Consider the following 72,089-nt stretch of genomic DNA (forward strand, 5'->3'; position numbering starts at 1 on the left):
TAGTGGATTCATCTGTTTCCTCCCCCATCCCCCAAATATGTTCAAGTCCTAAACTCCTGTACCTGTGAATGTGACTCCATTTGGAAAAGAGTTTTTGCAGACATAATCAAATCAAGATGAGGTCATACTGGATGAGGACAGGCTCTAGATTCAGTGACTCTTGTCTTCCTAAAAGACTTGGACCCAGAGGGAAGAAGATCACGTGAGGACGGAGGCAGAGGTTGGCATTATGCTTCTACAAGCCAAGGAATGCCAGGACCCGTCAGAAGTTGGAAAAGGCAAGAAAAGATTCTCTTCTAGCACCTTCGATGGAGTGTGGCCATGCTGACACCTCAGTTTCAGAATGTTGGCCTCCAGAATGGTGAGTGAATAAGTTTCTGTTTTTCTAAGCTACCCAGTTTGTGGCATTTTGTTATGGCAGCCCCAGGAAACTAACATATGTACCCAATCACCTTTCTGAACGTATTTCTCCATAGAATGAATGTTGTAAGGGGAGGTTATGTTCCAGGTACAGCCCACAAAAAGTATCTAGTGCCTAATATAGTTGAAACATAACACCATCAAATTAAGTGTCGTTAAAGCAGTCTCTCATGGAAAGTTCAACCTATATACTGGGCCAGAGGGATTCTGTCTGTCCCACGCAGACAGACCTGGAGACAGTTCCCTATTCTGCCAGGAGATGGCGCTTTCAGCAGTGGGTCTTACAAAGTTAAACGAGCATCTTTAACTCAGCCAACATTTAATGACCGCCTATTGTGCTGGTATACGGTGGTGGATCACCCCAAGTCCATCCTGCATGGGATGAACAGCTCAGTGGAAGATAAGGAAAATAGGCGTTTGGGGAGGATGGTAAATGTGAACTGCATAGAATCCTGTTGGGACTGGTGAAGAGATGCTAGGTGTGGGGGTAGGGGAAAGGGAGGGGAAGAGTGGCCATTTCTGCTAGGTGAAGAAAATGTAGGAAGTTTACATTGTCATTGTCATAGCTTGAGGGATTGCCTTATGTACACTTAGGAGAGAAAATTTCCCAAGGGGTCTCTTGCAAATTCCTCTGAGATTCTAGCCACTTCTGTATCATTTTTAGTGCCAGCTCACCTTACTTCTTATTCATGCCAGGCCAGGGAAACAGATTTGTGACTGAAATTTGATCACCATACATTTGTAGGATCGGTAGGATTGTGACCTCGAATCAGTTTAATTGGCCTAATCCATTGGGGCCGAGTAATTGAATGCCAGCAAAAATGAGTCCCAAACTGATGGCAGTGGCTTGCTTTCTGGTAGGAAGATTGTTTTAATGTGGTAAATGAATGTTTTAGGGTCATCAGTTAATTTCTTTTATGTCCTACATTTTAATAGTCAGAGGAAACAATTGTATACCTAACTGACAAAGATACAACATGTTGATTCTATGACAAATTCCTTGGAATGAGAAAATTTGGGAGAGTAGTCCAACAGCAGTGACTTTAATATTTCCATTTAACAATGAGGCAGATGTATATCTACCTAATATCTTGGAGGGTAGGATATTGATTTCCAAGGCCAAGGTAAGGACATATGATGTGGACAGTTGTGAGGCAACAGTGAGAAAGGGCTTAAACCTTTCCTGAGAATTGTTCCCAGTTGCTGTATTTACCTGAAATATTAGGCTTCTCAAACTTGATGACTTCCCAGTCTGACTTAATTATTTTAATTATAAAGTTACTTAAATATATGAAAACATAATCATTTGTATAAACCCTTTAATAGCTCTTAGATAACTATAAACCCCATCACATTTACACGTTGAAGAACTGGTCTTAATTTGAATTATTTTTTAGTTTGTAGTTTTGTTTGTATATAATATGTTGGACAATGTTGGCTGAAACTACATTATCACGCTGCATATGAATTTAGTTCTATTGGATTCTTCATTGCTGCAGTGTCCCTTTGTTCCCTTCATGTCATATCACAAGCATTTCATTTATTTATTAGTCTTTGTTCTCTTTCTTTTTTTTCTTTTTTTGAGATAGAGTCTCGCTCTGTAGCCCAGGCTGGAGTTCAGTGGTGAGATCTCGGCTCACTGCAGGCTCCGCCTCTGGGGTTCACGCCATTCTCCTGCCTCAGCCTCCCAAGTAGCTGGGACTACAGGTGCCTGCTGCCACACCCGGCTAATTTTTCATATTTTTAGTAGCGACAGGGTTTCACCGTATTAGCCAGGATGGTCTCGATCTCCTGACCTCGTGATATACCTGCCTCGGCCTCCCAAAGTGCTGGGATTACAGGCGTGAGCCACCACGCCTGGCCTGTTCTCTTTCAATTTTTAAGTTAACATTTGAATCATATTTTGCAGTGGCTATACGCATTTTATTACAGTCATGCATCACTTAACAATGAGGATATGTTCTGAGAGATGCATGTTTAAGCGATTTCATCATTACGGGAAAACCATGGAGTGCACTCACACAAACCCAGATGGGATAGCCTACTACACACCTGGGCTATGTGGTCTAATTGCTCCTAGGTCACACACTATACAATGTTACTGTACTGAATACTGTAGGCAATTATAACACAATAGTAAGCATTTGGGTATCTAACATATCTAAACATCAAAAGGGTACAGTAAAAATACAGTGTGAAAGGTTTAAAAAAAACCAACACAAATAGTATACCTGTTTGGCACTTATCATGAATGAGCTTGCAGGATTGGAAGTTGCTCTGGGTGAATCAATGAATGAGTGGTGAGTGTGAAGACCTAGGACATTACTGTACACTTCTGTGGACTTGATAAACACTGTATACTTAGGTTACACTAAATTCATTAAAAAATTGTGCTATAACATCATGAGATCTCTGATGTCATTAGGTGTAGGAATATTTCAGCTCCATTGTAATCTTATGGGACCACCAATGTATGTGTAATCTGCCATTGACTGAAATGTCCTTATGTGGCACATGATTGTATTTGTATTTTGTATTGCTTTCATGTAACTGAGAAGTAATTTTCAAACTCAAAACCAAACCCTTGCAAATTCCATAAAGATGTATGTAAAATGTCTCATCAAAAGTCTGGGACGTTTGAGGTTCTTGATGAAAGGTTCTGTTGTGGTGGTGATGTATGAAATCAAGCCATCTAGAGGCTTCCAACCCTTCACAGATGCTAGTGAGTTTACCTAGATGCAGCTTGGTTTAGAGGACTGCTCCTTTCCTGGCATAGCACGATAGTATGAGCAGGACACAAGACAGGCAAGGATGGAAGGTGGAAGCATAATTGAGCTAGAAAGGAAGGATACAACAACATGCAATTAGTGTGCTTCTGGCCTCAAACATGTGAGTTATCTGTGACTGTGACTGTGATTCTGTCTTTGCAACTGATTGTCCACTGTGATGTAACTATAAGGGAGGGAGAGGTTTCCAGGTCAAATATGAGATGGCCTGGGTCTAAATCCTAGCTCTGCTGCTCACAGCTGAGTGATCTTGGGCACAGTTATGGAAACACAGGCTAGACTGCTAGGACCAGAGGTCCCAAATACAGTGACTCATACAAGGTGGATGTTACAATTATCCCTTGAATAACAGTCTAGATGAGGAGTCCAGGGCTAATATGGGGGCTTGACAGCATGAGAGAACAGCCTCCTTTCATCTTGTTCTTCTGTCAACCCTGACTTCATCTGCATGTTCAAAGACACTGGCCACCATGTTTGCATTTCAGGCGCAGGCAGAGGAAAAGATGAGGAAAAAGAAGTCACACCGTCAGTCATACCATCAGCTAGAACTTACATGGTTATGAATGTTGCAAATTACCCCTTGCAACATTTCTAGAGAAGATGAAAGGAAATATATCTGGGTATGTGTGTTGGGTGGGGGCATGAGACGGCATCTGGAAATCTCTGCTCCAGCTTCCTCAGTCTAGGTTTTCTCATCTTTTAAATAAGGATATTGCTGGTCTGCTTCACAGGGTGGGAACGTCAGTATTAAATTGAAGTTTCCATTGAGAGTTTTTGGTGTAGCACCTGACACTGAGCAAGTAAGAGGCACTGTTGCCCACAGGTGTGGGCAACTCTATCAGCCAGGGCAATGTCACTCATGGCTGCGGCTTTCCACCACATTAAATGATGTAGAGTGCCCTAGACAGTCAAACTCTGATGGCAGTGACCATGATGATTGGCAGTGATGCCACTCTGAGGCCATGCTGTGCAGAAAGCTCTCTTCTTGACCTCAAGTTTCTGAAGGCAACATGGCAAAGTGGCCTCTAGAACCAGACTGCCCGTATTGGACACCTGGCCCTGCCCCTTAGAGCTGTGCCGTTTGAACCAAGTTACTTCATCTCTCTATCCCCCAGCTTTCTCATTTTTAAGATGAAGGTAACAGCATCTGTCTGATAGAATAATTCAATGACCTCTTTATCTGTGAAGTGCTTATAACAGCACAGAGCACATGGAAATTGCTATGTAAGTCAGTATATATTAAATAAATACAATTATTATAGATATGCTGTTTAGTCCTAATATTAGAAACCGTATCATATACTAGAGCCATCAAAAAAAAAAAAAAAAGAGGTTGATTCCTTATTTGCTTCCTAGAATGGAAGCTCCATTAAGGGAGAGAATTTGTCTTTCTCTCTGCTGGATCCCAGGGCCTGGAACAATACCTGGCCCTCTGTGGCACCTGATGGAGCCTTGGAGGTTTGGTGTTCCTGTGTCAAAAATGGACCTGACATCTTATTTTCTGTTTGTGTCATCTGCTACTAAGGAGATAGTATCCCAACAAAAGGAAACAGTCATTATCTTCAGGGAAAGTCCTGGATATCAACCCTCAGGTATGGAGCCATGGAAAGAACAAATACTGATGCTGGGGTAGAAAAGTTTGCTTTTAAGAACTGATCCTGGCCGGGGGCTCAAGCCTGTAATCCCAGCACTTTGGGAGGCCGAGACGGGTGGATCACGAGGTCAGGAGATCAAGACCATCCTGGCTAACATGGTGAAACCCCGTCTCTACTAAAAAAATACAAAAAACGATCCAGGCGAGGTGGCGGGCGCCTGTAGTCCCAGCTACTTGGGAGGCTGAGGCAGGAGAATGGCGTAAACCCAGGGGGCGGAGCTTGCAGTGAGCTGAGATCCGGCCACTGCAATCCAGCCCGGGCGACAGAGCCAGACTCCATCTCAAAAAAAAAAAAAAAAAAAAAAGAGCTGGTCCTGCCCCTAGCTATCTGCAGGACTTTAGGGGAAGGGGGATATGAATGCCTTAGTTTCTCCATCTGTAAAATGGAAATGACATTGACCTTATAGGGCATTTTGAGAAATAAGTGTGTGAATTCATGATAAATATAGGGTGTGTCTTCTGTGCCTAGTGCAGTGAATACAACATGTCTATTTGTTGTGAAGGGGCCTTGCTAAATGTGGAGGGCATCCTCATGAGGGGAAATAGGATTCATAACATGAAGGAACTGAGCCCGTATGAGGCTGCCGTTGAATGCAGAGGAAGGCCCTGAGTTGGGCATTTTACAAGGGGAATCTAATCATCTGTGACTTGCATCTAGAGAGAGGAAGGCTGCTTTTTGTGATGTGAAATTATTTTGATCTTTAGGTGCAGCATTTGCTTTCAATTGAAATGTTTTTTTTCTAACATAGGAAGATTCTGTGCACTATTCCGAGAAGCCTGCAGACCCTTTTTGCAGTGATCGTAATGTGATTTGCTGCATACATCAGAGGGCGAGGGAGCTGTGTGCTTCTTGTGCAGAAGGCAGATTTGATTTCAACTCTAGAGGCAAATAAAGGAAACCTGGGAAACAAATATGAAAAATCTGAGCAAATGTGGAAATGAAAAAAAGGGGGATGGGAAAGGGATAAAAGACAGAACCCTGAGAGTAAACAAGAGGGCTTGCTTTTGGTAACCTCTCTTTCTACTTCTAATGAGCTTGGACCAGACCTTCACTGAATATTGTTTTGGTGAGATTTGCCTCACCTTGGGGACACAAAGCCAGAAGCTTTCCTCGATAACACACAGAATAAAGAAACCTCGTTCATTACAAATGGGAGAAAGAACAACAGAGACTTTGATGTCTTTAAAATCAATTCAGCAAAGATTGTTTTAGGTGGAGGTTATGAGCAATGAGGAATAAGGACATGGCAAAACTGTTTCTGCAGGGGAGGAGCCTTAGTCACAGGAGACTGCTTTGCATGGCATGATTGGCATCCCATGACCTGACCAAATGCTCCAGGGTCAGGGTCACCTCCAAGACAGGGTCCCTATCCCTGTGGCTGTTACTCCCTACACAAGGCTATTTGGGCTCACCTTTTGTCCACAGTGATTCTCTGTTTACCAAGGGTCTACAAACCAATCTGTCTATATAATCTATGTTAAGCAGGGGTGACTCTTTCATGCAGATGACTTCTGACCTTACCATCCAAATATTACAGTAATGGCCCTCTGGAACTCTTATGGTGGCAGTTCTTATGATGTCATTCCCAGCTTGGTTGAGAGGTATTATGGTATCCAGGCAGGCTCATAGTGGGAAGTGGGGCATATTTTGGCAAAAGCATAGCTTTGTGCCATCTCTAAAACTGTGCTATGCAGACAGCTGATAACTTCATCCATCAGCGAAATAAGCACTATGTTAAAAACAAACTCATTGACAACCACGATGAAACATGAAGACACTGCACAAAAACCATGATCTGAGATGAAAAGTAAAGCTCCCTATATGTGGGCAACCAGGGATTGGGCACATTAGTGTCAGCTGAAAGAATAGAATCTGTTCAGTTTTAGTGAAGTGGATATGACTTCCCCGGATTATGTGAAGAATAGACATTCATGTGTTCATTCATTCATTTATTCATTCATGCAAAAGGCAATTACTGAGTACCTTCTAGGTGCCAAGAACTATGCTAGGGCCTAGGAATTCAAAGATGTATCTTAGAAATTGTCTCTGGTACTAAAAACTAGCTAGAGGGGAGACAGACATGCAAATAAACATATGCCATAAAATAATTGGTCTAATGGTGTTTGTACAACAGAGAAAAGTCTTCTTAAGAAAATGGGACAGGAGTGGCCGGGCGCAGTGGCTCACGCCTGTAATCCCAGCACTTTGGGAGGCCGAGGCAGGCGGATCACAAGGTCAGGAGATCAAGACCATCCTGGCTAACATGGTGAAACCTCGTCTTTACTAAAAATACAAAAAAATTAGCCAGGTGTGGTGGCAGGTGCCTGTAGTCCCAGCTACTCAGGAGGATGAGGCAGGAGAGTGGCATGAACACGGGAGGTGGAGCTTGCAGTGAGCTGAGATTGCGCCACTGCACTCTAGCCTGGGTGACAGAGTGAGACTCTGTCTCGGGGGGAATAAAAAAAAGAAAATGGGACAGGAGTTTGAACAAAGCCTCCTGGAGAAAGTGTTTTCTGCTTTCTCTCTGTAATGAGTATAATTGTGTCAAGAAGTTGATAGGACCATGTGCACACGTACATACACACACAGACACACACATTTAATTCTACCTGCAAATGCCAGAAGGCTGCAGGTGACAGTAGTCTTGGCTCTAGAATTCTCCCAATGCTTGTCACAAAGACCTAGGCACTTAAACAATGATTCTAGCAATGATGAGAAAGAGTCACCTAGATGGGAAGGATTTATTCATTCTAAGAAAAACAACAAACACACATTTCTTTCCTGCAGAAAATTTGGAAAAGGGAATAGACTAGATGAAAAGGATTCAAGGCAGTGGGAACAGATAAAATATTTAATAAGCTTATAACGAAAAGGAGTAGAAAGAGCCATTGTTAGGGAAGTAAGTGAAGACTTTAAATGGCAGTTTTATTGCTTATTTTTTTCCAGCCTCTGCATCTGATCTCAGCAGTGAACTCTGCGTGCTTTTTCTACTATGGCCCAAGAGGCTCAGTTTTCTGTTTGCTATCACCTGAGCCCTGGTCTCAACCTTTGTAACTGAATTATTTGTACTCAGAGGACAAATTGAGTCAGAGGAAGCTACTTCTGCAATTACATGGGAAGAGGATGTGACAGCCTGCTGCTACTTTGAGGAGACAGCCCCAGGGGCAGATGCAGGTGGCAGCCTGGGAGACAGCGGGCTGCAAGAATGCAGAGCCCTGGCTCTCCTCCCTCCCTACCTTTCCCAGAGGGGAAATACACCCAACAGGCAAAACAGGAGACATTGGAGACAAAACAGCCTCAGGACATCTCTGTCCATCATGGTTGTCTACCGAACCTTCCATCAGAGTACATTTTGGAAGATGCCTTCCCTGTAGGGCTGTTGTGAGCATTACTGACTTAACATGGAAAGCATTTTAGACAGGACCTGCCTGGCCAGTGAAAAGTACAATGTAAATGTCGGCTATGGAGGAGGATGAGGAATTTCACATAAAAATGAAGAAGATAAAACCTTAAGAACTTTCAAAGTGTATATATTTTAAATATAAAACTGGCTGGGCACAGTGGCTCACGTCTGTAATCCCAACACTTCGGAAGGCTGAGATGGGAGGATCACTTGAGCCAAGGTGTTCAAGACTAGCCTGGGTAACACAGTGAGATCCTGTCTCTATAAAATATTAAAAAATTAGCTGGGTGTAGTGACACACACCTGTAGACCCAGCTAGTGCAAGAGGCTGAGGTGGGAAGATCGCTTGACCCCCCCAGGCGGTTGAGGCTGCCATTAGCCAAGATTGTGCGACTGCACTACAGCCTGGGTGACAAATATATCTATATATGTTTTTATATATTTACATAAATATACATATTTTATATGAGTATATATATGTTTATCTATCTAAAACAGATATATATATATATATATGAGTCCTAAAAAGGTATGTGTGCACGCACACGTGTACCTGTACACACTTGCATGCATATACACTCTAAATGTTTGCTAAAAAAGGAATTTAATCCTTCCTTTATGTGAGAGCTTTCTTAATAATAAGTAGTAATTATAAGAGATGTGCCTCCTCTCACCTGGAGGCGAAGAAGTTTTGATTTCCGATTCTGTAAACACTGAGGTCATGGTCTTAGACTGCTAAAGCTGAGATGACCGTCTAGTGTTCCTACCAACCCCTGGCTTTTATAGATGAGAAAACACACTCCGAAAATAAGACTTGTCCAAGACCACATGGTCAGAAAGAGGCAGAGGCAGATTATAGATCCTATGAGCTTAGGGGAATTGGGAAGGAGAATTGGGAAGAGGAGTGTGAGTCCCCTTCAAGCCTTTCTGACCCAATAGGCATTGAATATTGATCCTTGAGGACCAGGACAAGGGCCAGCCAAGCACACGGTAGCACTGAACATAGGAGATAAAGATGCCCTTGAGCTTGAGAAGCAGATATGGAAATGTACCCCCCAGCTTAATCTTTTTTCATTGTCTTGCTTTTGTTCTGGGTGCCATCTCTGCTGACAAAGTAATGAGCACTTGGGCAGATGCCATTGGTCAGAGTGATGTACCTCTAGTAGCTCTGGGTGTCCTGTGATTCAGTCAGGAATAGGCTGCTGGACTGACCTGGGTGGCTGTTGTGTGCGTGTGTGTGTGTGTGTGTCAGTGTGAGAGAGACAGAGAGTCACTGGGAAGTTTCAAATGGGCTTGGAAGACAAATTTTGAAGCCATGGGAATTGTTCTCGTTACTCATTACTCCGCTTCTTATTACCACTTCCTGTTGGCCTGATCCAACCTTGGTGTAAAGTTGAAGAAAAAGAAAAAAAAAAGAAAAAAAAAACAACTCTACTCTTAAAATAAACTTTTGTACAGAGTGTCCCGAAAGTCTTAATGCCTGCTTAAAACTGCACTGACTTTTGAGACACTCGGTAAGTGAAAAGATGAAAAGCTTGCAATCCGTAGAATGGAGGTGGTGAGTGGGTGAGCTGGGTAAGTCAGACAGGCTTGTGAGACTGCTCCCCAGGGAGGGCCAGCCACACATCTCAGGCCTCAGACCGTGGAGAGGAGCATTTGTGGACAACAGCCTTTGTAAGATGGGAAGCGTTTGGCAGGTGACTGTGTGATTAAGTTATTAGACTCAGAGGTGCTTAACTCACCTGGACATTTTTGTGAGATTTGGTAGGAAATAGAAGGGAGATGCTAGGTACTGGCAAAGGAACAGGGATAGAGGGACCATAAGGAGGTGAGGCTGGAAATTCACAGACAGTGGGTGGTGGTGCTGTTTGGACTCATGCTTAGAAGTGGGGTTCAAGCAAAGTTCAACAGAATCATTGAGGGTTAAGGAGCTGCGATTGATACCTGGGTTATGTAAATAATTCAAGTACTAGCTATCTAGGAATCCAAGTCCTGAGGACTTATGAGGTCTTCTTCTCCTTTAATATTTAAAAACAAATAAAAAACTGCTTGTGCTCCCTGTCTCATTTATGGCAGAAGTCCCATTCCAATCTTAATCTTCTCATGAACGCCTGGAGGCTGACTTTCTCTTTCCTGCCTCTTTCTCCAGTTTACTGCTGTCACTGAGTAATTCTTGATCTTTGCCTATGTTCACCTTCTCTGGCTGTTCTTTCCATTTTCCCATGTTCACCCAAATGTGCCACTAACCCTTTAAAAAATTTCCCCGACAGCATCCCCAAGTCAAGAGAGCTGATGGAGTAGACTTTTACTGAGGAGGAGTTTCAACACATTCCTGATATACAACTTGAATCATTTGTGAGACCATCCTGGCCTATAAATCTCCCTTGGCCTTTTCCCACTGTCAGGAACATCTCACTTGCTGTATTCTCTTCCCAGGCGCTGGCCTCCTTGCATTTTACTGGAGCTGTCTTCCTTTTCTTGTGGACCAATTTATGTCTGTCAATTTCTACCTGTTCCTGGACACTCCTCCCCCATCTCCTTTATCTTGGTATATTTTATCCCACTTATCTTCTTACTTTTTGGCTTTTCTTTGTCTCCTCCATCTTCAATATCTTGTCTAGAACCCATCTTTTCACAACCAGAATTGCTATCTAAATAAGGTTTTTCTAAATAACAGACTGTGTTTTCTCTAAGAGGAATTTTGCTCTCAGGTTTTAAGATAACATGTAGCCACCTCGACTTCATGAAAACATTCTGATTTCTTAATTTAAGGAAGAGGAGTGGAAGGTATAAATATTTATTGAGGGTTTATTAAAACCAGACCCTGGGCTAGTGCTTTTTATGCATCATTTAATTTCATCCTCAGAAAAGTCCTGTGACGTGGGATCATCACCCAGATTTACCAAGGACAGTGAGTCAGGAACACAGGGCTGTGCTAGTCACATAAGCTGGTGGATGGCAGAAGAAGTCGCCATCAAGACAAAATCTTTGGACTCTGGAGCCTGAGCTGTTTCCTTGAATCATCTTGCCTTGGAAGAGGGGATGATGACAGAGATGATCCTGTGGGTACTGGACTCTTCTTCCTTGATGGCCTGCTCTTTGCCCTCCAGCTACACTTTCCCACTCACTACTGAGGCAACTCTGGGTCTTCCTTTTCCAATCCCTTCCTGCTTTTCTCCAAGGGTGGTGGGTCCTGGGTTCTGTCAATTCCAACTGCAGCCTGTTCTCTCCTGCCCTAGCTGAAGCCCTAAGTGGTGCTTGGAGCTCTCTTGGAGTAGAATCTGCTGACTTTCTCACCCTCAGTGTCTCTTCCCCATCCCGTCTCATCCTGCACTTCTGATAGACTGGCTCCAGTACCCTGTGTTGGGCACATGGTAAAGAATTTTGGCTTTGAGTTAGACATGGGGTCAAACTGAAGCTTGACCTCTCATCAGTTGTATAACCTCAGGCAAGTTGTTTAAACAATTTGCTTAAGTTTTTTCTTCTTTAAAATGGGAACAATGAGAGTATCTAACTCAGAGAGATTCTGGAAGGCCTCAATGGTATGGTGTAGGTAAAGGGATTGGTACAGAGTCTGATAAATAGTGAAGGTTCATAAATGGTAGCAATCGGTGTGGTTATGGACACAGTGATCTTGCTACCACTTTCCTCCTCCAGTCGTTGGTGGTACCCATTGCTGACCAGCCCAGACTCCTTGGCCTGACACTCAGGGTCCTCTGCTATCTATAAATTAGCCTGAGCCCACCTTTCTCATCTATTGTGCTGTAATAATGCTGGACTACACACTACTTCCTGGCTGCAGCCCCTGGTATTAACCTAGAATAGCCACCTCTAAGAGGAAGTCTAACCATGTTTCCAGGGCCAGCTCAATCATTTTCCAGAGATGCTCCTTTCTGACTCCTCTCCCATCCCCTCCCCTTGGGAAGTGAGCTGTCTCTAGCCTCTGTTCCTTTAGCTCTTTGAACATGTTAATGATATACATTTCTTGCTACCCCTAGGCATGTTTATTAACTCTGCTCCAAAATAAAGTTCCTTGAAGATGGGAGCTTACTTCATGTCCTCTGTGTCATGGGCAGTGCTGAGAATGAATTCAGAAAATGATCTGGGAGACAAGAAGCTGAACAGCTCCCACTGTGTGTAGCCTAATTTGGGGCTTCACTTAATTCTTCCTAATAAAATCCCTATTTCCTGCCTCTTCCCCATTCAGTCTTTGTCCACAGGCTACCCAACCCCTGAAATAGACATATGATCTTCCACTCCAAGGCACAGGCACATACTGAAAAGGTTCCTACCATCTCCTTGGAAGGTTGCCTGTTTCTTAGTGGTCTCTAAGAACAGAGGATACAGACCCAAGGGAACACATAAGGCAGTCCGTTGGAATGCAGGAAGAAACTGTTAGCACATCTGTTTACTTATCTTGCATATTTTCATTTCTTAATGTCCATCTTTTGATGTATGCCTTATTAGGTACATAGCACACTAGAACAGTGACTTGCATATGTAATTTATAAATAAATGTGTATTTATTGCACACTCAAAAATATTTTCATTTACAGGATGCCTGATTCAGTAAGTTTAGAGTCCAAAGATGTTCCCTATACACTGCTACTAGTTGAGAAGAACAGCTGTGCACATATTGTTTCTTTTTTTTTTTTTTGAGACAGAGTCTCGCTCTGTCACCCGGGCTGGAGTGCAGTGGCCGGATCTCAGTTCACTGCAAGCTCCGCCTCCCAGGTTTACGCCATTCTCCTGCCTCAGCCTCCCGAGTAGCTGGGACTACAGGCGCCCACCGCCTCGCCCGGCTAGTTTTTTGTATTTTTTAGTAGAGACGGGGTTTCACCGTGTTAGCCAGGATGGTCTCGATCTCCTGACCTCGTGATCTGCCCGTCTTGGCCTCCCAAAGTGCTGGGATTACAGGCTTGAGCCACCGCGCCCGGCCACATATCGTTTCTTAATGCAAACTATTAATTGGTGCTCTGATGTGCACCAACTGCAGCCCGGCTCCTGATCCTGTTTTATTTTCTTTTATGTATTTATTTATTTTTGAATTTTTTGAGACAGGGTCTTGCTCTGCACTCAGGCTGGAGTGTAGTGACGTGATTATGGCTCACTGCAGCCTCGATCTCCCAGGTTCAATTGGTCCTTCTACCTCAGCCTCCTAAGTAACTGGGTCTGCAAGTGCATGCCATCATGCCCAGCTAATTTTTTTATAGAGACAGGGTCTTGCTATGTTGCCCAAGCTGGTCTCAAACTCTTAGGCTCAAGCAACTCTCCCTCCTCAGCCTCCCAATGTGCTGGGATTACAGGCATGAGCCACTGCATCCAGCCTTACTTTTCTAGTTTGAAATCTTACTTCAAGCTTCACCTGCATGTACTCAATGTTTTCTCGACCACTTGCCTTTCTGGGTGCTTCTTCCTCTTAGATGTTCATCTCTACTGATCCTGGGATAATGACTTCATCCGCATCTCCTCTCTGTCATGTATTATAATTCTTTACTTTCTATTTTAACTATTTATATAAATGTCTTATTCGCTGTTCTAGACTATAAGCTCATATTTCTGATTCCATCTTTTTATCCTTATCTCTTATCCTAGTTTCTGTACAGAATAGATGCTTAATATAACTTTGCTGATTAAATGGAATATATGATGTATAACCCACATTTTCAGTAGTTCTCTCAGATACAACTGCAACTGCTAATCTAAGCCATCTCTTTCTTCTCCATGAAGTCTTCAGTTTCATCTTCTTTTGCAAAAGCAGCTCTGCTGTTAAATAAAGCCAACTAGAAAATGAAGGGGTGTGGGAGGAATGTCCATATCCACTGTACAAGCAAACTCTTCTGCAATGTGCTCTCCACAAGAACAAAACTTTGTAGGATCATGTTCTTGTTGGGGATGAAAGCGGAGGGAGACCCTAGACTTGGAACTTTTGCATAACACATCTGTAAGGCAGCAGGGACTTGTTCTTGTACTGTTTTTTTCAAGGGAGTGAGTAATGTGCTTGCTCACTTTCTCCTCTCCTCTCCAGTCTCCAGCTGTCCGCCTAGTTCTCTTCTATCTAGCCTTCAGACACATCAAGAAGTGTCCCATTATTTTAGAGGCATGCCACTGTCAGGAAAGCCTGTGTTTGCTCATAATTAGGATTTGTGCCCAATATCATTTGGCATTCTCAGCCCAACGGGCCATTCGCCACTCTGAGATGATAAAGCCATTTCATTTCATTGAATATTTCCTGAACCCTAAGTATGATATTAGAGTGCCAGGTATTTTACATTTGCCACTCCAAGTCCACTCCCCAACCCTTTTCTACCCACTCTATCTCTCCTGTGGCTGACCTGGGCTACATCAGTGGGCTCCCTTGTTCTCTGCCTTTGAAGTGGATTCTGCTAATAGGGAGAACCAGAAGAAGACTGGATGAATGGAGAAGATCAATTCAGGCTGGCTGTCTCTCTCATCCAAAACTCACAGCTCCTGTTGGATGGCCCTTGCCATGAAACAAATGAAACTCTTTCTGTGTCTGGGTTCTGGTGACCATCCATCTGCACCCCTTCTCAGGCCAGTGGTAGTAATGGGGCATGACTATTGCTGCACTATCCCTTCTGCTCTTTGTAAATAGTCCCTTTACTATGCTCTTCTCAAAGTAGGCATATTCCTCTTTGAGTATGCCATATCTCCAGGAAAAGGAGAGAGAGATCCTAATTAAAATGGGAAGTGTGAATGTTATTCTCTAGATGAAAGGGACATATTGGAGTTGCATTTTAGAAAACAAATTCTCTTTGATTAGAGGAGTGCTACTCAAAGTGGGCTGGCAGCATCAGCATCTCTGAAGAAGACCCTCTGGGGATGAGCCCAGGGTCCAGCAATCTGTGCTTTAGTAAGCTCAGTAAGCACTGAATTTAGAGGGGATGAAGCTGGAGGCAGAAAGAGCAGTTGAGAGGCTGATGTGGTTGAAAAGAAAAAAGAAAGAGGAAAAAAGAAGAGGAGATAGCAGTGAGTCTGGGATAGATATTTAAGATATTTAAGGTTCGGGATTGATAAGACTTGGAATTAAATAGATGTGGAGAAACTTAGAGGAGAAGTTGATCTCAGGTATTAGGCTTAGTTGGTTTTATTAACCAAAATCAGAAAGAAAGGAGCATAGATTTGAGAGAGAAGTTGTTATGACAGTAAGGAGCACAGTGAGTTTGAAGTGTTTGTGGAGACAGCATGGGGAAGAAGTCCAGAAGGCTTTTTAATACAGGGGTCTTGAAATCAGGAGAAGAGTCTTGACCACATTGAGCTTGCAACATTCAACAAATACTCACCGTGATGGTAAGTCAACTTTGTAAAATGTCAACTTGGGTAGGCTCACCTAAGTTTCCCAGAATTCCCTTTTTTTGTATGTTTCTGGTTAGGGTGGGTCATAAGAGAGAGTCTTGGGAGACTTGGTGGGTGGAAGGGCAGCAGCAGCCATTTTGAAGCTCACAGGCATTGTCACTGATCTGCTGACTTGCCCCATCTGTATGAAGAAGCAGTGGTCTTGCAACTGCTCCATTTTCCCTTGACAGGCTCCTCCTTTAGCTTCTCTGACTCCTAGCTCAGTTAGGTATGTTTAGCTCCATGACAAAAGACTCCAGCTTCTGCAGGGACCCACACTATCAAAGTGAGAAGCAACAAGAAATGACAGAGGTTTTAGTTTATTCTTGTAGGCTGGGTTCCATCCTCTTGTTTGTGGATTCCAGACTGATCTTAATCTCTTTCACTTTACATCAATCTTCCCCTACCAACTGCCTGCCCTGGGGACTCCAAATTTCTGCATCAGATACAAAAAGAACAGCCTTACAGAGATGTACCTATGCATTGCCTAGTGGTTCTGCTTGAACCATGAGGCTTGGTTGCATTGGCTAATGCATTCACCAAAAGAAAGAGCACAAGGGAGAATAACAGGTAAGGCATAAGTGGAATCTACTATTCGATACAACAAACATCTGCCTTGGAGTGAGCATGTGATGGGAGGCAGGGGTCTGTGATTCCTGGTAAATCTCACTTCTTACGTGCCTCTCCTGAAGGGAGCATTTTGCTTGTCTGAGTGCAGAATAGAAGTTCAAGGATGATGTTGGTAATGTTCATAAATTTTGCCTTGGTCTCTAATTTGGGACCTAACTCCTGCATAAGATGTGAGTCCACTACAGATTAGGGAGTCATTGGAGAACAGGTAAGTAACGTTCCTCAGGAAGAACCTGAAAAATGAAAAGGAAAGAGAGTCTTGGGAGGTAACTTAAATGAATTTAAATTAAATATGGTAACCAAAATATTTGGTCATATAGTCTTTACAAAAGATTTCTTTTTATGTTTCTATTTACGTGAAAGGCATACACTACTATATTTAGGATTTGTTTAATGAAGAATCATTATTGAAAAGTATAAAACAAGAATCAGGATTGGCCTAAAAGATTCAGGGCTCAATCATGAGTGTGTTGCTAGAGAATAAAGGGTATTTTTGACTCTTGGTTTAGCGTACTTTGCTGTGTTCTTGCTTCCGCTGCATATACACATGCTTTAGGGGAAAATGGCAATTTCAAACCCTGACAATATTTACTCATTTCCTGTTTGCCCTGGGGTGTCCGAGCTCACCATTACAGTGATTCAGCTGCTTAAAAGAGGAGGGAGATTCTGGTTCCACAGCTTTGCTTTCCACTCAAATTAAATGAAAATGGAGACTTTCCTCTAGCACTTTATGTCGAGATAGCATTGTTGGGGGACTTGGCACCACTGATGGAAAAGAGGGTGCCTTGTGTAGCCTTGCCAGCCTCCCTGACCATCCACTTAGATAAGGTTGTGTTTTGAAATATAATGAGGCTTGTTTTGGTTTCAAGGATGAGAGAACTATTTGTTTCCTCTCATCTCTGGTCAGCTTCTATAGAGCAAGTCATTGACCTAACGTTTCTGATTAACCTAGATATTGGTTTCCCTTTGAAAGTAAAAGCTTGGCCTGAGTTCACAGAGGACTACGACTTCTTGGTTTCAGCTTTGCCTGCTGAGTTCCTATTCCCTTCAAAGTGCTTTGGATGGAGGGCGGTCATAGTTCCTGGGGAGGTTGGCAAGGGTGTAGTTGTAGTCTTTGACAGGTCTCAGATTTCAGAGATGTCTGTTACAGCTTCTGTCAAAAGAACCTCCCCTTAAATATCAGCTGTGCCAGGTTCTGCTGCTTGCTTTCCTGGTAGCAACTCAGTGCTTTGCTGGCTAAGGAGCTGGCTCTTTCTACAGCAATTTTATTCATAGTCAGACATTCTCCACTTTCTAGTAATCCCAGAAACTTTTCCTTGTACTGCCTTCTCATTCAGTCGTTAGGGGGAAATCAGCTCTCTTGTCCTAAACATGAAGCATGGAATGTGTTAGAGAACACTGCTTTAAGGCTTCAAATGTTTCTCTCTTAAAAACAGTGATGGGGACTTACATTAACTAGGCCCTTAACAGCGAGAGATGTTGTGCTAAACATTTCTTTTTTTGTTTGTTTTGTTTTGTTTTGTTTTGTTTTCTTGAGACAGAGTCTTGTTCTGTTGCGTAGGCTAGAGTACAGTGGTATGATCTTGGCTCACTGCAACCTCCGCCTCTGGGTTCAAGCGATTCTCCTGCTTCAGCCTCCCCAGTAGCTGGGATTACAGGTGTGTATTTTTAGTGTATTTTAGAGATGGAGTTTCGCTATGTTGGCCAGGCTGGTCTCGAACTCCCGACCTCAAGTGATCCGCTGGCCTCAGCCTCCCAAAGCATTGGGATTACAGGCATGAGCCACCATGCCCAGCCTTATGCTAAGCATTTCATATTCATAATTATGATTCTAGTTTATGTGGTAAAACTGAGTATAGGCAACATTTCCAAGGTTATAGAACTTGTAAGTACCAGAGCAAGTTCTGCCAGACACCAAATCCATACTCTGAGCTTCCTCACTTACCTCCTGCTTTATCTGGGAGGTCCTCATTTCCCCGCTGCTCGACTGTTAGCAGTGTATTTGTTAAAAACAAAGCCCGAGCTGGGGACAGTGGTTCACCCCTGTCAATCCCAGCACTTGGAGGTTGAGATGGGCAGATCACTTTAGGTCAGGAGTTTGAGACCAGCCTGGTCATCATGGTGAAACCTCGTCTCCACTAAAAATACAAAAATTAGCCAGATGTGGTGGCAGGCGCCCGTAATTCCAGCTACTCAGGAGGCTGAGGCACGAGAATCACTTGAACCCAGGAGGCAGAGGTTGACGTGACCCAAGATTGCGCCACTACACTCCAGCCTGGGTGACAGACTGAGACTCTGTCTCAAAAACAAAAAACAAAGCCCTAGATTTTATTTCAACTCACCTAACATGACTTCTCTTGAGCATTTTGTTTTGAGGCTAAAAAACATGAACATGAGCATCTCAATTAAAGTGCCCTTGAAAAGATTTATTGGCAGATTGCTTTCATCTTGACCATAACAAATCACAGAAAAGGGAAAACAAGACAAGGAGTGACCTGAAGTACTCTTTGAAACACTGCATTTGGTGAAACTGGTGCAGAGTAGCTTTTAAGAATGCATTTCGTTCTTGCAAGCCAGCCTGGGGTCTAAGTGAAATAGAACTTGCAATACGATAAAGGAGATGCCTGTAAAAGATTCGTACCATGCAGGGGGGTGGGAGAAATTGACTGATGAAAACCCCACATTTCTGTAGTCAAGTCTTTATATGGAGTTGTCTGATGTGCAACCTAAGGTGGTATCACATTCAAAGACTTCTCTTCCTCTCCCCTCCCCTCCCCTCCATTCATTTCCTCCCTCCCTCCCTCTCTCCCTCCCTTCATTCATTTCCTTCTTTCCTTTTTTTCTTTCCTATTTCAAATATTTATTGAGCTCATAATGCATGCTAATTACTAGGTGCTGAGGATTCAACAGCAAACCCACTCCCCACCGCGGGGGGCCTATATGCAAGTGGGAGAGACAATCAACAAATAAATCAATACATATATATAATCGTAGTTTAAGTCATGATAAGCACTGTGGTGAAAACATAAGGTGAAGTAAGTGGCCGGAGAGTGATGGCACATGCCCTTTTGGATAGGATGAGCCAGGAAGACCTCTCTGATGAGGGCATATTTGAGCAGACACCCGAGAGAATTAGGAGACTGAGCCACATGAATTTGTGAAGAAAGAGTACTCCACAAAAGGGAAACAAGGAATGCAAAGTCCCCGAGGCAGGAGCATGCTTGTCATTTTCAAGCAACTGCAGAGAAACCACTGCAGCCAGAGCAGGGTGAGCAATGGTAAGAGTGGAGGAAACAAGGCTCTAGAGTGGGCCGGGGGTAAAATCAAGCCTTACAAGAGAAGGAGCCTGCACTTTATTCTAAATATCATGGATCCCACTGTAGGGTTTGAAGCAATGGTGTGACATCATCTGACTTGCTTTTTGACAAGATCATTCTAACACAGTGAGGAGAGTGGACCAAAGTAGACAAAAGTTAAAGCAGGGAGACCAGAAAGGAGGTTATTGCAGTCATCCAAGCAAGAGAATGTATGACTCGGGAGCTTGCCCACCACAGGGACTCTCCAGTGCTTTTGGGGTAGTATTGACCTATTCTATGTGCTGAACATTTCCCCTGTATTAGCTCCTCTTCATCTCTCAATCAGGTCCATACTCTGGAAGGACGGATGCCAGCAATTTCTCTGTCTCCCTTACACACATACTGCCTCTTTCTGCCAAGAGCCTCTTTGCTCTCCTCTTGAATCTGAGATGACTTTGTGACTTGCTTTGGCCACGAGAATGTAGCAGAAACAATTCTATGCCATTTTCACACCTGTTCTTTAAGAAGCCTGGGAGGTTTCATATTCTCTCCGGGGAAGCCAGGCCCCATGTAAAGATGCTCAGGCTGGACTCCTGAATGATGAGACACCAGTGGAGAGAGAGCAAGAGGCCACACAGGAAAGCACTGGCCAGGGTAGAGAACCTTTCTTAGCATGCATCCCTTCTAGCTGCTGCTGAATACAGCTGAGTGAGTGATCTCTGCTGATGCCACTAGAACAAAGAACTACCAATCTGAACCCTGCCTGAGTTCTTGACCCACAGAATGGTGAGGAATAATTTGACATTGTTTTAAGTCATTCAGTCATGGGGTGGTTTATTAAGCAGCCATGGTAATCCAAAATTGTTGGTATCGTCACCCCCATCTTGTAGATCAGAGTGGACAAACTGTACCCATTGGGCCAAATCTAGTCAGCCACCTTGTTCTGTAGATAAAGTTTTATTGAAACACAGCCAAGATTATTAATTTACATATTGTCTATGACTGCTTTCACGCTACACAGCAGAGTAGAGTAATTGCAAGAGAGACCTGCTGTTACGGCTGACAAAGCCTAAAATATTATTTTGCCCTTTACAGACAAGTCTGCTGTTCTCTGTTATAGATGATGTCTCATGGGACTGAGTAATGGGCTAAGATTGCCCAGTCATTAAGTGGCAAAGTACTCAAATCCAAGTCTGTCTGATTCCAATGTGTTTTGCATTCTCCCATACTGTTTCTTATATCAGTTCTAGCCTCAAAGGTACACACCCAGGGAAATTTAAAACAAACAAGACACACTGTTGCTATGTGCTAGTGCTATGGTTTCAATGTCTGTCCCTTCCGAAAATCATGTTAAATTTGTTTGCTGTTGTGGTGATGTTAGGAGGAGGGACCGTTAGGGGGTGATAGGGCCATAGGACTCTGCCCTCACGGGTGCGATTGATGCTGTTATAAAAGGGCAGGTTTGACCCCTTTTGCCTCTTTGCCCTTCTGCCTTCTGCCATGTGATGATGCAGCGAGAAGGCCCTAGCCAGATTCCAGAGCCATGATATTGAACTTCCCAGCCTCCAGAACTGTCAGCCAATGAGTTTCCGTTCATTATAAATTGCCCATCTCAGGTATTCTGTTAGAGCAGCACAAAATGAACTAATACAGCTAAGTTAGGTAAACTCAAGTAAGCATGATGTCATGTTATTTTTTGGGGAGGGAATCTCATTTTCTCCTCTTTTTCTGCTTTATTTTTTTATGCTGTATTATGATACTATTTGTAAATGCCAAAATCATGTTGTGATGAGAACACTGGATTTGGAGTTAAGACTCAGCATCATCAGGCTTTGCTACCTTGAATCTGTGTGACCTTGAGCTGGTTACTCAGTCTTTATGACACACCATCTGAAACAGTGTTTCTCATTTTTTTTTTTTAATTGAAGCTTAGGAAACATTTTATGTATATGTATATTTTCATCATTGCACCCTCTCCATGAAATTTTAATATCATAGATGAATCTCATAGATGACAGGTCCCCAACCCCTGGGGCCATGGCACCACAGACCCTTAGAAACCAGGCTTCACAGCAGGAAGTGAGTGGTGGGTGAGGTAGCATTACCACCTGAGCTCTGTCGCCGGTCAGATAAGTGGTGGCATTAGAGTCTCATAGAAGTGCAAACCCTATTGTTAACTGCAGAATCTATTGCCTGGTGATCTGAGGTGAAACGCTTTCATCCTGAAACCATACCTCACACACGCCCTCACCCCTTGCCTTGTATGTGGAAAAATTGTCTTCCACGAAACAGGTCCCTCGTGCCAAAAAGGTCAGGGACTGCTGCCATATATATTATACTGTATATTTGTTTTAAAGAGTCCAGATTTTCACCCCTTCCCCAAGAACCAACTTTTTTTTTTTTTGAATAACTAATACCAATTCTTTTTTTATTATTATTTTTTATTATACTTTAAGTTCTAGGGTACATGTGCATAACGTGCAGGTTTGTTACATATGTATACTTGTGCCATGTTGGTGTGCTGCACCCATCAACTCGTCAGCACCCATCAATTCATCATTTATATCAGGTATAACTCCCAATGCAATCCCTCCCCCCTCCCCCCTCCCCATGATAGGCCCTGATGTGTGATGTTCCCCTTCCCGAGTCCAAGTGATGTCATTGTTCAGTTCCCACCTATGAGTGAGAACATGCGGTGTCTGGTTTTCTGTTCTTGTGATAGTTTGCTAAGAATGATGGTTTCCAGCTGCATCCATGTCCCTACAAAGGACGCAAACTCATCCTTTTTTATGGCTGCATAGTATTCCATGGTGTATATGTGCCACATTTTCTTAATCCAGTCTGTCACAGATGGACATTTGGGTTGATTCCAAGTCTTTGCTATTGTGAATAGTGCTGCAATAAACATATGTGTGCATGTGTCTTTATAGCAGCATGATTTATAACCCTTTGGGTATATACCCAGTAGTGGGATGGCTGGGTCATATGGTACATCTAGTTCTAGATCCTTGAGGAATCGCCATACTGTTTTCCATAATGGTTGAACTAGTTTACAATCCCACCAACAGTGTAAAAGTGTTCCTATTTCTCCACATGAACCAACTTTTACCCCCTTGGAAATGATATCATCCTTGCTGAGGACACGTGATCTCAAAGATGCATGAAATGGCCCTTGATGCTTGGTTCTCAAAGTGTTGGACCTTGCCCACATTTGCAATTTAGGGACATCACCTACCGAGCAAGGTAGCATTCTAGAAGCCTGACGAATGTCACTTCCTTCCCAGTCAGCACCTCTGTGGGGGTAGATATTGTTCCTATGTTTTTCCTGAAGAGAGGCCTGAGACCTGGAGAAGTAACTGTCCAAGGTCACACTGTTAGTAAGGTCAGTGACAGGATTTGAATCTGGGTCACTCTCACCTTAAAACCTTCACCCTTAAGCAAGAGTAAAACACACTCTGAGAACTTTGTTTTTGAATCTGAGGGTTTCTTTCTGTGTTTTCCCGAGGTGGGCCTTCTACTCACTGTGAAATAGTGGATCTTGAAGTATAGCTCTTGGACCAGCAGCATCACCTGTTTGTTACCTGTGCAAATTTTCTGACCCTGCCCCAGAGCTTCTGAATCAGAAACTCTGGGAGCAGAGTCCTCTCTCAGTAGAGGTTTTGGACCAATCCTCAGGTGGTTCTGATTGAGAATCCATGCTGAAGAGGTTTTCTCCTGGAAAGAACTTCCATCTGGAACATGTTAGGTCTAGCGTAGTGGGAAGGAGTTGGAGAATGTGTTCTTAGTGGCTCTGAAGTGCACCGGCAGCTCCTAAAGTGATTGAACCACCTGCCTTCAACTAGCACGACAGGTCTGATTTCTCCTTTGTTATAATACCTTTCTATGTTTTCCTCATGTCTCATCCACTTTCCCAAGCTGCTTTTGCTTTGGCTAGGCACTTGGCTTCAAAGGACTGTTACTTCAAAGGACTTTTTTACCACGATCTAAGTCACCATAATAAATTGTGCCACTGTCTGGAACTTGATTTTCAAGTGTGTTGCCCTAAAGTCCTGTTGTTATTTTGTTGGTCAGTCAAAGCTAGGTTATGCTGTGGTAACAAACAACCTCAACGTTTCAGTGGCTTAAAACAGGTAAGAAACTGTGGTCCCGGGTCAAATTTGGCTATTTCCTGTGTTTATAAGTAAAGTTTTGTCAGAACACAACCACACTCATGCATTTGCATATCATCCAGGACTGCTTCATGCCACATATAGCAGAGTTAAACAGTTATGATAGAAACCAAATGACTTGCAAAGTTGAAAATATATACTCTTTACTCCTTTAGAGAGAAAGTTTCCTGACTTAAAACAACAATGGTTTATCTTTCCACATTCTAGGAGGCTGTTCCATGTCATCCTTACTCAAGAACGTTAGATAGTCGTGCCTCCACCATGTGGAACATCAAAGTTGTTTGTGTTGGGGCAAAGGGATCTGTGGATGATTTCACACTGGGGATTAAAACTTCCACCCAGAAATGACACATTACTCCTTGATGTGATTTGGTTGTGTCCCACCCAAATCTCATCTTGGATTGTAGCTCCCGTAATTCCCATATACTGTGGGAAGGACCTGGTGGGAGGAAATTGAATAATGGGGGTGGATCTTTCCCATGCTGTTCTCATGGTAGTGAATAAGTCTCGTGAGATCTAATGATTTTATAAAAGGGAGTTCTCCTGCATGAGATCTCTTGCCTGCCACCATGTAAGACATGACTTGGCTCCTCACTCACCTTCTGTCATAATTGTGAGGCCTCCCCAGCCATGTGGAACTGTGAGTTAATTAAACCTCTTTCCTTTATAAATTACCCAGTCTTGGGTAAATTTATTCTTTATTAGTGGCATGAGAACAGACTAATACACTCCTCCTCTCCTTTCATTGTACAAACTAACTGGCCTAGCTGCACCTGACCTCAGGTGGGCCAGAGAAGTACCATTCCCCAGTGCCAGGAAGGAAAGTCAGCAACACTAATGTCAACTACAGTCAGTGCCAGTGAGAAAGTTCAGGGCTAAGGAGGCCTGCAGTAATGTTGAAGGAGAATTTTGAGCTTTGGAATAATTTTCTTCACAGATTTAAAAGCTCATGTCCTATCTCAGGATAACCTAGCAGGGAAGAATTTCTAAAAAGTGAGAAAATTAGCATATTTAGTTAGATCACCATTTTACAGACAATGTGGTGATCTTATTATCAAATAATCATTAGCATGTTGCAGGGAGTTACTTCAGTGCTAAGGAAAACAAGCTAATGATAATAGTTGCTGGGATATTTTTGTGTCTATAGTTTGGAATTTTGCTCCAAAAGCATGCCAGGAATACTCTCTGATGATACGCAAATAAATTTTTAAAATACATATAAAACAAACTGTCAACTTTAGAGAAGCCAAATTACCAGTAGTAAGTAAATATCAACAACATGGACTGAGCATCTTGATACTGATATGGCCAGGAGGTAGGTTGTGGCTATGTAACTGTGAATGCTGTTGAGTGCAGTCATGGCTGGAGCCAACCAGGAATTCTCCCGTATGGGAAGATTTGGAGACATTGTTCCCATGAGTTTTTGTTGACGTGGAAAAATGGAGCTCTTCATTATCTCTCTCTACTCTCTTTGCGTGATCATTACTATAAGCAGCAACCACATTCCAAATCCACTTGGCAAAGTTCCTCGCCGAAGACCCCTTGGTGAAAAACAGTCAAAGCCTGTACTTGGACAAGGCAATCTGATTGCAGAGCTATGTAGTTTACCACTACAATATGGTGACACTCAAATGTGTTTGACTACAGTTTCTAATGTAAATTTTCTCATATATACTGGTTTAGCCACATGATACCTAAATGCTATGTCATTAAAGGTCGCCGAATATACACTTCCCATCTCATTCCTAGTAAGGGTAATGAGGTAGGGATGTACTAATTTACTTCATTTATTATGGATTCTTTATGCTTTTCTTCATTTTGCACCACTGTAGATTACATTGTGATGAAGACTTTAGTTTTGGCACGTATCCTTAATCATTTGCTTAGGAAAAATTCCTACAAGTGGAATTTCTGGGTCAAAGGGTATGCTTGTAGAGTCACTACTTTTGGCCATGCCAACTCCACCTAGATGTCAACTCCAAGTAAATTAGAATGGTGACCCCTGAAACTGTGCTAGTCTCACAGTGCTGTAACATTAGTTATGGATTTCAAAATCCATAACTGCCAGTCTTCCAGAAAGTTTGTGCTCAATAATGCTTCCAAGAGCAATATTCAAGAATGTATTTCTGTCCTGGTGGCATATACAGTAATCCCAGTAATAGTAATAAGAAAAATATCTACCATTTTTGAAAGTAATAAAATATTTCATTGTTTCAATTTTGCATTTCAACCAAGTGTTTTGAAAACTGCATCAGTGTGTTCTCATGCTTTGTTTCCTCTGATCCAACTGGCTGCCCTCAGAATGCTTCTTTTCCAGTGTTCAATTACGCTGCTAAAGTCTGATCAAAGAGAGGACCTGTCAGGCCCAGGAAGCATGACATGGAGTATATGTGCCAATGAATGATTAAATTAGACAATGTCTGGCCTAATAGAATGCAGCTGTATTCTTATACGTGCTTCTTCACTCAATGTGATACAATATGTTATTTTGATTGAAGTACATAAAGAAAATCTGGCCTCACATAGATATGTGGGTGGAAAAGGGAAGAGTGCTTTAATAGCTTTTCAGATAATTGTGGCTATTTTTTCATACTACACCAAAACTTGACAAGTGATATTTCTTAGAGGTTAGTAATGATGTGGAACGTGAAACCATATCAATGAAAGTCTTGTATTCTGTTATGTTAAAACCTGTTGGTCTATCTTGCTCTTTGAATGAATTTTTTTATAATGCATGATTTTGTAACAACATTGACCATGTGGAAAAAAATGATCTTCTGAAATACACACATCTTCAAAAGGTGGATTCATTTTATATAATAAATTGTCAAGTCACATTTGTTAATATCACTGTTGAGTTCATCAAGTATTTAAATATTGAGAACTGTCACACTCATGAGAGTAGATGCGAGTTTTCCAAAATTTCAATCTTGATTGCAAAGTTTCAATGTTAAAATTAGCAAAACAAATGGCATTATTTATTACCCTTGAAATGACAAGCTTTCTTCATTTGTTTTGAAGAAAATGTCTGCTATTTTTCTAAGTCTAAATTGCTATAGTTTGTCTGTCATTTATCCTTTCCAGTAAAAATTATGCTCTGTGAAAAAAAAGTGGTTAGTTCAGCTAGAAACTTAAGTAATCACACAAACGCTTTTCTACAAATCTGCTATTAAACTTTACTAGGTAGCAGAATTTTTTATCTAGCCTTCCCATTTTGTCACACACTATTAGAAAGACATGTACTCAAAGGTTGCGATTTAATAAAATTAATATTGTTTTTACTACTTCATAAAGGAATTTCTTAGTTAAAACTGGCATTTAAAAAAATGGGGAGTATATGGCAGTAAAGAATGCAATGACTAGTAGTACACTGTGGACCCACTGCTTTGATTTGTGCTAGGGTACCAGCAATTTTACCTACCATTGCTTTTATACCATCACTGGAAATGTCAACACGGTAACAGAAAACAAATAACATTTAATTTTTTTTATAAAAAATGTTTTGACATTGAAGACTACCTGAAAGAGTCCTGAGGGAGTTTTCAGGAGTCCACAAACCACATTTTAAAAGCCTCTGCTATAGGATGACCTGGGTAAGGTGGAACTAGCTTTTCACTACCCTGATCCACCACCAATAGGGATATTGTATTCAGTAAGTAGCCTATAGATTATAGTCATTTGGTTAGCATTTATGGGTACGCTTTTAAGTTCTTCAGAATTAGGAATACTAGTTTTGATTTCATCTACATTAGAGCCATGGTATATAAAGAGAGATGAGAAACAGTGACTCAGTGAGGAAAGGAAGAGAATGGGAAAAGTCAGGGCTATCTAGGGGCAGTGGGGCAGTGTATGTGTTGGGGAGTTTCCATTTTCCACTTGAGTGGTGAAGAACTTCAGAGAACTCCTGGCATATAATGACTCTCTAAACCCCTGCACTAAAAGACTTCATCAACCCCTCTAGCAACCTAAGGCCATGTCCCTGGGATGACCCAGTCTCCTTTTGAGTTCCTGTCTAGAAAAGCTCAGGGCTGTCATATGAAATTCTTTGCTCTAACTGACACTACATCATGAGAGGCTCATGATCTCCCTTCCTTAGAGAGTTTACTACAAAGGGCTTCAAGCTTATGAATTTTTTCTCTGTCCTCTTGACGTGTACACATATTTCCTATAATGTAGGTGTGTCTTTCTCAAGGACCTGAAAGCCATTTCTTTGAATTGTGATCATCAGAAGGATAGGAGCTCTGTCTCACAGTCTCTGTGAGGAGATAGAAATCCTAACTTCCATAATAGCCAGCCAGCCAACAACCCAGCTGGCCTAATTGCATTTTCACCCATCAACTCTTTGCTATTTTTCTCTTCCCTGACTCTGCTTGGGACCTCTTCCCTTCCCTACTCTCTCATTCTCCCTTTAAAAAGTCCAGTCACCTCTGTGTAAATCATAAACTGGAATGGAGCTCAGCTCTTTCCCCTACATTCAGTGGATACCGAATACAGTCCTTTTCACCACTTCACTGTCTGACTTTGCTCATCTTTGACAGTGAGCTTACCACGGTAGGTGATGTCCTGCCTTATCTAAGTAACATAGTCGCCCCAGTCCTGAGTGCTTCTATGGAGCAGTGGGTCTTCAAGTGTGATCCCCAGAGCAGCATCATCACCTGTAAGAGCTTTTTAGAAATACAATTTGGGGCATCAGTCCTGATCTATTGAATCAATCACTCTGGGGTTGGGACCCCACAGTCTGTGGTCTAACAGGCTGTAAGTGATTCTGGCGCTTGCTGATGTTTTTGACCACAACTGTAGGGAGTAGCAAGCTTATCAAGGGCTCCATGGAGGCAAGGCCAGTGCTCAGCGTTTAGGGTCTTAATGCCGAGAGGGCGTCAAAACAGAGGAAATTCTCCAGCCGTGCTAGACCTCCCCCCCATCTTCCTGAGCTACTAGAAACTCAAGTCTGAGCAATGCCACTTCCATCCTGTCCCAGAAGGGAGCACATGCAAGCTCCTCAGAGCCCAAGGTCCCCAGAATGAAGCATGAGCTGCCCTGCTTTAGTACAGCTTCTCCTGGAAGTACCAGCTCTCCCCTGGCTAAGGGTTTGCTAGTAAAACTTAACCCAAGACTAGTGATAATCTTACAGATACTACATTGAGGAAAGAAGTCAGACAAAAAAGAATGAATATTGTATGGCTTTATATTAAGTTCAAAATGAGGCAACATTGCCAAAATGACAGAATAGTAGTTGCCTCTGAGGGTTGGATATAGACTGGGAACTGGCCCTAGAGAAGCCTCTGGAAATGACACCATGTGCAGAAGTTATGTAGGTGTATAGAGATGTAAAGTCACATCAAACTATGTTAACACATGCGAATGTCTTTTTACCTCTATAAAAATTAGCCATAAACCTTCTAATATTATTATACATAATATGTTAAAGATATTTAGTTATATCTGATTTATATTTAATAGCATGAATTAAAAAAAGACATAAATAAGATGACTACTGAACTAAATAGGATAAAGCCACACAAATGTGACCAAGGCAGTGTGTTCTGTTCCTGCCTAGGGAAGCTCCATTGGCCGTGAAGCTGGTTCATATCTGATTTAGAAGTATGGACATGAACAATTAGATGCAAAGAATGAAACCTACTTCATAGTTCAGAAAATATGAGGAAGTATCGGCATGCCAGGCTGTTTCTTGGCTCACATGCAAACATGTGCACAGATACATTTCTTAACATTAGACCTAAAGCACTTTCAAGGGAATAATTTTCAAAGCAATTGCATCCTGCTGTTAATAGCCAATTAACAAGTAGGAGATAATAACTCCTCAGTTGTGTTGTGGGTAGGTAGAGCAGTGTAAAGGCAACTAATTAACACCTAGTTTTTTAACATACTAATTAATCTAGCCAGGCAACAGCGGTTTATTTAGAATATGTTGAAGGCTCAGAGTTCCCCAAATTTCATTTTTCACCATGCCAATAAATAATTGAAGCCCACAGCTTTCATTTGTCCTATTCAGCCCTCTTCTTTGATGCCACTCAGCTTTGAAGTACCATCCCTAATAGAGGCAGAAAGCTATTTATCTATTTCTTTAATAGGTTCATGAATATTTCTTTGCTGTTATTCCTAGCTGGTGCTTGCAAGTTCTTAACATTTCGAGTTTTCTCTCCTGGGTCATATTTTCTTTAGCTGTCTCTTTCACTTTGTGTGTTATGTTAGCTTTGGTCATGATAATAACATTAGATAATAACACAGGTTACTTGGGATTTTCTCAAGACTAGTAATTTAGCGTACTGCTTTATTTAGTGTAATGCTTTGTAAACTTTATGATGCTTCAATATCATCTAGAGAAATTTGTAATGAAATGTAGATTTCTGGGCCTCACCTCTCTCCCTCTTGCCCTCTGATGATTTCAGTTCAGAAATTCTGGGATGGGCCTAGACTCTGCGTTTTAGATAGTTTCCCTATCCCTACATTCCCCAGTGATTTGAAGGCAGATGACTCTACTTGGAGAAATACTCCTTCGGTAGACAAAGGAAGTCTGGCAATTTTGCCTAGTTGAGAAGTAAATTTTTAGGAAAGAGTAGGATAACAATTTTTAAAATGTAAGCCTCTTACTTGGGTCTCTGAACTTCTTCTTGCTTGAGTGATGAACAAGTTAAGAAATAAAAGAAGGAAATAGCAGATGGGGGGCTGAAATATCCTCCTAATTACTGATCAGGGCGGATTTGTAGGATGAGGTTAAGTGTGAGAGCCAAACAGGCCACCAACGAACCCCAGAATGGGGCAGCCTGTCCTCAGTTTGTTCGGTGAGGCAGGCTTTCCTGTGCTTCAGGCAGGAACAAAAAGGAACTGTTTTCTGGGGCAGCTTGTGCTAAGACGTGGAGCTGAGAGAAGTACACCAAGGTTATGCTTCCCAAATTGACCAATCTAATACATGACTTTACCTTCTGGGGAGTGGAGAGAGCCATGGGGGTCCCCTTTACTTGTCAGAAAATAGCAGAAATAGAGGAAGCAGTGTTTCTCATCTCTATCTACACCTCTCAGTACTGGCCAAAAATCAAAGTTTGACAACACACTGAGCTCGCTGGGCTGTCAGGGAACAGGCCCTCTAGTGGGAATGCAATTTGGTGCAAGTTTCACCGAGGGTAATGTCTCAAGATATGACAAATGCTTATTTCACTTAGCATTGTGTCCTCTAGATGCATCCATGTTGTCCTACGTGACAGAACTTCATTCTTTTTTTAAGGCCGAACAATATTCTATTGTGTGTATACACACTGTGTATGTATGTATATATACACAACGTATTCTAAACAAACCACTCTTGCCTGGATAGATTAATTGTGTATATATACACTATATTTGGTTTATCCATTCACCTATTAACAGATGTTTAGGTTGATTCCATCAGCAGGGTGATAATAGTCAATAATAATGCATATTTCAAAATAACAAAGGGAGTGAATTTCAAATAGATCATCACCAAAAAGTCAAGTAAATGAGGTGATGGATATATTAACTAGCTTGATTTAATCACTCTACATTGTATACATATATTAAAACACATTGTACTCTATAGATGTAATTATGATTTGTCAATTAAAAATAAATTTAAAAAATGCAAAAAGCTACAAATGCACATATCCTTTGCCTCAGCAGGTCCCCTTTTAGAAACATCCTACAGATGTACTTAGAGGTGTACCATGGTGAATTTGTAAGGACAATCATTGAACCATTGCTACTAAGAGCAAAATATTGAAATCTCCATTAATAGGAGACTGTTAAATAAGCCATGATACGTCTATATAATGGAATACTACAAGAGCATAGAACACATGGAAACTTTTAATTTTCTGATATGGAACAATCTTTAAGATATATTTTTTAATGAAAAAAGCAAGGTTAGAATAGTGCATATCATAAGCTGCTATTGATGTAAACCAAAAAGGGACTTGAATGAAAATATTATTGGTTTGCACCACACAGAATATCTCTGGAAGGATAAGCAAGAAAGGGATGGTATGAGCTGCTTCTGAGAAGAAGTGGGTGGCTGGGAAGGAGAGTGAGAACATTTCAAAATTATGTATGATGTTGTCCATTTTGAAATTTTAACCATATGAATGTTACCTATTCAAACCATTAAATTAAAGCAATAGAACATTGACTCAAGATGACTCAGCTATCTTGATGCCTACTCTCATATTGGTCAGCATCTTTTCATCTAACTCTAGTAGAGTATTTTACCTCCCACAGATAATCCCAAAGGACCCTGTCTTTCCCAAACCTGGCAGGATCTCCCTGGACCTGGGCCCTTTCCTGATCCAGTCCTCACCTTCCTTCCATGTTTGTGTCCCTGTTTCTGGCAGCAGCTCAGTTCTCCAGCCAAGCCTGTCCCCGTCCAGTCCTCCGTGTCCCTTCTCCCTGTGGCTCTGGGATCTGCAGTCTGGCCCTGCCTGTGGATGCTCCTCTCCTCCCTCTCTCTGGAGCTCAAGATGTAGCCACATCCTCCTCAAAATGAAGCCCTGAGGATGACCAGAGTTACATGTGGTTTCTTTCTCCTCTGAATGTCAATAGCCCCTCTGTCTGCATCACTTGTCCAGTAGCAAATCAGCTGCCTAAGATAGCTAACTTTTTGTGTTATGTAGGGGGTTACAAATTTACTCTCAATCAGTTAAGACATGCAGATGAAATGGGCTCTCTTCATGTCTGTAGCTGATCTGGTCTCTTTCTAAGCCTCCACATATTGTGATGAGGAAAAAACCAAGCAACATGTGTGGTTATTTCTGTCCAATCCAATAATCAATTAATCTATAAACCAATCTCTCACTTGGGATAGGCAATGTTTAATGTTTATTTGCTTTATCAAAGGACTCATTATAGGCTTATTTAAACAGAGAAATTTCCTGTTAAATATATAATTATTTCCTTCTAAATAAATAGCTTTTAGTTAATGTGACCACATAATTTCCTATCTAAAGTGAGACACTTTTGAGAAAGAAAGGGGATGCCAATTGGATGGAACATGAGGATCTTAGGTAAAAACCAGGACTATCCCAAGAAAACCAGGGTATATGGTTATCCTACTTTGAACACATACAAATTCAGGGATTCTTAATCACAACGGGGTAGCTGACTTGTCCTCCCTTTCACTATTAAGGGTTACCAACTCCTTCAGGCCCTCAACTGGTTTCTAATCTGGGCAGTCTGACCCCACACCTACATCATGGTGGGGGCACCATGGCAGATGCACTGGCTCTCAGGTTATACAATGCAGCAGGAATGCTTATGCAAGAAGGTTTCATCTAAGTTAATATGTATCCCACCACCAAAAATTATCTTGTCCACCTGAAAACAAAGTCTTTACAAAAACAGAAATGTCAAAGATGGGAGGTTAAGTATCTTGATGACCTAATACATTTTAAAAACATACATTTTATGAAAGCATATTTTGCACATTTTGCATTGACAATGTCTCCTGGAATCTTTACAGCAACCATTAAAGTTGTAGTACCATAACTGAGGCTGACAGGTTGCTCTGCTTGGATGACTCAGCTAAATACATTAGTCTTCAGAGCCCCATGCTCTCTCCTCTCCTCCTGTCCAATATAGTGGCCAAGAAGATGGAGGAAGGAGTGGTTTATGTGACCTCATAGGACTGGGGTGAAAAGTCTAGCCCACCTGGACTTGGGCTAGACTTTTGGGTCTGCTGGCCTGGTCCACACCTGGACATTCTGCTTCCATCCACTGCTCTTGTTGGCTGCTGCCACCACTGCTGCTATTAAATCTGCTTCTCATATTTTCCAGCTTCTCCTGGGTCTTTTCTTCCTTCCCTATCTCCGTAGACTTCCCTTGACATCTAGGGACCAGAAACCCCTCTGAAACTCTGTTGTATCCATCAGCCAGCCCCTGGTCTGGGCCTTCTCTTCCCACACACCTAGCTGACCCCAGCAGGCTCTGTGGCTGGTCTGTTGGCTCTCAACTTTGCATTCCCTGTGCACTGAAAATCAGAGAAACCTGGGAGAGCAAACCTGATCTGTTTACTGAGTCTCCTGTGCTGCTTTCTTGACTGTATAGGGGATCCTGCACTGGGGCAGTGCTGGTCTGCAGGACGAGCTCCCAAGTCCTAAATAGGGAGCTGGGCTAAAAGCCATCTGCCAGCAACGTGTTGATCAGCTACCTCCCTCTTCTCCAAAGCTTTGTGCTTTAGGACATACATCTGATCTTTTGGATTTACCTCTCCCCTACTTTGTCCCCTCATTCCACTGGACTCAAAAGGATCTTGTCACAGGTTTTCTGGAAAGCAGATACTGAGATATAGCTTAGTACATAGAAGGCTTATTAGGGAGTCCTCTAGTGATCACCACCTATGGAAGGCACAGTAAGGAAACCTGACTGGGTAGAGGGATAAGCGGTATTCTGCTGCAGTCTTGATGGCTCCAGACAGTCCTAAGGGAACTCTGAAGCTGGTATGCCCTTCCGAGGTATCCTGGGTTGGGGCAAAAGGGACAGGCCTTTACATTGCCCTGCATCTACCAGTTACTGAACGGGAGCTGCCCTGCCAAGGTGCATAGCCCAGGCAAGATGACTCTTCAACTAAGGCAAGTTCCTAAGAAGGCCAACAGAAAGGGCTTCCTGGGAAGCCATAGTATCTGAGAACCTCGGTGTCCACCACCGTTAGAATTTTCCTTTACCTTTCCTATGTCTTCTTTTGACTCTGGCGAGCCATCATAGGTAGAAAATCATAGTATCTATACTGTGGAAAAAGTCTGTGATTTAATATGCCAAGACTAGCCCTTGATATGTTAAATGGGAGCTAAAAAAATTTAGAGAATTGTTTCATTTTTAACAATGTCTGCCTTATGACCAATTATCTTGCATGCAAATGCTATTTTGAATTTTGGAAGCTCAATTATAATCTTTTCTTTCTCTTTGCAGTTCTTCTATAATAATCCCAATACCCCCAAAGTATCAGATTCAATAATTTGGGCTAATTAGGGAGAAGGTACTGTACACAGAAAAACCCAAAAGAAGATCACAGAATTATTTTTAAAAATTTTTGTGGTTTACTCTCATATATGCTTTTCTCTTTCCTTCTGCCTCAAAGTTACTTGAGAGCTGCTGGCAGGGGCATGTTATTCTTTAGCTTTTTTATTTCTCCCATTGTATTTATACAAGGATTTGCGCACATATATTAGTTATATATGTAACAAATTACTCCAAAATTTAGCACCTTAGCAGTAAACATGTCACCAGATGCTGAAGGTCAGGAATTTGGGAGCTGCTTAGCTGGGTGGTTCTGACTCCAGATCTCTCATGAGGCTGCAGTCAAGCCATTGTCCAGGTCTGCAGTCACCTCAAGGCTTGGCTGGGGCTGGAGAATCTACTTCCAAACTGAGGCCCTTGCCAGCTGTTGGCCAGAGCTTTAGGTCCTCACCAGTAGGTGTCTTCACAGGGCTGCTACAACATGGCAGTTTGCTTCCCCAAGAGCAAAGGATGAGAGAGAGAGAGAGAGAGAGAGAGAGAAAGAAAGAGAGAATTGCATATGTGATTGGTCACCAAGATCAGAGAGAGAGAGAAAGAAAGAGAGAGAATTGCATATGTGATTGGTCACCAAGATCAGAGAGAGAGAGAGAGAAAGAAAGAGAATTGCATATGTGATTGGTCACCAAGATCATCCCTGGTACAATAGGGAGGGGACTATACAAGGGTGTGAATACCGCAAGGAGGGGATTGCTGGGGGACATCTTGGAATCTTGGAGACTGGCAGCCACAACTAGCTATAAATTCTTGGCACATTGGAAAAGATTTGGGTTTGAGACTCAGATATGGATTGAAAATAACTCACTCTGCCACTCACTACATGTGTGACTCTGGGCAAGTCCCTTTAACTTAGTTAACTTAGTTCCAGTTTGCTGTAAGGGTTGTAATACCTTCTTTGGAACAGTGTTGGGAATAACAAATGAGGTAAATATGCAGAAAGCCTTGCCCAAGAGGAGTGCCAGTAGAGGGACATAATAAATGATAGCTGTTGTCATGAAGAAGATCTGAATTTTTCCCCACTCATACATCATACGATGTTATCTGCCCCAAGCAAGTGGTCACCCTTAGGCCTAGTGAGTATTTCAGGTATTGATCTGCAGAACTGGGAAGTGATCCACTCAGCCCAAGATCTGCATCTTTAGTGGTCTGACATCCCTCTCTTTTCCGGACAGAGGTACAGTCCTCAGCTGAACCGAGGAAACAGTACTTCTGGTTTAGGTAACCCGGGGTACCTTTGCCCCCTCCAATTTTTCTTGCTTAATGTCAAGGCAAATTAGTTATCGCAATTCAATTTCTTGAACTGTGTTTGTCTTGGTCCCAAAACAACCCCAGGGGAGGAGACTGGATGTGATTCTAATTTGCTGTAATCACAGTTGATATTATCATTGTTTTGAAGATTTGTATTTTCTCTGACAAAATGTCAAACACATGAGGCAAATTTTATTCTGAATTTTAAATTAAATATTTAAAAATACGTGAATGGTCTGAAAATAATTACCCTTTGAAAGCTATCTGGAACTCATGCAGCTCCCAATAGGTGCCAAGTGGCTTACAGATGCTATTGATTAACATAAGGGGGAAAATCCAGTCTTACATTAATTATATGCTGAAAATTCTTAATATGGGAAACGTATTTAAGCGTTGCTTTACCTCTGCTAGTGTGGAGCATATGTTTTTAGTTACACTTAGATTGTTCTAACTGGTCAAATGTTCTTTGTTCTTAAATTGAAAACTCTAACCTTTAATACAAATAATGAATTTTGTCAGGGATTTCTGTGCGTATTGTCCAAACATGTTCCTTTGGAAGAAAGCAAATAAGAAAAACAATTAAGCTTGCTAGATGGAGAATTTAGTGTTTTAGTTTTTCTTTTTCATATTATCCAGGAATTATTGGTTTCCTAAATAATGCACTGCTGGGTGAATTCCCAAGTGCATTTCAGATATAATTTGATTTACATACATCTTTCCAGGAACATATCAAGAGAGCTCTGGTTATATGATTACGATTACCATTGTACCTGACCACCCTTTCACACATGTAACATGCACACAGCAGAACAAGAGCATTTTGAAACCTACAATGTAATTCTAAATGGAAATTTGCTACAGAAATTAGCTCACTTCAGGCATCTTTTGATGCATATCTAAAGTTTAGAAGGCACTGCAGGAGGAAAGTCAATAAATAATTTATCCTTCTTTTCAACTCTTTATGCATTTTTTTCCCCTTTAGCTAATTCTCCTAAAGTTGTGTCTTTCATTAAGAACTTGAAAGAATTATTTTCTTTTACTCAGACTCATAAATATTTCCTTTTCTATTATCACTGATAGTTGAAACACGTTTAAATAAAATTTCTTTCTCCTAAAGGTATGCTATTTTATCTTTGTTCATGGAATGAAATGAAATTAAAATCTGCTATACTTTAAATTTCAGGACTCAGGTCAGTTTATTAAGGTGAATGCTGCACCACTTTTTAGAAAGATCGATCACTTTATTTTTTGAAACTAGTACATTCAAATCTCAGAATATAAGCAGAATCTCAGAATACAAATCTTTGCTTTTTATTTGCTTTGTATTTAAATATTTAGAAGGTTTGTTTTCATTAAAATAGTGCCGGTTTATTTAAAAAATTTTGAAAAATGCATAAACATTTAAAGCACATCCTAATGGTTCCTTTACTCAGAGGTACATATGTGGATATTCTTGTGTATGTTTTTCTTTTTCCCACATTTTTAGAAATATTTATTTGGGGTTCCGAATCCAATTGAAAGCTTGCCTAAGAGAAGTCTTTTTGAGAGAAATATCCAATTATAAGACTTTTCTCATAACAACAGATAATGGCTCATAAGCAATATTTTTATTATTAGGCTTCATCCAGATATCATTGTGATTGAGCCAAATAGCTTTCTACATTTTTTCCCCCAACATTCACTAGTGTTGCCAGAAGAACCAAGTATAATTAACTTAGGGGATAATTCTCCTTAGGACACTTGTGATGAATTGTGCATTATGCTTCTTGGTAGTTCCTCTGGCCACTAGGCTGGGCCATTAATACAGTGATTGGTATCATTATTCTTGACTATTTTATTTTGAATTTAAGTCTTGGTCATCTGGAGTACACCTTCAAGTAGTCATTTAGACAGTGGTCAATAGCTGGCATATTTTTAGAGTATTGACATAACTAATTTTCTTCCCCTTGTCGGCTTTTTAATTTTAATTTTTTTTTTTTTTTTTGAGACAGGGTGTCACTCTGTCGCCTATGTTGGAGTGCAGTGGCGCCATCATAGCTCACTGCAGCCTCAAACTTCTGGGCTCCAGCGATCATCATCACACCTCAGCCTCCTAAATAGCTGGGACTATAGGTGCCTGGCTATTTTATTTTTTGTAGAAATGGTGACTTTCTATGTTGCCAGGCTGGTCTCAAACTACTGAGCTCAAGGGATCCTTTTGCCTTAGCCTCCCCAAGTGCTGGGATTACAGGCATGAACTAACTAAAAATTCCTCCTAGCCAATTTTTAATTTATCAATGATGTGGTTCCATTGCATCTACAAAGCCTTAATGATGCAATAATGTTAAAGATCCCAAGTGTGGAGTCAGAAATATCTAGATTCAATACTGGTTCTACTAGCTATCTGGCTTTACAAGTTAATGTGCCTCTTTCCTCATCTGTAAAAAGAGGATAATGGGATCTGTCTCATAGGATTGTTGTAAGGATGAAATAATAGGATATACCAAAACACTTGAAGAGTGCCCAGCATGTAGTAAATCTCGATAAATATTAGCTAAGATTTCCCTAGCACAGAGCAATGTTTTCCTCCACCCTCAACTAAAGGCTCCCTAACTTCAACTGATTTGCTAGCCATCACCTGATTCAGCAGATCTGTGATTTTATAGCTTAACGACGAACCTAGACCACACCATGGAGAAGGGGAGGCATCTTTTTCTTTGATTCAGGTAGGGGGTTCAGGAATGTCTTGGCTTCTGATGTATCCTATTTTAAAGGGAAGAATCGGGGGAGGGTATAAGTAATTGATAATTATTACATCCCTTCCACAACTAGAATAATTAGAAGTTTTCCAAACTGAAGGCCTCATGATTCTCCAACGTCCTGTACAGTCGTCAACACGCTAGGACATTCTGGGGCATTTTCTTTTGTCAAAGATTCTGTTGAGTAGCATTTTGTGTTTTCCTCCTTACAACAGATATCCAACGTCATGATGCTATTCCTGGGAGAAAATAGGCGCCAGGCTGCTTCTGAAGGATAGCTCTGAAATTAAATAGTATTAGAGTTGACATTAAATTTGCCTCAATAATTAAAATTTGAAAACTCCAGAAAGAGAAGCTCTGCTTCTTGCAAATATCTTGGCACAAACATTTAGAGGTATCTTGTTCAGGTGTTAATTGGAAAGTAACAATAGGAATAAGACTGGGGCACCTGCCTGCATGGTATAGAAATGTGACAGGAGGTGAAAAAGAGGTCCTCAGGCCTTCAGTGATCCACAGAGGGTCTCTATCCCAGCGGTTCTCAACCAGCACTGGTGACTTGTCAGACCAGGTAATTCTCTGTTGTAGGAGATTGTCCTGTAAGATGTTTAACAGCATTACTGGCTTTTACCCTTTAGATGACAATAGCATGCCCCAACCCCACGCACACTTGTATTCCCCAGTTGTGACAACATAAAGTGTCTCTAACCATGGCCAAATGTCCCTTGGAGGCAAAGACATTCCCGGTTGAAAACTGCTAATTTATGCCAAGGTCTTCTGCTACCTTACACTGAATGTTTGGTCCCTCTCTTGATTGTGGGCATTGATACTTTAGAGTAACGGTTAGTAATCCATAGCCTGTGGACCACATCTGTCTCACAGACTGTTCTTATGAACTAATAGTTGTTTTTAAAGAAGAATATTTACAATCGATTTGATGATATCTGTCTTAGTCAGTTTGGGCTGCTATAAAAAATATTCTATGATATCTAGGCTGGGTGGCTTAAACAATGAACACTTATTTCTCATAGTTCTAAAGGCTGTGAAGTTAATGATCAAGGGCCTGCAGATCTGGTGTCTGGCAACGTTCCTAGTTTGCAGATGGCTATCTTCTCATTGTGTTCTCACGTGGCAGAAATCAGAGAGGAGAAGGAAGCTCTCTCAAGTCTGTTCTTATAAGGGCACTAATTCTGCCAAGAGGGCTTCACCCTCATGATCTTATTATCTCTCAAAGGCCATACCTCTAAATACTATCACACTGGAGATTAGGCTTCAACTTATAAATTTTTGGCAAAAATACAAGCATTCAGACCACAGCAATAGCAAAAATTAACTTAGAACTCCAATTAATCAAAATGTTATCCCGAAAAACATACTCTATTCTTTTCATGAGTAGACTTGTATTACAAAAAATTATACCCCATTATTATCACAATATATTATATAACATTACTTCTACATTTCATCAGAAATTCATAAAAACTTGTATTCTGTCTTGTTATGCAAACACTATCTACTAACTTTGATTTTCCTGACCCTGAGCCTAAATATTTATTATCTGGCTTTTATAGAAAAGTTTGCTGATCTGTTGCTTTTGCTTTAGAGCATCACATTTTAGTGAGCATCAGAATCACTTGGTGGTCTTGATAAAACACCGATTGCTGGGTCCCACCCATCAGTTTCTAATTTACAAGGTCTGAAGGGGGATCCTGAGAAATGGTCTCTCATAAGTTCCTGGGTGGCGCTGCTGTTGCTGCTCATAGACCATGCTTTGAAATGACAGTTTTAGACTAATCGTGCTAAAAATGTTCAGAGACTGAAGATTTGTTTTGCTTCTTGATGGAATGGCTCTCCTGCTAACATTTGGCATGGAAACTGGTCTTCTTTTGGAAAGTGAAGAAGTATTTAAAAATTTATTTCAAGATATATACAACATATGTTTTTTGAGTGTCTACTTTGCACTGGGCACCAAGAAAGGCAAAAACCAAAGATGAATGAGAAATAGCTCCTGCCTTGCCTTTATAGTTGACAGGTGAAGGAAGGAGGGAGGGCCTATGAGGGGTCTTCAAAAAGTTCATGGAAAATGCATATTATGAAAAATTATGCGAGAATTTTATTTTTTTGCACCAACATAAACTGGTGCTAATTTGTTATAACATGTCTGAACAAGATCTAGTTTGAGGAACTAAAAAGGAAAAGGACCTTCATCAGAGAAACATGAATTCTGCTAAAACTGAAGCAAGAACAAACATCAAATTTATGGCAAAGCTTGGCTGGGAGAATGGTGAAATCATTGACACTTTATGAACAATTTATGGGGGAAATGTCGCAAAGAAATCAGCTGTTTACAACGGGGTAACTCATTTTAAGAAGGGAATAGATGATGTTGAAGATACTGCCCACAGCAGCAGCCCATTCACATCAATTTTCCAGGAAAAAAACATGTAGTTTATGCCCTAATTAAGAGGACCAATGATTAACAGCAGAATCAATAGCCAACACTATAGACATCTCTATTGATTCCGGTTACACAGTTGTAACTAAAACATTAAAGTTGAGCAAACTCTCCACTTGATGGGTGCCAAAACTCTTGTACCCAGATCAGCTGCAGACAAGAGCAGAGATTTTAATGGAAATTTTCAACAAGTGGGATCAAGATCCTGAAGCATTTGTTTGAAGAATGTAACAGGAGATAAAAACATGGCTTTCTCAGTATGATCCTGAAGACAGAGCACAATCAAAGCAATGTCTGGTAAGAGATGGAAGTGGTCTGGTTAATGCAAAAGCAGACTGGCCAGGAGCAAAGGGCATAGCAACAGTTGTTTGGGATGCTCTAGGCATTTTGTTGACTTTCTGGAGGGCCAAAGAATGATAGCATTTGCTTATTATGAGATGTTTTGAGAAACTTAACCAAAGCTTTAGCAAAAACAAAACAAAACAGGCCAGGCGTGGTGGCTCACACTTGTAACCCCAGCACTTTGGGAGGCCGAGGTGGGCGGATCACCTGAGGTCAGGAGTTCAAGACCAGCCAACATGGCAAAACCCCTGGCTAAAAATCTAATGCAGGATGGCATAACTCCTGCACTAAAAGGAATGATCAGAAAGAGAAGATGAACACAAAAAAGGACAAAAGTCTTTAGCACAGGACTTGACAGCATGTAAGCTGTGCATTGGGTGTGCTAAGCACAAGAGAAATTTGAAGACAGATCTAATCATGATTCGTGGTGGCAAGTGACAGAAACCAACCTGAGTTAACTTGGGCAAAAAGGAGAAATCATTGAAAGACGTCTGAATTGTTTTAGATCAAGGATTGACAGAGTTCTTCTGTAAAGGTCCAGATAGTGAATATTTTCATATGGTTTTTGTCCCAGTGACACAACTCAGCCTCTGTAGTGTGAAAGCAGCCGTGGACAATTTGAAAGCAGACAAATGCCTGTGGCTATGTCCTAATAAAACTGTATATACAAAAATAGGCTGACCAGATTTGTCTTGTAGACCCTAAGTTTGTGGACAGTCATTTTAGATAATTCAAGGAGTCTGCATAACCAAATAATAAAAGGGTCACACAGGCAGCCAAGTTTAGAACAGTTAGAACCTGGGACCTGAGGCCCTGTAGGACCTTCTTTCTTTGCCTTGGTTGTCCTTAGTTTTTCCATTCTCATTGCAGACTATCACAGTAAGCTCTCAACTCCCAACAGCTTATACCCTGCAACTTCTGCAGAGGGTGGGGAAGGGGGTGCCTAAGTTCCTTTCAGTTTTAAGAAGAAAATCTCAAAAAAGGACTCTGATTAGCTGTCTCTGTCTCTATATGTATGTATGTGTGTGTGTGTGTGTGTGCACATATATAAGTGTGTGTATATATATGTAAGTGTGTGTGTATATATATATGTGTGTATATATATATCTGATTTTGAAATTTTGGCTACCATCTAAAAAAACATGCTTAGTTTTTCTTAATTGGGTGGAGAAGACTATATTGTATTATTGTGTAGGGTATTTCAAGACCTTGGAAAAACAATAAGTTCACTCCGTGTTCATGAAAGTCCCATGTGATAGCTCTTAAGTGGAGAGCCAAGACCCCTCTGTCTGATTCCAAAGCCCAGGTTCTCAACTTCCGGGAACTTTTCCCCAACTGTACTTTGTATTATTGGAAACATCACACCATTAAGGGGGTACCATAAACGGGGCGATAACTTCAGGCCATCTGGGAGGAATTTGTGTCGGACTGACATTTTCTTCCAGGAGTCCTGGGTTTGGGGCCTTTCTTCGTATTAGGGTATTATGGGACTGAAATGGATTGCTTTTCTACTTGCACATCACAGAGATTAATAGCTGTTCTGTTTGAAAAGAGTATTAGGAGTGGCCACAATCAAGCTCTCCTGATGGTTTTCCCTCCTTGTCTTTAATGACTTCTCTGTCAGAGCTGTCCTCTCTAAATTGAGCCACAATTTCTTCCTGTGCACTTAGAACTGGAGGCTTTGTTCTTCCTCTGGAGGCAGGGCCTCAATTGCTCTCCTTTCTCAGGTAAAATAGCCCTTAATTTACTGAAAGAAGGTTTTTTTTTTTTTTTTTTTTTCTGTAGGGTTCAAAGATAGCTGGGTGTTTCAGTTTCGGTAAAACCTATGTTCAATAAAACTGTTCTTGGGAGCATTCTGAATGAACACCTTAGCTCCTGTTCAGGATCACTCAACAGAGAAAATGGCCAAGTACAAGAGAGAACCTCTAAATGTCATTTGTAATCAAGACAGTTCTCTGTGTTACTTACCCAATCAGCCAACAAGAACTTTTTTCCTTTGTGTGTGTTTTAAATGGACCTCTACTTCTTTATGAAGATTTGAGGGTGGTGATGATCTAGACTTTGATGAGGACATCTGTGTTTATGTAACGTTCATATCTTTAAAAATAGGCTCTGAAAATCTATTATATCTAAGGAATAAACCAGAACCCTATTTATCACCATCCCCAAGGAAGAAAAAAATCAAACGTTTTGGTTTTGATGAAAAATTAATAGAGAGGAAGAAAATGAAGAAAGAAAAATTAAGTGCTGATCCAGTATGTTTTTCCACTCAAAGACATGACTGAAACCTGTGCTACAACAGCCTCTAATATAGAGCAGAATTTGATATTTTTTGGGTCCCTCTTGGGAGGCAATAGGTGTAGTGAAAAGTCAACAGGTTTGGAGATTGACAACTCTAGGTTAGAATATGGCTTGGTATCACTGTGTGATGTCAGGCTCTTTACTCAACCTCTGTGAGTCTCTATTTTTCAGTTGGCAAAGTAAGTGTAGGACCATAAGGTCTTGGACCAGGTGTTAGGACCCCAGTGAGAATGTCTCTGAGCATGTAATCTAAGTAATGCCTCCCTTCACTCTTTATTAGGCCATCCTGTTTATTTCCTTGCACAATTGTTTCTTCACTTGTGATCTATATCTCCGGGCTGGAGTGTACACTCCTGGAGGGAAGTATTTCATGGGTCTTTTCCAGTGCTGTGGACTTACCAGCCTAGACTGTACTTTGTACATTGTAAGCCTTCTACGAAGTTTTGCTGAATTAGTGGATGGATGAATGATTGAATACCTACTTCATAGAGTTACTTACTATGACAACTTTTTCAGTCCGTGTTTGTAAAGCATCCAGTACCATGCTTAATATACAGCAACATCTTGAAATAGATATATCCATGCAGTTTAGGAAGAACACCCACTCTAAGGGAGAGGGAGATTTAGTGAATTCTTATCATTTTATGTTGCCTCAGCATTCATCTTGAATGCAGGTTTAAACTTCTTGTACCAGAAACAGGGCCCAGTCACCCTGGACACAGTTTCTAGTTTTAAACCACATCCAAGTGGCTCAAGCTGGTGGCCAAAGATAAGAACTTAGAGGCATCTCTCTGGCCTAGCCATTGGGCTCCCTGCTTTTCTACCATTCCCCTTAAAAGGACCATGCAGACATTTGCCTATGAACTTAAAGTGACCCACACCCTACTCCCTTAGATGTGCAACTAGTTACCACACACGCCCCTTCTTTCTTTCTGACTCTCCTTCTTGCTTGGTGACCGGAGAACTCACAACACCCTCACTGTCCAGGATCTCTAAGTAAAAATCTCTGCACGTGTTTCCTGTTATGGTGGTGTATTGAATTTGCACCTTTTGTCTGAAGACCTGGGGGCTGCCCCAGGCTGGGTCATCCCTGGGACCCTGAGGAAAATGCAAAGCTGCGCTCCCAGCATCAGAGCAATGATTGGACAGGCATAAACTGGACACAGGTCAAACAAGAGCCACAAAGGCATCTGCCGGTATAAACAAGTTTCCTGTGTGAGGGACTCCCTGGTTGCAGTTCAGACAACTAGGCATTAGGCTGTCCACAAGGTAAGGGAGTATTTTGTGAAAGGCACACTGCAACACTCACATCCAGCTCTATTCATTTCCTATTAGGAAAGGGTTGCTGGCTGCTCTGGTGCAGGAGCCCCAGTTTAGCTGGGGGCTCTCAAAACGGGGGTAATGCTCACATGACTCCTATAGGATGGATTCGCCCAAGGATAGTCTTGTATGAGGGCTGAGGCAGTGCTCCCAAACTCAGATTTCTTAAGTTATTCTCCATATTTCAGAAAATCTAGTGAAAATCGTATATTTGGCCACCCTAAGACATCATGTATAGGAACCTCACAAGCAACTAGGGTGGTAATGTGGTAATCCTGGCTCTTTCACGCTGCTCAACCATGCTGCTTGGTGGTTATCTGTGTCTGCTTAATTTGAAGTAGAAAAATTAATTAGTTGGACATAATCAGTGCTGCTTCTTTAATGAACATAACCTTTGAAAACTTGGTGAGTGGGCAAGGTAGAGGAGAATGAGAACTCTCCGTGGCGGTGAATAGATTGGAGACCTCTGAGCTCGGGTGAGTGCTTTGAATCACGGAGTCCCAGCAGTCTGGTTGGGCTGGGAGATGATTGAGTTCATTTAAGCTAATGAGCAGAAGGTATTGGGAAGAATGAGTTCAGAAGGAATAATTTAGCTAAGAGAACAAATTTCTCTCTCTTTTGTCCAGGTTCTTTACGAGACTCAAATCTCGCAGTTAATTATACTCCAGTTACCCATCTTTTGTGACATTTCCCATTCTGGCTGGGAGACTGTTATTTGGTGGGGGGATGGGAGGAGGGGGTCAGTGCCAGGGGAAGGTGAATGGAGCTACATCTGGTACAGTTGGTTCTTTCCTGTTCTCTAGCAGAAGTCTGAGACTATTCTCAATGCCTTTTCATGAAGAAGAAGTAGCAAAAATAAATACATACATACAATAAATGCTGTTAAAATTGTGATTGTGGTTCAGGGCATTATGACTTAAGTTTGTGAGCATGAATCTCTTCCCTATAGGAGCTCAGGTAAATTCCCCTTTAGGAAACAAAACGCTTAGAAATTCGTAGCTGGAATAGTTGAATGTCCTCCTCTCACAGATGTGGGGGAGTACATGAACCATGGCAAATTGCTTATTTGATGTTGGATTTTTCCCTTCATTATGAAAAGCACAGCTGTAATGCCATAGTTATGAAATCCATAGAGCAAGGTTAATCCTTAGGTGGGAATTCACATAGGTAATAATAATTCTTGTTTTCACTGTCAAAAACATCATCATATTTAAATACAATGCCGTTCAAGGCATGGTTGTGTGTGTGTGTGTGTGTGTGTGTGTATGTGTGTGTGTGTATGTGTAAGATGTTTGGTATGGCTTGATGACTCAAATATTCCATAGTAATCAAAGACACTTAGGCAATTTTTCTTCCTGTAAGTAATTTTAGCTAAGAAATCAACCAGAGTTAAGTACTGCATTTGGGCAGGAAAATAAGGTACTTTAGGATTTATTTGTTATATGTTAATATCACAGGGAGAAACATATTTTCAGGCAAGGAACAAAGAAACAATAGATGTTCGTGAAAATGTAATTTCCCAGCAGCATTTTACAATTCAAAGTTTCAGGTTCTTTTCATTTGTTGTTAGTAACAGACTTGGAAGAATCTTTTTTAAAAAAATGTTTTTGAAGGTGCTTGCTTCTTTTAATCTTCAGTTTTAAATGTAGATACTGAGTGATTTCTACACATCTTAAGATGAGATGAAAAGAGACAGTGGTTATGAATCATGACTTTGAGAGTTTTATTGTCTTACTTGGCAGATAGGATGGACATTTTATATATAAAATATAAAAATAATTTATATTTGCTTATGAAGTGGTTCAAGCCACAGGAACTGATGTAGTTGATAATACAAGTCTTTCTTGAGTGAAGGTATAGGGGCTTAGGTCTATAGCTATAATTTTCCTGCCTTCTGCCCATGATTCCTAAAATACTCTTTGATTTCCATCTTTTTTTTTTTTTGGAGACAGAGTCTCACTTTCTTGCCCAGGCTGGAGTGCAGTGGTGTGATCTCGGCTCACTGCAACCTCTGCCTCCCGGGTTCAAGTGATTCTCTGACCTCAGCCTTCCAAGTAGCTGGGATTACAGTTATGCACCATCATGCCTGGCTAATTTTTGTATTTTTAGTAGAGATGAGGGTTCAGCATGTTGGCCAGGCAGGTCTCCAACTCCTGACCTCAGGTGATTCCTCCGCCTCAGCCTCCCAAAATGCTGGGATTATAGGCGTGAGCCACTACACCCAGCCTGACTTCACATCTTTTCGACACATCTTTCAGTTTAAGAAACGTGTGCTGGTGTTTGAACACTCACAAACCTAGGCAACTCTTCATTTTAGTTATCCTTGCATATTATGAGACCAATTAAAAAGTATCACATCTTACATTAAATATCATATTCTGTTGATAATTGTTTGAAAGAGCTTCTATTATTTTTGCTTTTAAAATAATTTGGCTTTCTATAATGTAATTTACTACTGTTTACAATTTAGCAACAATCATTGCAAGAATTCCTAAGTATGTGTCATTACTCACACAATGAGAAAAATCTAACCAATAAGTTGTTTTTAAAATTAAATGTCAATTTTTAAATAAAATTAAATATGCTTATTAGAAAAGTTTGCATAATGTTAGCTTTTGTAGACATTTATTTACATATTTATTAAGTTTAATTTCACAGTTTTCTTGTATATATTAAAGCTAATTTTTTCCAGACCTCAAACATTTCAGACTCTAAAAAATCTCTAGTTGTTAGGGCCTGTGCAAGACTTCAAACACTGTGGGCCACATACAGAGAGCAAAAACATGTACCTTTCTTGGTCAATAGGCAAGACCATTACAAGAGAAGTTTTGTTACCGTCGGAGTAACTAACAGTAGAGAATTTGGAGGCCTTCACTCTTTACTTCCTTTGGCCAAAGGACTAAGTTCCAAAGGATTTGCAACTCTTTCTTCTTTCTTGGTAGCAACCGGGTTTGTGGTTGCAAACAGGGATAAGGTGACTAGCTTCTCTGATTATTTAACAAAATGTTTTCTTCAATGGTTAAATGCCTACACTTAGCTCTTATTATGTATAATTAACAGCCATATAGCCAATAATCCCTCAAGAAGGAGTCTTTGTTGGGTACTTACTAAATTCCAGATTTCATGCTAGGGGCTATATGGATGTGAGTATATGAACTCATGAATACGTGAGCTCAATATTTTAAAAACTTTTTTAAAGATGAGGGAACTGGGGATCAGAAAAATTAAATATTATGTCTAGGTCCTGAGATCAAGTAAAAGGGAGCATTGGGTAATGCACCCACACATTGCACAAATCTTCACACTTGTATAGTTATCTTGTTTTCTATTTTAATTTGAGTATTGCTGGCATAAGAGACTACTGTATCATTATTCTAATAATTTTGTCATTTTTCTCTTGGGTTTCCTTTTGGGATGATCATGTTGACTTTAGATTATGATATTTATTTAAAATCTTTATACTTCCTTTTCCCTTTTTTGTTTTATTATTTTAGTTAGGTTCTGCAAAACAATGTGAAATAGAAGCTATAATAATGGACATCCTTTCCTGTTTCCTAACTTTAGTGCAAATGCTTTTAAAATATCACTATTGATACTGGATTTTGGGAAATTAGCATTATCAGATCTAAGAAGACTGATTCAGTTCCAAGTTTGCTGGGATTCTTTTCTAAAGATAAGATTGAATTTGTGAATGCTTCATTTGATTTGTTCCCATGTATTTATCCATATTTCTCTACAGGCTATAGAACTACAGCCTTAAATCTGGAAACTTACCTAGTATTTGGTCCTTAAGGTCTTTTGCATTAGAGATTGGCAACTGGGATTTGGGATTCCAGTGAGGATGCTTATTATGAAGTAAAACATTTATTTACTTCAAACTATGCTTCCCATTACCTTATCAGAATGCTGTAAAGAAGAAAGGACTCAAGACTGAGAAATTTCATCTTCATCTCTGTATAATCTTAAATATTTTACCTTAACAAGTAGGTCTTATTTATTTTGCTATGTCCAGGTGGTAAAAACGAAAGCAAACAAGTAAACCTTTTCCCCTCCTTCTTTGAGCTGTTTGTAGGAAGGGACAATGTTATAGACATCATGACGAAATAAGACTGAGCTTGTTTTTATCTGCTGACACACTCTTAGCCTCTTGAAAGGCCCCTGCCGACTGCAAGCCACAGGTTTGATATGTTTCACAGCTCTTTCCCTGGTGCTTCCAACTCAGGATATTGGGGCCAACTTGTCTCTGAAAAATCAGGCTTTTATAAGAAATCTCAAGGAAAAAGGCTGAACTCTGTTGGTGGCTCCCAAGCACAAATAACTTTCTTATGTGAGTTTTTCACATTTTGCAATTGGGGTCAGAGGAAAATAGTTTCCATTCCACGTGACTCTGGGTGCTGTAAGCCCCCTTCTAGTCCTAGCTCTGTCATTTCACTCCTCTAGACCTCAGTTACCTCTTCTGTAATATAAAGTGATTCAATCCTACAAGGCACTGACATTTGGACTCTTGTTTCCAGGAATCGCAGGGTGCTTATATCTTTCACCTCTCTGCCTTCCTTTCCCATTTATGCCTCTCCAAGGATGTCTCAATACGAATCTAGACACTTATCATGTGTTGAGTGTGCCCCTCTGTTCAGATCAGCCTACACCATGGACATGAGAACAAGGGATGTCATGACTATTTGCCAGTGAAGGAATGCACTTAAAGTGGCTTAAGCAATAATGGGGATTTATTGGCTTGTATAACTACAAGTCCAGGGAGTGGACAGTCTTCATGTATGACTGGATCCACGTGCTCAAAGAATGGTGTGAGGAACGGGTCTCTCTCCTCTTCTCCCTGCCACTTGGCTCTCCTCAAGTTGGCTTCATTCTCAGGCAGCATTCTTCATGCTGGCTTCAGCTTGCATTATAACTTCTGCAGAAAGAGAGCTTCTCTCTCCTGAAATCTTGGGTTGGCTTTAATTATCTTAACTTGTGTCACATACTCTGTATCAGTCAGGACCCTAACAGGAAGTAGTTCACTGAAATTGGATGATTTGAGGAGACTTTAATTAGAGACTGTTCTCAAATACGTAGGCAGTGTGCAGGGAAACCACAGAGAACGGAGGCACCCTGAGGCTATAACACTGGGATTCTATTAATATTCCCAGGCGTGGAAACAGAAAGAGCTGTGGGGCCAGGACTGTCTGATGGACTGCAACCTTCCTTTGAGGGCTGCATTTACCCATGGTGAATACATAGCTCATTCGATCTCCTTCCTCCCTCTGCTCTTTTGCTAATGTTTGCCAACGGCAGACACTAACTAGAAGCCAGAAGGTAAGGGAGTTCGCTGATGAAGCCTGCCCTAGTCAATTTCTTGGGCACAGAGCAGAGTGGGAGAGTGGATCAGATGGGAGATGCCCATCCTATGCACATTTCTGAACACTGCAGTTCCTGTGACTGACGGAAATTAGTATGTGATTGATTAACCAGGGATGGAGCTGACGATGAGGCCAGGCTTACCTCAACTAAATGAGCTGTGTGTGTGTGTATGTGTATGCACGTGTGTGCATGTGCATATCACAGCAGACCTTCAAAACAGACCTATCATGTGAGTGCAATTATGTTTCCTAGGTCATCAATAAAGCAACTGAGACAGGCATGGTTAGGTCACCTACCTAAGGTCACAAAGTCTTACAAGCTTTGTAAGTATGAGTCCACTGCTCACTTATACAAATGAGGGTAAAGAGAGACTATCCGAGTTTCAGGGAAGCCAAGAGGGAAGCAGCCAAAGAGACACTTACAATGACAAGGAAAAAAATTCCTAGGAAATTGCTGCTGGTCCTGAAAATACATCATGGTGTGTTACCAGATAAAGAGAGAGAGGATCCTGGGATGGAAAAAGTAGCAGGAGACTACTATGGGGCAAATGCATTTCTCTTGACTTGTGCTTATTCTAACCAGTCTTGAAGACACACTGATACTTCTCCTAAGTCTTCTCCTGGCAGGACTGAAGTGAACTTTGATTGGCCTAGGTGGCCCCAGTTGCTGAGGCTCAGCCTCCTCACCTTATGTGGATTTGTTCATGATCACCAGTGCAAAGTTCCCTGGAAAACATGCTCCCCATGCTGATGGCTTGGCCTGATCCACAGGCTTCAATCTGAGTTGACCTTCGGCTCCCCATTGGCTGCCACCAAGCCTTGCCCCTTCCAGGCCAGTGTGTGTTCTCCCATCGTTTGATACCCAATTCCAGTTCTTTCTCTCCATCCCCAATTTTAGACCAGATAACAACTTTTAACTGTTTTCCATTCCATGGACTATTTCTCATTTTAGGTACTCAGATTCAGAATCCCAGTGATCTATAATAAAGCCACATTTTTGAGCTAATTGCCTTTGAGGATGCTACTTTTCTGTTAGTGCTGCAAGATGGAATTTTAGAGACTCCAGCTCTAAGCAGCTCCCCTTTCTCCTCACTTCTCCCCTCCAATATCATGTACTCTCCTAGGGCTCAGTAAATTACACTATCACAACCCACCCAGCAGTGGTCACTTGGCAAAGAAAGGTGCTTCTGATGGTGGTCACAGAGGAGTGTCACAAAGGAAAGGCAAACAGGAAGGGAGAGAAGACCATGGAGATAAAATATTCTGTAATTCTGAGCTTTGTTGATGTAGAAACTTCAAACTCTAGACCAAAAAGTTCCCCAGAATCTTACCAACTTGTACCCCATTCTCCTCCCTATCCTTTCTCCTCCTTGCATCCCCCACCAGGGATGAGCAAATGGGAATTGTGCACTTAAAGAACATGGGGAAAAGGAGACATTCTTTCTCAGGAAGACAGCAAAACACCTGTCATTGTTGACATGATGCACTGAGTATGTATCCATAATAGAGTCATAAAATATTCTGTCTTGGGAGAGAGCCTGAGTGCTTGCTGCACTTGTTGCTATGGCAGCTGGACAGTTTTAATAACTGCAAATCACAAGTCTTTGGCTTATAGGGTCTTCTTTTTTCAGGACCAGCAGTAATTTCCCAGGGATTTTTTTCTTTGCCATTGTAAGTCTCTCTTGGACTGCTCCCCTCTTGGTTTCTCTGAGACTCTGACAGTTTCTCTTTACCCTCATTTTATAAGTAAACAGTGGATTCCTACTTACGAAGCTTATGAGGTTTTGTGACCTCGGGTAGGTAATGCAGCGGTGCTTGCCTCAGTTGCCTTATTTATGACATGAGAATCTAATTGCACCCACATGATAGGTCTGTTGTGAAGATTAAGCGAGATAATGCAAACAAACTGCAGAGCACTATGCCTGGCGTTAGAAAATGTTGCTTATTATTATTGAAAGGGAAAATATGGATTATGAGGATCTTATAAATGGCAGCAGGAGTTCAGACCCTGTGATCTAGCCCTGAGAAGGTGGATGAAAGTGGTTGGTGTTCCTTTGCTTCATTGCTTCTCCTGTTTCTTGATCCTGTGCCTGGGTTAACTCTTTCTTTGCTGGACTTTCCTCTCTCTGCTGTCTCCAGTGGGATGGCAAAGATAGCGGCAGATGCCATGAGGACAAGGCCTGTGGCTTTAATCTTCTTTGGATCCCCCAGGGCCCCTCACATGATGTTCTGCACATAGTAAGTGTTCAGGAAGTGTCTGTGTGTTGATACCTGCATGGGGAGGGAGCCACTCCAAAAAGGGAAAATGCTACTGAACACCTACCTGGAGATGGGAATTTACATGAACAATTCTGGCCTCGCAGGGAAATTTTCTCCCAGTCCTCTCTGGCTCCCATTTTCCTTTGGTCAAAGTTCAGTTACCAGGAGCCACCTCTTCACACCTTTAACTTTTGTCCACTTGCCTCCAGCAGCCATTCAGGAACTAGAACCAGCATGCTCCCTGGGGCTGAATTCCGTCCATTCCCTGTTTCAGCCCAGGTCGGGCACTGACAAGGAGAAGAAAGGAAGGGGGAAGACTGAGAGGACGCTCGAGGGGTCCAAAGCTGCACTTTGTCTTTCCTCTTCTGCTTTTTCCTTTAATTAACACATTATTTGTAAGTAAAAATGTACTGCATTAAGTAATTAAGTAATGAATGCATACAGTCCTCATATATTGCATTGGCACAAAAGTAATTGTGATTTTTTCCATTACTTTCAGTGGCAAAAAGAGCAATTCCTTTTGCACCAACCTCATGTATGTATAAAAATATTCAAGCAAACAGAAAAAAGTACTTCTTCTTTATCTGAAGGTCATTGCTGTTATCATAGTGTTTATCCAGATGCTTTTATTTATTTAAATGTATACATACACATACACACACAGAAAGAAAAATGTGCCTTTGTGTTTTATACATATGTTATCTAATAAATAATATTATTCTGCATTTATCATTTGTAGCTTTTTTTCCTCCTTAGTTATATTTCTTACCATGTTGGCACTCAATCTTTTTGCCTGCTACATGATAGAAGTTTGTAGTATCATTATTCCACAGTTTATTTAATTACTCTTCTACTAATGGAGAGTTAGGTTGTTTTTATTTTTCTTTATACAGTGAGCATTATAAAACATGAATTGTTATACATAGGTACTGCTTTTTCACCAAGACAAATACCTTTCACTGGTATTGCTGGTCTTTTTAGTTAAGTTTTCTTTTATACTGATGGCTAAAATGTTATTATTTTCTTCGTTAAAGTCTTAGAAATGTTTGTGAGCTATATTCTTAGCTAGTTTCATAATTTCTATTTTGAACAAGAATCTGTTATTCTGTTATATTTTATAATGAGTTATCTTTGGTGTATAGGAAACCTATTGCTTTTTTTTTTTTTTACTTTATTTTTATATTTTTAAAATAAAATTATATTATTTTTTGTAGAGATGGGGTCTTGTTGTGTTGCCCAGGCTGGTCTCAAACTCCTGGCCTCAAGCGTTCCTCCTGCCTTCGCCTCCCAAAGTGCTGGTATTATAGGTGTGAGCCACTGCACCTGGTCTCTATTGACTTTTCAGTACTGATCTTACTTTGGATCACTTTGCTGAAACTGCTTATGAATCCTAAAATCCTTTTCGATCTTTCAGTTAAATTATATTATCTGCAAAAAATGATAATTTTTCTCTTCCTTTCTAATTCTTATATTGCACTTCTTTTTCTTATCTTATTGCATTTGCAATACTATTCACTCAAAGTTCGTCCAAATCTTCACACCCTTAGTCTTAAGGGAGAAATATCTCACGGGAATAGTCAGGAGCATATAGATTTACTGATATTTTATGGTATTTCTCAGGAGTAGTGGTTTGATGATTAGAAAAAATCACATGAGGGTGGATTCCAATGGAGACATAAAGGTTCTTCTTGCTCACTGCCCTGAAAAAAATTAATGCACTTAGAACAGCAGGCAGTGCAGCAAAGAAAGAATTTAATTATTGAAGGGCCAGCCAAGCAGGAGGATGAGAGAAATTTCTCAAATTTGCCTTCCCAAGAATTCAGAGGCTAGGGTTTTTAAAAATACTTGGGATAGCAAGCGGGGACGGGGGAACTGAAATAAGTGACTGGCTGCGGATGAAATCACAGGCTTAGTCAGTTTCCAGGAGGGGGTCGCAGGACCATGTGGCATCTCTTGGTCGGCCGAAATGTTAAATCTGAAAAATATCTCAAAGCCCAGTAGTTGGGGAAGTTGTAAATTCTGCGACCTCTGGTTATGTGACTTTGGGGCAGTCAGCCTCTTACAGAGAAGCAAGCTAAGCATGGCAGGTTATTGTTTAACTATGCCTATTCTTTAGCAAAGTTCGTGCCCCTACCATAATTCTAACCTTGTGATCTTTTGTAGTCTTTACAAATAGAGTTTCAGTTTTTGAGCAAGGAGGGAATCAATTCAAGGAAAGGACTATTACGGCTTTACACAAGAATAAGCAAAAGCAATTTAGCCCAGTAGAAGCAAGATGGAGTCAGTTATGTCAGATATCCCTTACTACTAGAAGTTCTGCAAAGACAGTTTCAATAATGGAAAAGAAGATTGGAATGTTCTTTCAACAGCTATCAAAAGGTGATATCAACAATATCCACTAACAAAAGAATTAGGCATATGGGTTTTCTTTCTTTTTTTTTTCTTTTTTTTGAGACAGACTTTCATTCTTGTTGCCCAGGCTGGAATACAGGGGCACAATCTTGGCTCACTGCAACCTCCACTTTCTGGTTTCAAGTGATTCTCCTACCTCAGCCTCCTGAGTAGCTGGGATTACAGGAACCCACCAACACACCACGCTAATTTTTGTGTTTTCAGTAGACATGGGGTTTCACCATGTTGGCCAGGCTGGTCTCAAACTCCTGACCTCGTGATCCACCTACCTTGGCCTCCCAAAGTGCTGGATTACAGGCATGAGCCACCATACCTGGCCATATATATGTTTTCTAACAGCTTTGTCTTGTGACCCAGGATTGTCTTAGACTTGTGGTTGGAGATTTTCAGACTTAATGACAAGTTGTCAAAGGATCACACCCAGATAGACCTAACTCAATTCTGTCTTCCTGCCTGTGAAGGTGACAACCTGCTATGCTCCCAACCTGATATCATAAGTGTTTGCAATATATCAGACTGGCTCCATGGATCCATTTACTGTCTCCATCACCTCCCATTGTGATGAATGTTCACAGCCTATAATTCTAGGTAATATTTCAGGTTGAGTCTCAACAATGGACTCAAACAAGTTGATTGGATATAGAGCTACTCTGCACCTTTGACTCTTTGGCACAAATCTCTGAATTATGGATTTAACCAGGCTAATGATGTGGGAGTGGCAATGGTGGAAATCAATATAATGAAGATCAGAAATTCCCCAGTGTGGACATGTCTTTTTTCACAATAAGATCGTTGAAGGACACTGCACAACATACCTCCTTGTCTTTCAGTGATCACTAATTGCCTTCTGCAAAGTGTTTCAAATCACAGCCCCCTTTGGAAATAGATTTTAAAGTTGCCAGTCTCAGAAGAAGTTGGACTCTAATTTAGTGCTTTAATATTATTATGCTTTGTGTGGAGGCATTTAAAAAACTTTTATTATTTTACATGAGAAATCTACCCCTGGAGTTCAGTGATATAAAGAAGTTACCAAACTTTAAGTGAAAATCTTAGACTTTAATAAAGTGGATTTTCTCATCTTTCTTTCCTTAAGAAAATGTCAAACTTTGGGACTCAAAGTAGAACTGGAGGGCCTTGAGTAAATATGCACGAAGATGAAATGGCAATGTGGGCAGCCTGGCTCTGGAACAGACAAATCCTAATGATATTGCTTCTGTGGGTTTTCTCTTCTCTCCCTCTTGTGCATTTCTTCCTGAGTAATGCTCTCGGCCTGACAGAGAAGCACATGAGGTTTTCTGGTTGCTGGAATGAGGTTATTTAAAGTAATAAAATTCTGCCAACTAAAGTTTAGGAGGAAACTGCTTAGTAACTGTTGGGAAACAGCCAGTTCCTAGGAAACCAGTAAGTAGTGTGACCAGAAAAGGAGCTCAGTGGCTTGTGCAACAGTGGTGGTTCTCCAGGATAGAGGTCAGCCCCTTTGGTGGACACTGGGAAGGTTCCTATTTGAATATTGGTCACAAATGAAATTTCCATTGGACTGTAAGCTCCATGAGGACACAGCTAGTGTTTTGTTTTGGCCAGGGCATCTCTAGTGCCTAGGTCACAAATCTGCCCTGGTAAAATTCAACTGAAAGAGTCCACAGGGGAGAAATATGAGTGACATAGCAGATGCCTCTGATGCCTGCATGTGCCACATCCCTTCATTTACTTCTGAATCAGCTGTAGCTGCCACGGACTCACCCCGTGCTGCTAGCTACCCACCTCAGATATGCAAGGCTGTAAGGTGAGTCTTCCAGCCCTCCGCCTCAGGGTCCTCTTGGAGGTCACAGGAATTTGCTTGGCTGTGCATTGCATAGACTAGAGATGGGGTGACAGTAGCTCCCTGGGCAGCCCTCAGCCAGTGAGGCTGGCAGCTGGTGAATACATACTGGTGGATAAAGTCCCTTGTCTTTCAGGTGGACAACTGTGGCAGGCATCCTGTATGTGTAGAATTGATTTCCTGTCGCTCACAGCAGCAACCCCGGTAACACACCCTGACATTTGCTTTTCCTCCTTCCCTGTTTCATTCTCCCTCCTCCCTCATTCTTGCTTCCTGATATCATCTGCCACATAAAACACTCTACCTTTCTTGTTGGCTTTTGCTCTGCTTTGGAGGGATCTCAAACTAAAACAGGTGTGTAGGTGGGGCATGTTCACTTTTATCTTTCCAAGTAGGTCTTTCTATTATTTCAGCCTCATTCATGTTCCACACTGAGCCATACCATCCAACTATGATGGCAGATGCTCTGGATGTGGCTGTCTGTGTTTACTTCTTTTAAACAATGTGACCCTGAGCATATGCAGTGTTGGTGTGTGTGTATGTGTGTGTGTGTGCATGCATGTATATACTGTAAATGTATATGTAGGTATATATTTATTCGGGCATTTTGTGATATTTTGACCTCTTAAAAACAAACCTTTCTGGCTGAGAAGAGACTGCACCTCCTAGGACTAGTCAACTCTTAGAGACAACAAGCATGCCTCCCCTGTCTGACCCATGCACCCCAGGAGGCAACATTCATCTGCCTCAGACATGCCAGGGCCAAGGCCCAGACAGCTAGCAATCAAACCTGTAGAGTCTCCCAAATTATTCAAACTAGCCAATCCCAAACTGTTTTACCTGCCTTTCCTTTTCTTTCCTGGGGAAACCCCACTGAAGGCTCTGGCTTCCACCTTCCCCTGACTCCCTTCCTCTGCCTTCTGACCATGCAGGTGCTTTCCCATGTGGCCCTGCATGGTGTGCCAGAGGCCTCCTGTCTGTAGGACCCATGAGTATAATATACTTTGTTTTCCTGAGCCTCTTTCCTTGTGGTTGCACCTGACCATCTCATGAAAGAATACAAAGTAGCATGGTCATCTTCAGTTTTTCATTGTATTTTCCTCTGTAAAATGAAAATGATTACAGCTGGTAACCTACTAGGGTGATTATTAAGCTTCAACAAGAGCATGTCTGTGAAGCTCTTAATATCACACCAGCACATGCTAAGTGCTTAATCCATGTTAGCTGCTGTTAGGATGATGGCTTCTCATATAATGCTACTTTCAGTCTTGTATATCTGTTGTTACCTGTGTATGTCTATTATCTCTCCAGCTAAACAGGAAGCTTCTTAAGGCTGGGACCTGCTGCTTTTCTCTTCTTGTGTGCCCCACTGCACCCAGTTTTATGACTTTCACAGAGTAGTCATTCGATCGTGTTATATGAATGAAAGAATATCCTTGCTATTATTGGCAGTGATTTGAATAGCAACTGCCTATCCTCAGAGCTTGGATGCCTGAAATCACTGTACTCTCCTCTGTCCTTCAGAAACAAAGACTGATCTCCCAGGCTGTGGACTTTTGAGTACATTTTCCAGAAATAACATCATCATCAGATTGCATTTGTAATTGGTTAAGAGTCATTGAGAGGAAAAATTTATTTTTTTTCTTCCTTACAACAATTGTTCAATAGAACTTTCTTTTTCTCTCTTTTTTTTTTTTTTTTTTGAGATGAAGTCTCACTCTGTCACCAGGCTGGAGTGCAGTGGCACGATCTTGGCTCACTGCAACCTCTGCCTCCCAGATTTAAGCGATTTCCCTGCCTTAGCCTAGCAGCCACCATGCACATGGAGCTCTTGAACATTAAAGAGCTACATTAAAGGTGTTCAAAATGACTGAGGAACTGGATTTTATATTTTATTCTATTTTTAATACTTTAAATTTAAATCTCAAGAGCCACATGTGACTAGTGTCTATTGTACTGAAAAATGCAACGCTGTGTAGTTCCTGCCTGGGACATGGTTGGTGCTAATAAAAGTTAGTTGAATGAGTGAGTGGATGTTATAAACATTTGACATCCTTTCACATCTAATTTCTTCTTGGTTCTTCACAACTACCTTTTGAAGAATTGTAGCAGAGCAGTTATTATTGTACAAATAATGGCGATACTACTACTATTACTGTTGCTACTATTACTACTAACAGTAACAATAGCCCTAAGGGACAGGTATTGAGTTTCTCCAGGCACCTGCCAGGTACTTTAGACAAAATGTCTTATTTATTCTTCATAATAACTTCAAGAGGTGGTGACTTATTTTACCTTTCCTCTTCGTTAGTTTGCCAGGGCTGCCACAACAAAGTGCACAGACTGGGTGGCTTAAACAATAGCGGTGCATTTTCTTAAGTTCTGGAGGCTACGAGTCCAAGATGAAAGTGTTGCCAGGTTTGGATTTTCCTGAATCCTTTGTCTTTGACTTGCTGGTTGCCACTGTCTGCTGTGACCTCACATGGCCATTCCTGTGTATGTGCACACCGCTGGCGTCTTTCTGTGTGTCCAAATTTCCTCTTATGAGGATATCAGTCAGATTAGATTAACGACCCCTAAGGATGTCATTTTAACTCAATCGCTTTAAAGCTCCTATCTCTAAATAGAGTCACATTCTGAGCTGTTGGGAGTTAGGACTTCAATATATGAATTTTGAGAGGACACAGTTTAGTCCGTAATACTCCCAAAAAAGACTTCAAGACAAGAACTTGTGTGCAGACAGTCCTTTTCGGAAGGACTGAGTTTATGTAAGGGAAAGTGAGACATGTAGAAAAGCCAATAAATGGTGTCTTAATAAACCTCAATCCTGCTGACAACAGACATTGAAATCGCCCAACCAGCTGGGCATTGTGGTGCAGTGCCTGTAATCACAGCTACTTGAGAGGCTTTTGCTTGAGCTCAAGAGTTTGAGACCAGCCTGGGCAACATAGTGAGACTTCATCTTAAAAAAAATAATTGCTCAACCAGAGTCTGGGGAGGTGGGGGTTTCTACATTGGACAACCCTCCAGCATTTGAGGATTGCATCTGCCTGTGGCTGAGCAGGCTCTTATGATGCTAGAGAACGTCCTCCAGAAGGCAAGCAAGAGATGGGAAGATGTACTTGAGGTGGGAAGCTGTCAGCTTCAGCTGGAAACTCAGCTGTGCCTATGAGAAGGGGCGTGGAAGTGAGAGAACATTAACAACACCTGTTACAGGGAGGGAGCATTGTCCTTATTTTGTGGATAAGAAAACTGAAACACAGAGATGTTGAATAACCAATAGAAAATGATGGAATTTGAATTGAAAAATAGTTTTTTTTTGGTTGCAGAACCCACGATCTTAGCTGCCTCATTAAAGAAACTCATTCATGGGCTGGGTGCGGTGGCTCACACCTGCAATCCCAGCACTTTGGGAGGCCGAGGTGGATGGATCATGAGGTCAGGAGATTGAGACCATCCTTGCTAACATGGTGAAACCCCATCTCTACTAAAAAAACAAAAAATTAGCCAGGCATAGTGGTGGGTGCCTGTAGTGCCAGCTACTCGGGAGGCTGAGGCAGGAGAATAAGTTGAACCCAGGAACTGGAGCTTAGAGTGAGTGGAGATCACGCCACTGCACTCCAATCTGGGCGACAGTGGGAGACTCTGTCTCAAAACAACAACAACAACAAAAACCCAACTCATTCATTAATTAAACAACGTTTCTTGGGCATCTTCTATATGCTAGACACTGCACTAGTGCAGGGATATAGTGGGGCAACACACAAATCTGCTCCCAAGCAGGTCATGGTTCAGTAGAGACTTATCCAAGAATGAGTCAGTGGTGAAGCTGGGATGATAACCCTGTCACAGTCTTCTTTCCTGTCCACAGACTGAGCTACAAACCCAAGTGCATGCACTCTCAGGCTGTGTGCATTCCTCTTTTGAGACTACCTTCTCATTCTTAGATATCAGTCCCTTTGTTAACATGAAATATCTCAGTTCTTTAGTTTTGTTCCAAAAAGAGGCTACCTGGGAGATGAATAGAAAGTGAGTGTGAAGTTTGTCACTGGACAGTGTTTTCTAGTACTCATTCAGGTTTGCTTTCTCCCCTCACAATACTACTTGCCCAAGCCAGCTCTGCCATGCACTGTGGTCTCTGCACTTCTGTTCTGTGACATGGTCGATGTGAACACGGTGAAGATGCCTAAGTGACCTCTGCTAAGAGACCCGGGACTCCACCTGTGATCCGCTTGACGGGATCTTACGGCAACTGGGGAGGGATGGACTGAATCTAGCAGTTTCCTTGAATTACTTGGCAGGAAAAGGAAGCTTCTGTTTCCCTGATTTGTATTGCTTTCAATCAAGTTCATTTATTTAGAGGTGACAAGCACATGAGGTCTACATTAGAATGTGTGTATTTATGTAGCTACTGATGATGCATATTTAGCAAAGATCAATATGTTATACCTGTTTTGACATTCCTGTCTTTTTAGCTGGCAAAACCTTACTTTTTGGTGTCCAAATATGTGTTCACTTACCCCATCTCATTTGAGTCTCATAAAAGCCTGATGATGTAGTGAGGACATTGTCCCCAGTTTCACAGTATGGAAACTGAGGTCCAGAGAGACGAACATTTGCTCTACTTCCCAGGGTTCTTGGGAAGAATAAATGAAATTATAAATGGAGAAGGAAGTTTGGGAAATGGAAAGTAGAGCATTATGCACATGTTATTGTTTTCCAAGTCAAGCATCTTTTTAGTGACACATCTGGAGTCAGACAGCTTGCTTTTTCACTTCTAAAACAGCACAGTGATCACAGTGATTCTGTGATTCTGCTGCTATAGGATAGTTGTTTTCACTGAGGCCTTTTAGAACATCAAAAGAATCCAATTACTTCACAGGTGAACACTGAACATCTTGATGTTAAGCAAATCTGTGAATTACCGTTACTACATGTTCCAGTTATTACTGCTGCAGAACAAATTACTCTAAATTTAGTTGAGCAAGACAACATCCATTTTATTAAGCTTCTAGACTCTGTGGGTCTGGAGTTCTGAAAGAGCACACTGTGGGAATGATTTGAATCTGCTTCATGATATCTGGGGTCCTCAACTAGGAATGCTGGAAGGCTAGAGGGGACTCTATTGCTGGCGGCTAAAATAACCTAAAGATTCTTTCATTTGCATAACCGGTACTTGGAGAAGGAATAAGACCAGGGCTGCTGACTGAAATACTCACATGTGGTTTCTCCCTGTGTCTGGGCTTCCTTACAGCATGGCTGCCTCAGGATAGTTTTCTTACATAGCAGCTCAGGGCTCCAAGTGCTAGAGAAGTCAAAAGCTGAATTGTCTTTTAACGTCTGCCACAGTCTCTTGGTTGCCACTAGTTAGTCAACATGGAAACAGGAACACAGACCTCACTTCTTCATGGGAGGAGTGTGTGCAAGGTCATGTTGTTAAAGAGCTTCTAGAAGATGGGAGATATTGCTGCATCTATCTGTCTAAAATACAATTTGTTATCTGGTTTCATCTTTTTTGCTCTTTTCCCTAATTTCATTTTCTTAAAAAAATTATAGAATCATATGTGCCTATGTAAAATGTTTCAAAGTTTATTTGAAAAGATGTGGAAATATTAACACAAAAGATGAACAAACATAAATTATAGCTTTAGGAACAAGAGAGAAAACAGAAGCACAATTTACATTTTCCGTCTGGCTCCATAAAGATAGTTTTTCCTGAGAATCTATGGAGAGAAAATTAGCCATCGGATAAAAATGTGAGCCATTCCACCTAACACTGATAGCATTTATTACAAAGCAATTACTGATAGCCTTAAACAGCTTCTAGACTGCAGCTGTGATATAGACACACATTCAGCTTTATACATGTTAAATGGACACCTACCATCCTCTCTCCCTGAGTTAATAAAAGCCAACAACATGTGAAACAGGGTGGTTGGCAATTGGAACCATAGTAGCAGCATAAGATATTGCAAGGGGAGAGATTTGATGAGCAATGGATATTTCTGAATAGGAAGATGGGAGCAGGTAGTGTGTAGTGTCGCAGATAAAAGCTGCAGTTGAATCAAGTCAAAGCTTCCCTGACAAGTATGTGTTCCTGGCAACCAGACAAGAAACCAATATCCTGAGAAATCTTTGGAAAGGGGTTTTATATAGGAAAAATCAAAGTAACATGAGGTGGTTTTCCAAAGTCCAGGATGGTTTGTATGAAAGAGAGTGTTAACATGGCTTTGCTAGACTAGCCATAACATTTGTGTTTAGATTTCAAGGACACCACTGACGTCAGATAAGTGCACATAGATGATGCGCGCGCGCGCGCACACACACACACACACACACGCACACATCATGCTCAGATTAGGTTTGTACCCAAATATGATTTTAGTTTGTAGAGCTGCTAGAAACATTATGGTCAGATTATGTTTGTACCTAATTATGGTTTTAGTTTGTAGAGTTGCTAGAAACATTATGGTCGGATTAGGTTTGTACCTGATTATGGTTTTAGTTTGTAGAGTTGCTAGAAACATAAAGGTTAGATTACAATAGGATACTTGCAAAACTCCTAATGGAAAAACCTTTCTCAGCAGTTATTGAATACCTACTGTGTTCAAAGTTCCAGAAGACACATAAAGATGTTTGACCCTGGAATCTTGCATTCTAGCTGGGGAGACCAGATGTAAAATGTACAGTGTTGTGTTGCTAATTGGATATGGGTTTAAGAGACAAACTGAGTGTCGCAGACACTGCTTTTGTTGGGAAGATTGTGTACTCCCTGAGGCTGAGGCTGTCTGGCATGTATTCTCGGAAGAGATAAATCTCAAACTGAACTTGGTGGGTGGCTAGGATTCAAAAGGTGATAGACTGAGCCATTCCCAGCTTAGGTTGAGGTAGCAGGGAAAGAGAATGGGGGTGTACAAAGGTGTGGGAGCAGGGATGCTATGTGTGGGCTTCCCCAGGCCCAGGAAGTAATGGCAACTAAACTTGAAAAAGCTGGTCAGGTCATCTCACAGAGGGCCTCGAATGTGAGGCCGCTGGTTGTTTAGCTAGAGGCAGAGGGAATCACTGCATGTCTTTGGTTTTGAGTGAAGCCAAGAAGAAAGTTCAGAACTCTGGAACTAGCAGCAGCCAGAGTTAAAAACAACCCACTTCCAGCAATCACAGCCTGTCTCTGAGGCCTGCCTTTGATTTTATAACTTCCTACCTAGTGACAGTTCTGATAAGGACACTTGGGCCACCATACGAATTACTCAGATCAAATTAAAGCTATCAATCTCCAGTACAAGTAGAAAAGAGAATGAGGCTGCTTCTGAGTCTGAGTCAGAGTTACTAGGCTTTAGTAATCAGCCTGGATGCTTAGGGAATTGCTGTGTTCCAGGGGCCCAGTGTTCCAGCAGGTGTTCTGCTTGTACCCCACAAAGGAAGGTGAAAAAGTCTGCCTTCAACTCCTCACCACTGCCTGGCTAGCTGCACATCAGCAAGGGACATGCATAGAGGAGTCTCTGATCCTCTTTTATCTAGTAGAAAAGGGTTGGGAATAAACATTAGAGAGAATCAGGTTGGGAGAGGGAGAGAGCCCATGTGGGCTCAGGCGACATCCTGCTTGTCTGTCTCCTGCTTCCCTGCTTCATATGGATGCTCAGGGAAAGGCATGAGGCATCAGCGAATACTCAGCATTGGCAATTCAAAGATGCTATCCAACTTTTATTCCTTTGAATGAACAGCACAAAAGTGATGGGGAATGAATGAGAAATATGTTATTTTTAAGCAGCAACTATATACATTTTCCCAAAATGCAAGGGAAGTTATTTATTCATTTAACAAATATTTATTGAGAAGCTACTACACACCAGGCTCTGGGCAAAGAATGCCGTGGGGAACCAGACAGGGCCCTGTATCATGGAGCTTTGGTCTAGGTGTGGAACGGTACTATGGAGGGACTAAGCAGGAAGCTCAGGTGGGTGGGTGGAAGAGTAGGTGGAGGCAGGAGGTTTTGGGGTGCTTCCTGGAATAGGTGATATAAAAGCTGAGACTTTTGTAAGAGTTTAAGTTAGTCCAACAAATGGGCTAATCAGGGAGCAAATAGGAAAGAAGAACTGTTACCAGAGGAACAACTACATGTTCAAATGCCTGGAATATGTCTTAATAGTTTCATGAAACTAAGAAACAAAAATAAGACAAACAAAACAAAACAAAACAATGAAGCTGGCCTATATGGGACAAACAGAAGAAAATGTTATTTTTCTTTTCTCTGCATTCTCTTCTCAACCTTGCTTTTCGTGAATTGATTTGGTCATTCATTTTATAGTCAGATATCAAGGCATAAAAGCAAGGGGACAAAATATTTAGCTAAGGCAAGAATAGGGCTCTGTTGCTTCTGCTGTCACCTCTTTGGTCTCAGACAACATAAATTTTGGAGCTAAGTGTGCTTGGGCTTGAATCCTGATTGACTCTTGAAATCTTCATTTACTAGCATTGTTACCTTGGTCATGTGGCAAAATGCCCTTGGTCTCAGTTTTCTTATCTGTAAAACAGTGTACCAATAATATCTACCACACGGAGTGGTCTGGATAATTCAATGAAATAACACATATGTAAAATAAGGGTGCCCATTCCACACTGATCTAGCTTGAGATTACCCTAGTGTATTTTGTTCAGCCCCAAGTTCACGTACAGAGACTTGCCCTTTGCCTCTCTTTGATCTCAGAGTTGTTGGGAGTACCATGGAGACATATCTTTGGAGGACAGCCGAATGATGTAGTGTGTAATGTATGGCATAGGTTAGGTATCACACCACTCCTGGGCCTCCTGGCTCTGGGTGGGATGCCCCATGCACTGGAGGACTATGCAGTCATCCAAGAAGCTTGGTTCCGAAAAAGCCCCCATGCACTCAAACGGTTCCCTGGCAGAGGCCCTTCTCTCTGCCCACGCCACTGGGACTTCTGCAGCAGCAGCCCTTGTCTTGAAGTCCACTCCCAGATTGGGTTTCTGCCATTTGGGAAGCTTCCTCCTTCTCTGTTACTCAGTTGGGAAGCACTTCATCACCAATGAAATGAAAACCCAGGTTGTTAACACCTAAAAAGCTTTTCATGTTACATCTGGGAAGATACAGTTTCTGACCTCTACTTTGCCTTCAGAAGCAAAGCAAAAAGCAACAGAAGTTGTTTCTATTAAGAGAAGTTTGAGTGCTGAGCCCTGGTTACTTAGCCCCTAGAGTCTAACTGTCTAGATCAATGGAGGCTTCTTCCGACCCTTTTCTTCTTCCTCTTATTTTTCCCTTGGCTCTCTTCTTTTACCTTTCCAGCTTCTTCCTCCTTTCATCACATTCCTACAGGAGATCATAGTCAATTTTTAGTGTAATATGCCCCTGATTCCTCTAGTGGCCACCCCAACCCATCTTTCCTAAGCAGCATCCCCTTATCCAAGTATTAAATAGATGGGACCTAGTGACCCCCTCTCATGCTTTTTAAGCCTGGGAGTTTCATTTCTACCACAACTTGGAGATTGTTTTCCCCTAATAAGTAATGTTCTGCTATTCTCTTTCCTAGAATGTTAATTTCCAGGATACCTAGAAAGAGCAACGAAGCACAATGAAATACCTCTATATCACCCCCAGAAGGATTAACATCAATAGGGCTGAAGTTACAAGTGCTGGTGAGGGTGTGGAGCAACCAGAACTGTCACAGATTGCTCGCAGGAGGGTAAATTGGTATAGCCACTTTGGAAAATTTTGGCAGCACTTACTAAAGTTAAATATCTGCGTATCCTGTGACTCAGTACTTCATTTCCTAGAAATATATCTAAGAGAAGTGAGTGTGTATGTCCAACCAAAGACATGTGTGTGAATGTTCATAGCAGTTTAACTCATAATAGTCTCAAACTGAGAGCAAGTCTAATGCCCTCAACAGAATGCATAAATAAATCACAGTAGATTCACACAACAGAATACTATACAGCAATGAAAAAGAATGAATTACTGCCACATGAAGCAAAATGATGAGTGAAATAAGTCAGACAAAAAAGAGGACGCACTTTCATTTAGATGGAGTTCATAACAGCCATGCCTACTCTACACTGACAGAGTTCAGAACATTGCTTACCTTGGGGAGGATATTGACTGAGAAGGTGCACAAGGAAATCTGTTAGGGTACAGGAAATATTGCCTACCTCAATCTGGGTGGTGGCTAAGAGTTGTATATGTATATGAAAATCCATTGAGCTGCACACTGGAGATTTGTATGTTTTATTGTAGACCTTGTTTGTAAGTTTTCCTATATTTCAAGAGGATAAAACAAATAAAGGGTGTGAATAAATACAGAAAAAGGTCTGGGCTCACCCAGTCCTACCATTTACCCTGCTTGGTCATGGCCCAATCACTTTCTCTAGGGACTTCAGCACTCTTCTGAAGAATGGGTTGGAATTCCACTCTGGTCAGGTCCATGGGAACAGTAGAGACTGGGGCCCCATCACCCCCTCCACCATCACCTGCCTCTCGCTCTGTCAGCCAGAGTGCCAGCCTCCTCGCATCTCAAAGACCCTTCCTTGAATGGGCAACTTCCAAATGCTTCTCCTGAGCCCATGGGAACATGGGATCTGAGACTCTGAGAAAGCAGGGTTCTTAATAAACCCAATCAGGTGATAGAATTTCCTCTAGGCTTCTCAGTTAACTTTAATACTCAAATTAAGATGGTAATATAAACTTGGAATAATATTCCACCCTAAAGATCCTCAAAGAAGTATGTTTTTTTCTGTTTTCTTTTTTTTGGGGGAGACAGAGTTTCGCTCTTGTTGCCCAGGCTGGAGTGTAATGGTGCAATCTTAGCTCACCGTAACCTCTGCCTCCCAGGTTCAAGCGATTCTCCTGCCTTAGCCTCCCGAGTAGCTGGGATTACATGCCCAGCTAATTTGCATATTTTTATTAGAGACGGGGTTTCTCCATGTTGGTCAGGCTGGTCTCTAACTCCTGACCTGAGGTGATCCACCTGCCTCAGCCTCCCAGAGGGCTAGGATTACAGGAGTGAGCCACCGCGCCCGGCCATGTATGTTTTTTAAATGACATAATTATTGTTGTTATTATTAGTCTATGAAATTAGTAAAAAGAATTATATTTAGTTTCGGTAATGAAAAGTGAACTCATACATGGTTGTGCTGTCATATATTGGCCCAAACCTTTTCGAAAACAATTTGGTAATAATTACCAAGAGACGTAAAGATGTTTATACTCTTTGGGTCAATAAATCCTGTTTCTGGAAATCTATGTTTAAGAAACTATTCACAGTAAAGAGCTAAAATGAACAAAAATCTTCACTAAATGAGGATGGGTTGAGTTCCACAGTGATACTGCTTCTGCACATTCTGAAGTCCACAGCTGCTCTGGGGGTCATCCTAGCTCACTGGTTCTCAAAATGTGGTTCCTCAGCCAGCAGCATCAGCTTCACCTGGAAACTTATTTGTAGTGCACATCCCTGTGCTCCAGTCCAGACCTACTAATTCAGAAACTGTGATGGTGGGGCGCAGCAATTTGGAATTTTAGCTCTCACCCCAGGGAATTCTGTTGCCTGCTCAAGTCTGAGAACCACTGGCATAACTCTTAGTGGAGCCACTGAAAGCTTGATAAGAGCAGCTACAGATGAATGCCTTGGGCTAATTCTTCTTATCTGCCCAGTCTGGGCTTCCCTCTCCCAATGAACTTATCACTAGCACACAGTTCACGTGGCAAGGTTCTTTTTCTTGATTGCTTTGACCAATCTTTAGAGGTTCCTAGCTACTACTGACGCATAGAATATCTTTACAAAGCGTGCTAGGGTGGGCTTAAAAAGGGGCAGAAGAGAGGAGAGACAGGAGAAACATCTTTGATGAACTTATTTCCTCTTTGACATGCAAGGAGGAGAGGGTGCAAGAAAAAAATAGGGATTATTCCTTGTCACCCTAAAAGTAGCCTAATAAACACATAACAAAATTGCCACAGCTAAAATGCATTGAAAGATAATCTCATTTGCTCTTCCTGCTACCCTGGCTAGGGAGAGAGATTCTGCTGGGGGATCAACCTATCCTCGCAGGCATGGGAGAGTCCTGCTCATTGGTAGGTAACAAGCTGCTGCTCTGCCATGTTTTTGCCTCCCGCCACGAGCACGACTGCTTATGCACAGTAAATTAGATGTGGCTGCCGTGCTGACATGGACAAATTGGCAATTACAGCGGAAATAATTCTGCTCTGGACTTTTGTTCCTGAGCTCGTGCTTGCCAGAGATTTCATCAGCAGGTCACCTCCTCCTGAGTCAGGTGTTGCCTGTGGCATCTCTGCAAACCTTTCCTCCCCTCTCCCACGGGGGAAAAGAGCCGTGCAGACAATTTGCCAGCTGGGTCTCTGGCGTCCTCAACCACTTAGCAGTTGGAGCCCCTGTCACGCAGGTGTCTCTAGCGCAAAACCCACCGAAGCAGAATCTGGGGTGGTCGGGGCTCCACTGAGACCCTGGAGTTTTTCTGTGCATGCTCCCATGGCTGAGCAGGCTAGGCTGGCTGAGGATGAGCCCCACCAACGAATCAACTTGTACAAGGCTCTTTTAGCTTTGACAGTTACCAGATAGAAATGTCAGAACGAGGATGTGGTATCTGTAAATGCTGAATAGCTGGGGGACAGGCTGGATCTTCCTGCAGTCGTTAGGCATTTAAACATGATTTCTTTTGGGATGGCTCCTGTGAACTTGATTGTCTGCTGGGGAGTGCTGTCTTTCTTTTCCCTGTCTTGATATTCACAAACAAATGGATTCAAATCGGTAGAACTGGGCTTTTAAAACTGGAATGTGTGCACACATTACATGGAGATTTGTTAAGATGCAGATTTTAATTCATTACTGCTGTGATGTGGCCCAAGATTCCGCATTTCTTGCAAGGTGCTAAGTGATGCCTACGTGAGGCCGCTGCCGCTGCTGGTCTGTGGACCCCTATCTGAGCAGCAACACTATAGAGCAGCAGCTCCCAGACCTATCTGTAAGTTGGTACCACCTGGGGAGCTTAAACAACTCTTGACATTTGTGAACCCCTGATATAGTTTGGATTGCCGTTCCCGCCCAAATCTCATGTCAAATTGTAATCCCCAGTGTTGGCGGAGGGGTCCGCTGGGAAGCGATTAGATCGAAGGGGCGGATTTTCCCCTTGCTGGTCTCGTGATAGTGAGTTCTCACGAGCTCTGGTTGTTTAAAAGCGTGTAGCCCCTTTCGCGTCATTCATTTCCTCCTGCTTTGGCCGTGTGAGATGTGCTAGTTTCTCCTTTGCCTTCCGCCATGATTTCAAGTTTCCCGAAGCCTCCCTAGAAGCAGAAGCCTGTACAGCCTGCAGAACCGTAAGCCACTTAAACTTCTTTTCTTTATAAATTATCCACTTTCGGGTAGTCATTTATAGTAATGTGAGAATAAACTAATACAACCCCTCTCCCCACAACTGTGATTTAATTGGGGTGGGGAAAGGCCTGGACCTTGAAACTTTGACGCCTAAGTGATTCTACAGTGCATACAACTTGGGACCCACTGCTCTAGAGGAAATGATAAACAGCTGGTACCTAATAGACTCATCAGCAGCCCAATTAGCAAGGGAGCCTGGTTGAGGGAGAGTGGCGTCCTCTGCTGGGACAACTTGTAAAGTAGGCTTGTTCTGTCTTGCAAAGCTGGCTGGGTAACTAAATCACCTGAAACCATGTTAACAGTTTGCAATTTGGAGCATCACCTCAGGTTTACTGAATTTGAATTTCTGAGGTGGGATCCTGGAAATGTGTATTTTTAACAAGCTTCCCAGGAACTTGGGCATAACCAGCCCAGCACAGGTGTGGGCTTGCCTGGGTTGAACAGTCATATCTCTCACAGGCTTTTCACTGGAGTCACTTATTAGTTCCTCCAAGCCACCTGCTGTTGAATGATATTAGATATGCATAATTGGAAATACAGTTTGCTCTGTTTCTAGATGTTAAAATATCATATGCTGCGGTTTCTCTCCTACTGTGGCTAATGGCTGGCCACAGTGTATATGACTGAAATGATTTCAGAACCTGGGGACCAACTCAGCCTTTGCTAGTGGGACATTAGTGCCATCTTGGCCTGCCCTCTGGGCTTTACCAAAGAGATGACTACAGTCTTGGGAGACAAAACTGTGCTTGGAGCTGAGCTCTGGGCTCTACCATAAGGCTCAGCCCTCATGAACTTGCAAGCCCTGGAGAGGTTCTCCGTCTGAGTTATCTTTTGTAGCTTTGTGGGCCAAAGCCCTAGCCAACTACAGAGTTGGAGATTTGTATCTCCTTTCTCTTCCCCTGCTCCTTTTTTTTTTAAATCCCTTCAGAGGCATTCAAGTGTTTAGATTGAGTATTGAGTTCTTGAGTAGAACTGAGGAATATTAAAGCTGACATGTCGCTGTGGGTATCACCATTTCTCCTGGGCTTGGTTCTGGGCAAATCGACCTCCTTAACCTTCTTGGGTGCACGTTGAACTATTTTACTCATGTGATTTCTGCCCATGTCCTTCCTTCAGGAATATACTTCTACTTCTATCTTTCCATTAAGATACATTTTTCTTTCAATAATACCAACTTTCTCCTCTTCTGTGAAACTGGTCAGAGTGAAGGGTAGTAGGAGTTGGTATTGAAAATGTAAAATGGGGCTGGGCGTCGTGGCTCATGCCTGTGATCCCAACACTTTGGGAGGCCAAGGTGGGCGGATCACCTGAAGTCAGAAATTTGAGACCAGCCTGGCCAACATGGTGAAACCCCGTCTCTATTAAAAATACAAAAATTAGCTGGGCATGGTTGCGGGTGCCTGTAATCCCAGCTACTCAGGAAGCTGAAGCAGGAGAGTCGCTTGAACCCGGGTGGCGGAGGTTGCAGTGAGTGAGATTGCACCATTGCACTCCAGCCTTGGTGACAGAGTGAGACTCTGTCTCCTCTCACAAAAAAAAAAAAGACCATTAAATGACTAATGGTCTATTAAGCATGGAACACCAGAGCTGGGGAAAAAACATAATCAGAACTATGCATGAGGAATATTGAGAATAAAAACTAAGAAATGGGAACAAGTTATGAGGCTATTACAAAATTCAGGTGAGAGGTAA

This window comes from Trachypithecus francoisi, unplaced genomic scaffold (genome assembly GCF_009764315.1).
Source record: "Trachypithecus francoisi isolate TF-2019V2 unplaced genomic scaffold, Tfra_2.0 Contig01579, whole genome shotgun sequence".
NCBI classification, from domain to species: domain Eukaryota; kingdom Metazoa; phylum Chordata; class Mammalia; order Primates; family Cercopithecidae; genus Trachypithecus; species Trachypithecus francoisi.